Source organism: Medicago sativa, chromosome 6 (genome assembly GCF_051527215.1).
Source record: "Medicago sativa cultivar Bolivia chromosome 6, Bolivia_mono, whole genome shotgun sequence".
NCBI lineage: Eukaryota > Viridiplantae > Streptophyta > Magnoliopsida > Fabales > Fabaceae > Medicago > Medicago sativa.
In genome coordinates this window covers 14,812,738-14,884,826 of record NC_140754.1, presented here as the reverse complement: position 1 = coordinate 14,884,826, position 72,089 = coordinate 14,812,738, and the positions used below count along the sequence as shown (strand labels likewise).

General features: G+C 32.4%; 6 protein-coding genes, 1 long non-coding RNA gene and 1 pseudogene across 7 annotated transcripts; 2 read left to right on the top strand and 6 right to left on the bottom strand.

Moving 5' to 3' along the window:
• Window positions 1-10,164: 10,164 nt before the first annotated feature.
• Window positions 10,165-16,113, bottom strand: CYP735A1 (cytochrome P450, family 735, subfamily A, polypeptide 1). Its single transcript, XM_085716346.1, has 5 exons — window positions 15,762-16,113; window positions 14,472-14,698; window positions 13,737-13,981; window positions 13,081-13,447; window positions 10,165-10,836 (listed from the first exon to the last, which is right to left on the bottom strand). Exons 1-5 carry the CDS (start codon window positions 16,030-16,032, stop codon window positions 10,417-10,419), a joined length of 1,530 nt encoding a protein of 509 aa, XP_085572472.1. The 5' UTR covers window positions 16,033-16,113; the 3' UTR covers window positions 10,165-10,416.
• A 1,887-nt stretch (window positions 16,114-18,000) lies between these two features.
• Window positions 18,001-18,412, top strand: LOC146913098 (uncharacterized). Its single transcript, XR_015015161.1, has 2 exons — window positions 18,001-18,335; window positions 18,367-18,412. It is a non-coding gene; the product is annotated as an uncharacterized LOC146913098 (long non-coding RNA).
• A 2,863-nt stretch (window positions 18,413-21,275) lies between these two features.
• LOC146913097 (ALG6, ALG8 glycosyltransferase family) lies at window positions 21,276-27,860 on the bottom strand. Its single transcript, XM_085716351.1, has 6 exons — window positions 27,298-27,860; window positions 25,533-25,716; window positions 25,307-25,414; window positions 23,637-23,798; window positions 22,379-22,631; window positions 21,276-21,904 (listed from the first exon to the last, which is right to left on the bottom strand). The coding sequence occupies exons 1-6, from the start codon at window positions 27,711-27,713 to the stop codon at window positions 21,456-21,458; spliced, it is 1,572 nt and encodes a 523-aa protein (XP_085572477.1). The 5' UTR covers window positions 27,714-27,860; the 3' UTR covers window positions 21,276-21,455.
• A 729-nt stretch (window positions 27,861-28,589) lies between these two features.
• Window positions 28,590-38,377, bottom strand: LOC146913095 (Cytochrome c oxidase biogenesis protein Cmc1-like protein). Its single transcript, XM_085716350.1, has 3 exons — window positions 38,035-38,377; window positions 37,069-37,216; window positions 28,590-28,953 (listed from the first exon to the last, which is right to left on the bottom strand). The coding sequence occupies exons 1-3, from the start codon at window positions 38,090-38,092 to the stop codon at window positions 28,896-28,898; spliced, it is 264 nt and encodes an 87-aa protein (XP_085572476.1). The 5' UTR covers window positions 38,093-38,377; the 3' UTR covers window positions 28,590-28,895.
• On the bottom strand, window positions 33,067-34,090 carry LOC146913096 (uncharacterized; annotated as a pseudogene).
• Window positions 38,378-40,268: 1,891 nt separating the features above from the next.
• On the top strand, window positions 40,269-48,757 carry LOC146913094 (ultraviolet-B receptor UVR8-like). Its single transcript, XM_085716344.1, has 11 exons — window positions 40,269-40,375; window positions 40,453-40,597; window positions 41,791-41,901; window positions 42,309-42,369; window positions 43,006-43,124; window positions 43,654-43,739; window positions 44,118-44,319; window positions 46,412-46,465; window positions 47,564-47,677; window positions 48,015-48,071; window positions 48,216-48,757. Exons 1-11 carry the CDS (start codon window positions 40,353-40,355, stop codon window positions 48,438-48,440), a joined length of 1,197 nt encoding a protein of 398 aa, XP_085572470.1. The 5' UTR covers window positions 40,269-40,352; the 3' UTR covers window positions 48,441-48,757.
• A 2,367-nt stretch (window positions 48,758-51,124) lies between these two features.
• Window positions 51,125-55,821, bottom strand: LOC146913093 (wax ester synthase/diacylglycerol acyltransferase 4-like). Its single transcript, XM_085716343.1, has 5 exons — window positions 55,611-55,821; window positions 53,971-54,546; window positions 52,980-53,342; window positions 52,052-52,189; window positions 51,125-51,446 (listed from the first exon to the last, which is right to left on the bottom strand). Exons 1-5 carry the CDS (start codon window positions 55,800-55,802, stop codon window positions 51,297-51,299), a joined length of 1,419 nt encoding a protein of 472 aa, XP_085572469.1. The 5' UTR covers window positions 55,803-55,821; the 3' UTR covers window positions 51,125-51,296.
• A 4,660-nt stretch (window positions 55,822-60,481) lies between these two features.
• LOC146913092 (wax ester synthase/diacylglycerol acyltransferase 4-like) lies at window positions 60,482-66,855 on the bottom strand. The gene is made up of 5 exons (XM_085716342.1): window positions 66,508-66,855; window positions 64,045-64,623; window positions 62,774-63,130; window positions 61,566-61,703; window positions 60,482-60,948 (listed from the first exon to the last, which is right to left on the bottom strand). The coding sequence occupies exons 1-5, from the start codon at window positions 66,691-66,693 to the stop codon at window positions 60,799-60,801; spliced, it is 1,410 nt and encodes a 469-aa protein (XP_085572468.1). The 5' UTR covers window positions 66,694-66,855; the 3' UTR covers window positions 60,482-60,798.
• Window positions 66,856-72,089: the final 5,234 nt, after the last annotated feature.

The following is a 72,089-nucleotide window of genomic DNA, read 5'->3' as shown; positions in this document are numbered from 1 at the left end:
TGAGCAAAGAAGATGAAGGAGCTAAAGTAGATCAGAAGCTGTATAGAGGTATGATTGGTTCTTTGTTATACCTCACTGCATCTAGGCCAGATATTTTATTCAGTGTATGCTTGTGTGCAAGATTCCAATCAGATCCTAGAGAATCTCATATGACTGCTGTCAAGAGAATCTTCAGGTATTTGAAGGGAACAACTAATCTTGGACTCCTTTATAGGAAATCCTTAGATTATAAGCTAATTGGATTCTGTGATGCTGATTATGCTGGTGATAGGATTGAAAGAAAATCAACCAGTGGCAATTGTCAATTTCTGGGTGATAATCTTATATCCTGGGCTAGCAAAAGACAAACAACTATTGCTATGTCTACAGCAGAAGCAGAATACATTTCAGCTGCAAGTTGTTGTACACAACTACTTTGGATGAAACATCAGTTGGAAGATTATCAGATAACTGCTAACAGTATTCCCATTTATTGTGATAATACTGCTGCTATTTGTTTGTCTAAAAATCCAATTTTGCATTCAAGAGCTAAGCACATTGAAATCAAACACCATTTTATCAGAGATTATGTTCAAAAAGGAATTTTAGATATACAATTCATTGATACTGAAAATCAATGGGCTGATATATTTACTAAGCCTTTAACTGTTGAAAGATTTGATTTTATAAAGAAAAATTTGAACATGCACTTCGTGTCTGATTAAATGTTTGCTTGCTCCTGAATAGGATTTTAGGTTCTGAAGTTAGTTCAGAAGCAGTAGTCCATCAGAAGCTCTTTATTGAGGTTCTGAGGAAAACTCGCTTCTGATGATGACATCAGCATCTGAAGTCCAGAAGCTGGATTTGTTGCTTCTGAATAGTTGAATAAGTGGAAACGTTGGGAGTTACTTTTTAAAGTAACTTCTGGCCCACTAACCTGGTAGTTACTCTGTGAACTTCTTACGTGGCCTGTATGTGTTGGTGTATAACTAAAAGGGCAATGATGATTTAAAAGCTTTGAAAGTACTTTTCACGCGCCCCCAATTTTGTCATTAATGTTATGTTTGTTTGTCTCTTTTGAATTGCAATCGTTTTACTTTTAACACTTTGTCAATTCACACACTACTCACTCACAACAAACACATTTGCTCTCAAACCGTTTGCGAAGTAAGCGCATTCTCTCAACCTTAGAACCCTAAAATCTTCATCTTCTTCAAATCTTCGTCAATCATCAAATGGCATCATCAAGCTCAAAAGTTTCAGAATCTACTTCAAACAAGCAAAGCGTATCAGAATCTGGGTCCATCTACAAAGAAAAGACTATGGATATTCCATGGGAATCCTTGATAGTCCAAATAGAGTCACCAGTGGATTTTACTTCACTCAAGAAGTACGAAGTAAACATGGAAGGTTTAATAGAAACACAGGAGCTGTCTGAGTATTTCAGAATGCTAAATGGGCCAACATATGTGAATTTGGTCAAGGACTTCTGGTTAAAAGCTGAAGTGTACAATGAAAAGCCTGCAAAAGTTGCAAGCAAACAAGCTGGGTCAAAGAAAGGGAAAATGGTCATGGATATGAATCCTACATCATTTGACAGCTTAGAAATAAGGTCTGAAGTGATGGGCATTCCTATAACCATCACTGAGGAAGTTATAGCTAAAGCTTGTAGAAGGCATGCAGAGGGAAGATTCCAAGAAATAGTCAGGAAGGAAGATGTCCTGCTACAAGGTTACTACAACACTCTTTTGGGTGGGAAGAAGGATGCAAAGCCTTCTGAAATGGAGATTCACAACAGGATGTTGGTGAAGTTCAGTAATGATTGCTTCTTTCAAAGAGCAGGAGGATCTGACCAACCCAACAATCAACAGAAGCTAGCAATTTACTTCATGGCTATTTTGGAAAAGATAAACTTCCCAAGATATGTAATGGATCATCTCTGCTGGGCCATAAATGAAAGCACTATCAGAGGAAGAAAACAAGTACCCTATGGAAGATTGCTGTCTGAAATCTTTCATCAAGGAAGGGTGCTGGAGTTCTTAAAAAGGACAAGGAGTGCTTCTGATAAATGTTTCAAAGTCTCTACTGCTGAAAGGACTATCAGTAGCAGGAGCTTACACTCTATGAAGTTCTTCAAAGAAGCTCCTAAAGATGAAAAGTGGTTAGAGATGACAACTGCTGAAACTGAGATAATCAGGGACTTTCCTCCCATCGTTAAGGAAAGTGACTCTGATTTCCTAGTTCAATCAGTAGCTGAGTATGTCCTGGAAGAAGATGCAAGCACTCAGGAGGAAGCTGTTCCTGCTAAAGTAAAGAAGGTAAAGAGTGTCACTGCATCAGAAGCAATTACTGATAAGGGCAAGCAAAAGAAGGATGTCAAAAGAAAGAGGGGGAAAGCTGAAACAGTTTATCACAAGGAAAAACTGGATGAAGCTTTGGATGAAATAGAAAAGGAGGAAGTTGAGCCCAAGCTGAAGAAGAAAAAGGCACCTGTTGATATAAAAAGCTCTATGGTTGAGCTGACTCCTGCCAAGGCCAGAATGGCTAAGGAATTTGCTGCTTTTAAGTTATCAGAGTTACAGGAGAAGAAGAGAATTAGGGCTGCTTCTATTCCCATAAAAAGAAGCAAGGACAAATCAGAGTCAGTCATCACAGAAGAGCATCTGAATAAAGCTCTTGATGGGATAAAGGCAAATGAGCACAAGAAGAAGGCATCTGAACTAACCTTCACTCCAATGGTTGAAGTAACTTCTGATATGGAGAAAGAAGCTGATGGGCAAGCTGTTCAGATGCTAGCTGAATTAAAAAGGAAAGAAGCTCAATACAATTTGGAGAGGGATCAAAGGCTCAAGGCTTCAGGTCTGGAGAATTGTGATGAATTTTTCAAGAAGAAGTCTGAAGAAGTCAAGGAAGTGGCTGTAAAAGCTTCAGAAGCGGTTCTGAAAGCACCTAGTACTATCACTTCTGAAGCTGGCCCTGCAGATCAGGTAATTCAGATTCCAGTCACCTCTATCCCCACTTCACCCTCTTCACCATTAGCACCTGAACCAATAGAAGACACTTCTGTCTTAGACAATCTTGCTCTCCACTACTCAGGTGAGTTACCCATAGACAAAACCTCAGAAAAAGCCTCTGAAACAACTCCAGAAGCAGCTGCTTCTGAAAATGTTGTTTCAGAAAACCCCCATCAACAAACACCTGAACCACAAAAACCCACAACACCCCCACAATCACCAATAGCCATCATTGACCCCCAACTCAACACTCAAACATCAACTTCACCACAACAACCACCATCTGAAACTGAATTTCAACCTTTACCTGAACACTCTCCTGAACCAACTCCCATGGATGTTGACATCTCTCTAGTCAATGTTCAAGCCTCAACCTCCACCACACACATTGATTCTGACCAGCCCTCATCTTCTAACACACAAACACACCATACCATTCCAGTTCCTAACCCTATTCAAGACTTAGAAATCAGTGATTCTGATCTTGAAATCCTTGAACATCCACCCACAAACATCCTGGAATCTGGATATATCAATTCTGAGCTTCAGACAATCCTTAGTCAATTGCTTAATCTTGTGGATCAACGAAGGACAATTGATCTCACAAGTGCATATGAAGACTCCTGGGCATCACTTCAGAACCGGGCAACTGAGCTAATTGAAAGCTTAAGGGCTAAGTGCATCAGAAGCAAGGAAGCTTCTGTCAGGAAGTTAATGGAGCATCTGAATCAGAGTCTCAGAGTAAGAAGTTCTACACTGCTCCTGGCAAACCAGCCTTTCTTCTTAGAAACGGATTACTTGACCAGAGAAGCAAGGTTATGTAAGCTTCTGAAGAAACAGATGGCACAGCAGCAGCAAGAAGCTAAGGAAAGGGAACAGGCTCTTCTCCAGAGGCAACAACAGCTTGAAGAACTGTTGCAGAAGAAGATTGAAGAAATGGAGGAGATGAAGAAACAACATCAAACCAACACTTAGTTGCACACCCTTGTGTTTTTCTTTTTGTTTGTTGTTTGTTTTGAATTCCTAGTCCTTGCTTCTGAAACCATTATGTTTTAATTCTCTTTGCTTCTGAATGCTTACTGATTCTGACTGTTTAGCTGCTTCTGACAATTGAATATACATGTTTTTTTTGCTCTGATTTATTTAGTTCATTGCTTAGTATACTCTCTCACGTTTGAGTTTTTCTCATATCTTTTTGTCTTTTGTGCTTAGATTTATTTTATTTTTTTTGATAATGACAAAAGGGGGAGTATATGTGACAAGTATTTAAAGGCTCTGAGCCCCATTAATGGCATTTGAAATTTTTGAAAAACTTCTATCTTTTTACCTTATTGGTATAAGCTATGAATGAACGAAGGAGTATCAAAATTTCAAGTAAAGTTAATTGAACCATTCTTCTTATCTATAAGTAAATTCTTTCAATGATTCAATTTTGCTTTTAAGCTCTGATAATAATTATTGCGCGCAAAATGAATTTAATTAACCTGGATAGAACTTAGGGGGAGCTTACAAACCTCACCTTAAAGACTATCAGACTCAGGGGGAGTTTGAGCTTACAAACCTCAGATTCTGAGCTTACAAACCTCAGAACCCCAAAGTCAACTTGTTAATTAGATTAACAACAATTGATCAATTTTAAATACTTTTGTTTGTCATCATCAAAAAGGGGGAGATTGTTGGAACAAAATGTGTTTAACAATAAACCTTAAAGAGTTTTGATGATAACAAGGTATTAAAAATTGTAAATTGGATTAGCTAATATTTGTTCAAGTGTACAGGACCATAATTATAAAGTTACATCATCATTGGTTCTGAATGAGCAAATAAAGAGCTATGGAAACAACAAAAATTTGAAGCTTGGACGCTCCTGAAGGCAACTTGCTCCTGAAGAAAAAGCGCTCCTGAAGTCAAGCTGCTCCTGAAGAAATAGCGCTCCTGAAGAATAGTGCTCCTGAAGACAAGAGGTCCAGAAGTCACATCATCAGAAGCTGCATCATCAGAAGCTGCATCATCAGAAGCTGCCTCATCAGAAGCCATTTCACCAGAAGCTGAATATCAACTGGATTTGCAAAGAATCAAGAATTGAAGAATCATCAATGCAAAAGCTGTCTATTGGATTCGAAAACACAAACAAAGGATTAGTGGAGCTTGCAACGGTCATTTCAAAGGTGTTTGAAGGTGTGTGTTTGCAATTTGGACGAAAGCGTTGACATTGTACTTTGTACGAATTGTACAACCACGTTCTCCACTACTCTGTTTTGTGTCTGCACTTCAAGACAAGAAAACAGCTCCAGAATACGGTCTCGCCTGCATAGATGTTCCTTTGGATAAGGAATGGATTTCAAATTTGTTCTTCATAGGACAACAACCAAATCAGGCAAAAGATCATTGGTGAAAGATCAAGCTTCAACAACGACTCTTTGGTGTGCTGGCAATTTCACAACGTCTCTTTCACACCTCTATATAAAGGAGTGAAGACCTAGAGAATTGGCAATGCAAGAACGCTGAACGAAAGACTCACAAGATTCTCACAAGTACCAAACCTCTGCTGAAATTGTTCTGCATTCACTTAGAATTTCTGTGTCTCAAAGTCATATCTTAGAAATTCTTAAGTCCATTGAGTCTGTATCTGATTTGTTTTGTGAGCACCTCTGATTGTATATCAAGTGTTCAACCTTAAACAATTTTCTGTGTAATTTTGTTTAGTTAGGAAGTCTCTTGCAGTTGTGCTTGAGCAGGAAGTCTCTTGATTGTGTTCTTGAGCAAAGGAAGTCTCTTGCTTGTGTGCTTGAGCATTGGAAGTCTCTTGCTTGTGTGCTTGAGCATTTGTAATCAGATATTACTCATAGTGAAATCTCCTTGGAAGTGCAAGGGGGACTGGACTACTTCCGGATTGTGGAAGGAACCAGTATAATTGCTTTGTGTCGTTCTTCTTCTCTCTCTCTGTTTTATTCCGCTGCATTTAGATTCTGATCATCACTTCAGAAGCTGTCTCACTTAGCTTCTGATCAGTGTATTCAGTTATTTAGAGAAACGAAGAATTTTTTAAAACACAATTCAACCCCCCTTCTTGTGTTTTTCTCACCTTCAAAAACCACTATCAAGATTCTTATGGTAGAGGCAATCAAGTTAGTTTATTTATATTAGTTTAGTTTATTGGTTTACTTGCATTGCAGGCAAGTTAGATAGGAAGTTAGAAAAAACGGTTCAAATTTTGTTTTGTTAGTTAGTATGGCAATTAGAAGTTGGTTGGTAGCAAATGTTGGACTAACACTTAAAGTATGCACATTTACAAATTTTGCTCATGTGTGAAATGTGAAGCCCGGATACGAGATACGATACGGATACGATACTGCACCGATACGTCGATACGAGAAAATTTTAAAAATCAAGATACGATACGGCTGAGATACGTTAATAAAAAAAAAATTATATAATTAAATGCACAATATAATTATAACCATTTTTTTAATATACAAATATATTAACAAACAAAAGAAACCAATCATAGGCTCGTAACACATCAACATAAATATAAATAGGCTTATTTGATCATTTGGTCCCCTAAATAATTTCATATTTTCATTTTGGTCCCACAATTAATAAAACAGGCGTTTTAGTCCCTCAATTTTTTCTCCGTTTGCCAAATAAATCCATGGTTGTTAACTTTAACCCCAAATGTCTACAGTGGTTCAACATTATAGATGGTCCACCATAGATTTTATTAATTTTGTTAATTTTAACCCTTTGATCTTTTTTTTAAATATAAACCGTTGGATCGTGCATGTCTATTTTTAACTTAGAGTGAACCACCTACAACTAATTTTTGTTTGCTTTCTTCATCTTCTTCCTCATGTTATTCTTAATTTTCATACTATCTTCACAAACCTTCATCATCTTTCATATAAAAAAAAAAAAACAGAATTTTTTCTTTCATAACTTGAAATTAAGTAGCCCAAAAAGAACTCTTTCATTTAACCATAAATCAAAGGTATGGTTCCTCCTTACAGAGTGTACCAAAACGTGAACATTGCATATGTATCACAATCTTCTTCCTCTTACTTGGAATTATACTCCTCATCTTATGGCTTGCATACCATCCCTCAAAACCTCACATCACAGTCACAAGTAACACATTCAGCAACCTAATCAAAACCCAGAAAATTATGATGTTACCGTAGCAGCCAGGTTGGAAGGAGATTTGCGAGTACTGTTGTTCATTGGTTCCAGAATCACAAAATATGCAATTTTGTTTACAATTGCCCTAAAATTGAAAAAAAAAAAAAAAACCTAACCCTTTTCCCCAATTTCAATTTCTTCACCAATTTTCAGATTCGAAATTCGAATTTTGCAGAGAATGAAGGATTTTAGCAGAGTAACCAATCGAGGAAGAAGAAGAACGAATTGACGAAGAAGAAAAAAGAAATCCAGATTTATGGATGTTTGGTTGAATGGAATTGAATTGAAAAGGGGGAGAGAGAAGGATTGGAAAGGGCATGGAAGTGTTTTGTTTGATGACTTTTTTTTTCTAGGTTTTTTTATCATGAATCTTATGAAGATGATGAAGAACACAAGGGAAGAAGCCTATTTTCTGGTTTTTTTTTTTGTCACGTGGGCTCTTAGCCTCTCACTAACGGAAGTGTTAATTATTTGACAGAAGGGATTTATTTGGTAAACGGAGAAAAAATTGAGGGACTAAAACGCCTGTTTTATTAATTGTGGGACTAAAATGAAAATATGAAATTATTTAGGGGACCAAATGATCTAATAAGCCATATAAATAATATTGACGATTAAGAGAGTGATGATTAGTCAATTATATACATAATATATCCCAAAAAGAGCACCATAAGTGCTATGCTATATCCAAAAGGAACATTGATAGTGCTATACTATATCAATCCAAAAAAGAAGTATTATACTCAAGAGTTAAGTTATTTTAGTTAACATTAATTGGGTAGTATTGGGGCAGGTATTGGTGCATGATAATTATCGGATACTTTCCTGATAAGTATCGGGAAGTATCGGATAATTATTTTTAAAAAAAATAAAATTTAATCTTTGGATACTCTTCTGATACGTATCGGGAAGTATCGGACAGGTATCGGTGCAGGATACGCAGGGGATACGATACGTCATCCATTTTGAAGTATCGGGGCTTCCCCGGTGAAACTCCTTTCTTTCAACCTTTCATATTGCATTAGTTCCAACTAAGTTGAAGTATAACTTAACTTAGCGATTCAAAGCCTTGTTCCAGCGGTTAGAACTCTAAAAACACAAGTAAAAAGAAGGTTTTGGTGTGTTTGAAAATTAAATTTCTTGAACTATTCTTCATTTCATAAAATTATTTAAAAGGAAAAAAAAAACTAAGCATAAAATTTAAACATTAAAAGAGACTTTTACTAAAACAAATAAAAAAAATAAGTAATGCTCCTTCATTGGGCCAAATTGGGCTTGATTTCTCACCAATTCACGGAAAGGATTCAAATCAAAAGAAAAAACTTTTATAATTATACCCCCCACATCTAAAAATCACACACCCCCAAATTTATTTTCTTTTCTTCTTCTTAAGTGTGTAGACATACCTATCAAAAGTCCAATACAAATAAGGAGCGACTTTATATATATATATATATATATATATATATATATATATATATATATATATATGAAAAAAAAAGTATAACTTGATTATCTGCAAGTTTATCTTATATCTTATGACTTAAGTCAGGATGATAGTGCAAACCAAAATACTAGTTATGTAGGAGAGACTCGTAACTAAACGTCACATCAAGTTTTAATATTATTTATTCAATGTGAGATTTATAACACTGTCACCTCGTTTAAAGATAGACGTCTACAACGACTTTCACTTTATTGGCATTGGTCCAATGGTAGCCATTTTTTTTAGGGGCATCGCTCATTTTTGTAAAAGACACACACATACATCCAAGCAGTCAATGCATGATCTGACCAATAATTTTTTAGTGTTAATAAATACCTTAATCCTCCTTGGTACGCATATAATAGTTAGGTTTATAATGGAAAGTAAGAAATAAAACACAATGCCACCCTTCTTGAGTAACCATTCAACTGTTCAGTGAGCTCAAATTGAATACAATTGTAGCTTATTTTGAGCCAAATATAAGATCATAATTAGGAAATAAAAAAGGATAAGTCTACTTATTGGGCCTAATTATAATCATTTAACCAAGAGGGTTTCTTAATTGTTCTTTCGAACCTCTTTGATTTCAGCTCCAATGATCCAACTTGTGTATATTATCTTAGGGATTGTCTTAGGGGGAGTATCATAAACTTGTGTAATTATCTTTTTTTTTTTTTTTTTGAAAACATATGCCACATTTATTTGTATAAATTTAGAGGATATTATTGGAGGTGGACGAAGAGCATTAAGTTGTGACCTAAGCGCTCGAACAAAGATTAGTCTCATAGTTGATTCAAATGATCGATGCTTGTGGAGATACTCTCTGAAGCCATTAGAGTGTCAAAGACTCTAATTAAGGTGGTTTCCTACACCATTAAAAAACTCAGCCATGTAAAATATAAATGATGGTTCAAATAAAAGATTGAGAAAACAAGATAGTGGGAGTAGTATCTTAGGCTGGTGGAAGCATTTGATAAGGTGGTTGAAAAAAAAAATCTTTATAAGCTCCACAAAGTAGCAATGACCCTACGATCATTACTCATTTTACTTACAAGTTGCCATATTTCATCTTTGAAAGGATGCCAATTTTTTTGAATCACCTTAATATAGAGACATATGATCAAATGATAATCATTAGTAGAATCAAATCATTATTCTCTAGTATTGTAGTGCAATTTGGGCTATTTATGGGCCCTTTTTTATAATTAATTAAGTAATTATTCTATGGTGTATTAATTAGAGTGGTGATATAGATCCTTTAACCTAAGTAATGGTATACAGGCTCTCTATGGGACCATAAATCTTATCTAGATATCACGTGTAATTACAAAAGTTATATACTCATGCACAACTAAGGGACACAATATTTTTTATTGTAATTGTCATCGTCCTCTTCTATGTTACGTATTATCTAATGATTAAACTTAAGTGATTGATTAATAAACTTCAGTTAAGGGTGAATTGTTTGAAAAAACCTGAGTTCAAATGGTTAAGACAAACGATATATTTATTTTTTTAGAGACAAAAAAAATGTATAAACTTAATTCCAAAAAATAAACCATCAACTTTATTTGCTAATTTAGAATATAATTTGAATGTGCATATATCCTAATCCTTACAATCATTGATTTGCTTCATCTATTTCTTTACTACAAAATTTGAGAAACCAAAAGTAGTAAAAAAAAAAAATCATAAAATGCTAAGCAAATTAACATCCCCACAAAAAAACCTCTATAGTCCAAAAATGAATTGTATATCTTATGGATCTAAAGGCTTCAAACAAATTTGAACACCATGTTTAGGTTTAATTGTGAGGACAGTGATTGGTGCATGTTTATAATTCTCTGAAATTGTGAAGCTAAACTTAGAGATCAACATTGCCAATATAATCTTAGCTTCCATCATTGCAAATGATTGTCCAACACAATTTCTTGGGCCAGAAGCAAATGGTATAAAACGACCAGGTATGAATGATTTTGAAGCAAATCTTTGTGGATTGAATTCATTTGCATCTTGACCCCATAGTTCTTCACTATGATGAATAGCCAACACTGGAATCCAAACTGATAAGCCTTTAGGAATATAAAGGTCACCTAGTACAATGTCTTGAAAAGCCATTCTAGGGAGCAAAGTTGCTGGAGGATAGAGTCTCATTGATTCATTGATTACCATATGCAACTGCAACATCAAACCCTATATCAGAATTTATAATCAAATATAAAGGCAAAACATGAAAACATTCTATGACTATCAAATCAAGTGGTTCGAATCGATGGAGAATCTAAATTTGATCTCTCGCTGAATTAATATTTAGTCATACTTTACTCACGTCATTTCGGTCGAATCCTGAATTACTGGAGCCTATTTCCCCAGAACATCGGAGGGTTAAGACAAAAAAAAAAAATCTATTACTATTAAAAGTTGGGAAATCTAAATAATATTAGTATATAGGAAGTTTAGATTCAATTTCTTTTACCAACAAATCTTCCTCTCCTAATAAATTAACAATAACAATTTCTCTATTATAAAAAACATGTCTAATACAATATAGGTTAGTTGCTATTATATAATTGATGTGCAAAAGATGCCTCATTTTTTGGTGGTTGTGATTCTTTAAGGTAATGCTGATTCCTTGACAATCTTTTGAAAAATCTCTAGCCAACTAAAAATAATCATTATACTACTTCACTCTTTGATTCACCCTAATTTTCTATTGTGCCTTCTTAGCTATATGAGTTGAAAAAATAAAATACAAATATATGTATGAAGTGGGTAGCCATAAAACCATGTCATGAGTAGAATATGACTCATTCATATATTTTCCTTTATGGTTTTCTTTCTCCTAAAAAAAATAATAAAAATGCCAAGAGCCACAAAGAGGTGGTCTAAGAATTCTTTATACTGTGTAAAAAGGAAGAAGAATTCTTTATACACTTGATTTTTACATTAATCCATTTAAAATTATTGATATAATTAAATTAAATTTTCCATGAAGGGAAATATAATCTAAACAATACAAGATATGTGTAAGTGTCAATTTTAATTTCTTCTTCTATAAGTATGTATGGCTGTAACCTTACTGTAAAATTCATTCAAGCATGAATTAATAATCATAAAACTTATGAGCATTTGGATACTCTAAAAGTATGATAACCCCTTTCAATTTCAAATATTATTGAAACTACATGCAGTCATGAATGCAAATATGGTATTTAATCAACTGTTTACTTTGTACCCAAAAAAATTCAACTGTTTACTTTGTTTGCTTCTAGAGTCATATCCTAGTTTAACTATAATATTTCTTGATTGTCTCTTCTAAAATTAGAGCAATAATGTCGTGCTTAAGATCTTAAGTCTGCTTAGTTTATTTCCCAAGGAACTGCAGTGTAAAATTAAGTAGAGGTGATGAGTATTTTTTAATATTTTTATTAGTGATTTGAAAAAAAATATTTTTTCATCAAAAATAATAATAAAAAAGTAAACTCTAAATAATTATTTTTACAGAAAAAATAAAATTATATATAATATATAAATATGCTTCCAAATTATAAATGTGAAAAAAAATGATTATAAACATGTATCTACAACAATAATATGTGTTTGGCCTCAAAAATATAATTACTCTTTGGTTTTTTCTCTCTAAAATATAACTTGTTACTTTTTCTTTAACTAGTTAAATTAGACCCATATAAGAGAAGAGAAAATTAATCTCAAAAGACTTTGATATTTTAAACATTTTATAGTAAATTAGCACTTCTTGAAAGATATAAAAGAAATTAACAACAATGCACTCATAAAATAGGGTTGGGTATCTCAATTGGTTAGAGTAAAGAGATAAGGTGTTGGAGGTTCAGTTTCAAACCCAGACAAAGGAAAAAAAATTAATTTAACAACTAACCACTAACATTTATCATTAAAAAAAATACACTCATGAAACAAATAAGCTTTACTAAAAAATCCAATTGATATTGTATCATGCTATCATATTACTTGTTGAAATGCCTATCTATTAGAGTATAATATGATTGAATATCTATGTGAATTATACTATGTGTAAAAAAGGAAGAAAAGCTTCTTCTTTTTTTAAGTAGTTTAGCGGCTAAAATTTCACCTCTAAGGCGAATAAGTGAGGCATCCAGGGTTCGAACCCCGACCCTTGCATATATAATACAATGTTTCTATCAACTGATGTATACTCACGAGAACGAACCAAGAATTCTTTATACTCTTGATATTTAAAATATTATATTAAAAATAATATGTTTCCAAGTTAATTTATAAGAATATCATGTTGTGCAATTAGAGAGAGAGAGAGAGAGAGAGAGAGAGAGAGAGAGAGAGAGAGAGAGAGAGAGAGAGAGAGAGAGAGAGAGAGAGAGAGAGAGAGAGAGAGAGAGAGAGAGAGAGAGAGAGAGAGCTAACCACATTGAGCTTGGAGAATTGATCAATAGAAGGTGTTCCTTGATTGAAAATCTCTTTGACCTCATTCCTGACCTTTTCTTGCCAATTTGGATTGCTAGCCAGCAGCATAGCAGTCCATGTGAGTAAGAGTGCAGTTGTTTCATGTCCAGCAAAGAAGAATGTTTTGCATTCATCCATAACTAATTGTAGGTTTAAGCTTCCACTCTTTTGAATCTCATCTAACAACATTCCAAGCAAATCATTCCCATAAGAATTGCTTCTACCAATTTCCACACAATCCTTTCTACTTTGTATTATCTCCATCAAGAGTCTCTCCACTTCCATCTTCAATGACTTGATCTCTCTATTATAAGTACTAGGAAAATACCTACATGCATAATTATATTTAAATAAATACATAGACTTAATTCATATACACTACGTACTATCAAACAATCGTAAGCGTTAGATGAAGAATAACTTTTTAATAATCTGTAACAAATGAGCCCTATATCCAAAACAATCTTGATATTTAGGTTTAACAATATACTTATAAAAAGATGAAGAAACAATGTTACAATGTGATCAATTTTTAACAAATAAGCCCTATATCCGTAACAATGTGATCAATGTTACAATGTCGCAACATATGTTGAATCACTCACAAATATACATACCTGCTTCCAGGAAGGCAATGTTGGCGAGTTGCTTTAGCACAAAGACCTTGGAGCTGTGTGAGGAGGTGAAATATTTGCTTTCCCTTTTTGTAGCTTGTACCAAACTCAGTTTTAGAGATGATATCTGCAGTGAGTTTCGTGAAGTATTCTCCAATTTCCACTTCATTTTTTTCACCCTCCAATATTGCATTTTGTAGTGATTCAAGCATCTCCTTAGTGCATTCCACCATGTGACTAGCATAGCTCTATATATATAATTATTATATACAAGTATCAAATAGAGAGCAAAGGAATTCAAAAGAAAATTTATTAGTGGCGTAATATAAAGGTTTTAGAGGTCATTGCAACGGCATCACAGTTGTAATCGTAGTTGTATCCACCCGTATTTTGCCCTAATATCAAGGTTTGTGGCGTAATCACAATGTCAATTTAGAAGCACAATTTTAACTAGGGTTAAGTTTGTTTGCGTGTCACTAATTAATTGGTCTCAATTTTGTATCATGATTTCTTGCAGCAGGGATAACCTGAATTCGCATGGTCACCATATCAATGAACGTTGGATCAAGATTGAACAATTTTAATTTTAAACTCGGTATATCAAATTTTCAAAAATAAAATAAAATCTACGTATTTTGTGAAATGTCTGATGTAAATCCAACAATCGCCAATACATGACTGAGTGAGCGCAGGGATATCCCAACTGCACCGAATACATTTTCCTTGATTTTTCAATACCTTAAGTTTTTCTCCCATGAATGCCGGGGAAACAAGGTGACGTTGGTGGTGCCAATCATCACCATTTGCCATTAACAAGCCTCTTCCAATAAAATGCTTGGAACCTTGTTGTTGTTGCCATGATTTCCCAGATATTGTACTATACTTTGAAAGAAATTCCTTGATCAATGCAGCCTCTGTTAGGCACATTCTTGGCTCTATTCCATTCCAATATATGAATCTCTTTCCTGCAAATCCCATTAATTAATAATAATATAATTTGAAATCATTGTTTAATACATGCAAACAATCTCTCTCCCTCTCTATGGGGCCATATTAATAAGCACTCAGAAAATGAGAGGCTTAGTAATCTTTCCTTATAGCAAAAAAAATATATCATTATTATATAAAGTTTAGGTGAGTTGGATTCTGATGGCTCGTCAGGATCAGAGAAGACCTCAAGACTCAAAGAACGTTAACAGAGGTATTTACCGATCACCCATCAAATAATAATATATAATTGTATATATAAGGCCTTAGTAAGTAAATATATAAATTAATAAATAAGATTAATATTTTAGGAGAGACTTGAATCCTCTACACAACCCTCTCTACAAGTCTCCCTTGATTCTTCTCTCTTCCTTGCCTCTCCATTTTATTTTATTTCAATATTATCGACTATAGAAGCAGCGCCAACAATATCCAATTTGTTTCAAGAGTGGAGTGACGGAAATTGTGATCCAAATTAGATTCTCTCAAGAAAAAAACAAGGGTGAGAGGAGACAGAAAAATTGAGATAAATAGTGATATAAAGACAAGGGAGAGGGGATTGAATTGGGTATGTAGTCAAAATACAAAGCAAAGTCAATATAGACCGAAAATAATAGTCATTTGATCGAGCTTAAATAATTTGTATCTTGAGTTTTATTTAATATGCAATTTGGAATATAATCCGAATACATATTCTTTGATCTCGATCAAACAACTATGATTTACGATATACATTGACTGTATGATGATTTCACTAAACCAAATTCAGATTCGAGGCAGAAAAGACAAAAGAGATAAATAGATAGTCGTAATATATGGGGTGTAGAGGATACTACAATAAAGAATACAAACTCATTACAATCACATCAAGTGCATTTAGCCTTAATTTGTGGTGATTTCAAGAATAGTGAACCGCAATTTAAAACCATCATCTTTTTTTTTTTTTTGGTGTACTTTTAAAACCATCATCTAAACAAAACCAAAAACAAAAGATAATATACACACATAAAATCATGATTGTTGTATTTTTTATTTTCATACCATATTGACTGGACCAAGCAACAAAATGAGGCAAAAGACGACCAACAATGTCATGATTGATTGTTTCCATGTCTTGTGAAGTAGCTTTGGAGACAAAGGAGGAGATGTCATTCAGGTTGCCTGTTAGAAAACGTGATTTAGGGCCACACACTCCTTGCTTCTCCATAATCCTCTTGATACGTATTGGAGTGAGCAAATAACATGAGATTGTTTCATAAGCAACTTTGAACAATAGAGTCACAAGAATAGCCAAAAGGGTTATGAGAATCATCCTATATTGAATTGGTGATGATTCAAGGATGTTGGATTACAAATGAGTATACGAATTTGCTAGAATTTATAGATGAAGGAATATTTGATTTGATGTTTAGTGTCATTAACATATATAGTGCAAATTAAAAAAAAATATATCTTCACTAGTAATATAATAATAACATTATAAATATATGATATGATGATATTGTATATTTTTTTATTAATCCTAGGGTGGTTTGGTAGAGATTAGAATAATAACTCACTTAAGTTGCGATTTCGTACTCAGATATGGTTGCAATATTAATAAAAATTCAAAACTAGTATTAGAATATTAGAACATCTTTTATGATATTAAAAAGAGAGTGTTGTTAGTATTTTTAGTGTGTGTATTATTAGAAATAATTATGAATGATTAATCATGATTGTATCGGAGACAAGTATATTATTATCATTCCCTTTAAAAAAAAGTATAATATTAATAACTCATGAATGTATGAGAATCAATATCTTTTCTAATATACAAATTAATAGAATTAATAGAGAAAAGATATTCTAATATTCTTTTTTTTTATGGGAGATTTGTTTTTGGTCAAGTAAGGTTAGTGGTTAGAAATTTACTTTTTTAACCTTAATAAGTAGGAACTTCAAAGTTTGAGCATCGTCTCAAGTATATATTATGCAATATCCCTATCAATTGAGATATGTTTGCGAAGACTTTAGGAAAGATATTCTAATAACTAGAAAAAAGAGTATATAAGCAAGTATAATTAATTTTGTCAAAGAAAACAAGTATACTGTAAAATGCATATTTCTATAAAATATAGAAAATTAAAATGTATTCAATAAAAATATACTAATTAAGAATTTTTTTAAAAACGGTATATATTAGAAATAAAATTATTTGTTATGGTAAATACACAAAAGTAATTGAATACATTGACAACATTTATTATACCTCTGACTTTCCTATGCATTTTATCAACAAAATAAGTAGAGAAATGGAAAAGTAACAAAGACCATACTCTAAAAATTACATTTATTAATATTGGCATCAATATAAAATGTACAAATAAGTATCAATTCTTTTGATAAAATAAATTAGTATGAATTTATTAATTCTTTTGATAAAATGTGCAAATAAGTATAAAAAAAGTATCAATTCTTTTGACAAAAAATAAGTATGAATTTATTAATTTGAATTTAAAAATGGATATATTTTCATATAATTTAATCTAATTTATAATAGTCATTATTTTAATGAGTATGAGAAATCTCCCCTCCCTTTCTCTCCTTTTATCTCTTTCAAAAATACATGTCACTCCTCATGTGTAAATTACATGTGGGATGATCCATTTCCTTAATTTACATGCCTGATAAAATATATGTTAATTAAACTCTTTTATATAAATTATATCGACATGCTTTTTTAAGGTAATAATACTCACATGTCATATCTCTGTTGTTTGTTTTCAATGGATTTTTTGAGTTCTAAAGAGTTTAACGGTGAAACACGTAGTAAATGCCTGAAAATTGGGAACCAACAGAAAAATATTTCTAAAACATTTTATCATATGAATTATACTTATACATGTGTTAAAGTCCTATAAGCATAATTAAGATGGTAAAAAGAAGGCTGAGACAATTGATATGTAGGGGCTGAATTCAAACTCACAGTCCTCCGCTTTTTAAAATTTAGGGTGCGTTTGATATACTAAAAAGTAAGCTCTGAACAAAACAACACAAGATAAAACAACTTATGACAAACTTTTATGGTATTGAATAATTTTGTCTTATTCAATGTTTGGTGGACAAAATGTTATTTTGATATTTTAAACAACTTGTACTTAAGATAAAAAATTGTGTTGTGATTTAGTGAAGACGAGAATTTTACCTTTTGTCATGATGCCCGTTGTCCCCGTTTGTCCGGTCCTTAAAATAGTTTGAAAATTGCTGTTGACACATTACATAAGGCTGGGACACATGTAAAATACGATTTTGCCCCCTCGGCAGTTAACTGCCGAGGAATTTAAAATCCGGCTGCAGTTAACTGCCGAGGAAAACCTCGGTAGTTAACTGCCGAGGGAAAACAATATTATGAAGACAGTGGTATTTTTCTGAACAAAAGCATGGGTTCATTCTTTCCTTTCTTCTCTGTTTTTCCTTTCTTTCAAATTCAAAACCAAGGTTCATTCTTTCAACAAAATCATCTCAAGATCCTTTCTTTTTTCAAGTTTCATCATCCTTCTTCCCTTCCTCCAACTGGGTTATGACTCTTTTTCTGAAAAAAATAAATAAATTATTATTTGAAGAGTTTTGGAGGTTATGATGATTCCTAGGTTGAGTTTTGGAGGTTATGATGATTCCATAGGTTGAGTTTTTTATGTTTAGCGATGATTTCTATGCCTTCAATTGAATTTTCCATGAAGAAAATTTACTGGTGTATTGAAGAAAATTACTCTAATTGGGAAAGTTGAAGAAAATTACTCTAATTGGGATAAAATTCATTGCTAAAATTAATTGTTGATGATTTCTATGCCTTTGATTGAAGAAATATACTCAAATTTACTGCTAGTTGGATTCTGGATAATTGGGAAGTGTTCTACGTTAGAAGTATTGAAGAAAAAAACAAAAAAAAAAAAGGGATTGAAGTGGATGAAGAAGAAGAAAAGAGAAGGGTCTGTTTTCCTCGGTAGTTAACTACCGAGGTTTTTCTAATATTGTTTTCCCTCGGCAGTTAACTACCGAGGTTTTCCTCGGCAGTTAACTGCAGCCGGATTTTAAATTCTTCGGCAGTTAACTGCCGAGGGGGCAAAATCGTATTTTACATGTGTGTCCCAGCCTTATGTAATGTGTCAACAGCAATTTTCAAATAGTTTTACATTCAAACACATTACAACTTAAGTTGCAATGTACTGTCCTTTATTTTTAACATATCAAACACACTCTTTAGAAAGAAGGACAAAAATACTAACCATAACTTTTTGAACAATTAAATGAATATATAAACTACACAAGTAGAAAGCTAGATTTTATTTTTATACAGGAATTGGAAAACTAGCATTGTTAGGTCATAAATAAAGGAACGATTACCCGACATATATAGTGCGGTACGAGTGGTAGATACTTGAGCCCCTTAACCATTTTGTTCATGGTTTAATTCTTGACTAGTGCATATGGAAAAGTTTTTATTTCGAGAGGTCAACCTTTTAAATAGATCTCAGTACCTCGAAAGGATAAGTCTTTGCAGTTGCACGTGGAGGATTCCTTTGGTTTACCCAAATAGAGGAATGATTAACAACACTATGTTTGAAAACATTAACAACATTAACTACCAAACCTTTGGCTCAGTTACCATACCAAATAAGCCTATCATTCAGCGGCGAAGCTAGCCAAAAATTTGTGCAGTGGCCAACTATAAACCAAAAATAAAATATTTTGAAACCAACATATTAATATTAAATTTCAAGATAAAATACTTTTTTAGTCCTATAAATTATACTCATAGCCTTTAAACAAAATTTATTCAATTTTTGTCTTGATTTTTTAAAATTTTACAAAAAAAAAAAGGGTTTTTAGTCTTAGATTTAATCTCTATACCAAAAATTAAGGACTAAAATTAAACAAAATCTTAGGAAATTAACCTAAAAATTGCAAGTGTTGTAGAGACTAAAAACATAATAATATGAAAATTAGTTAATACATGAAAATTAACTTAGAGCAGCAACAAATGATAAAAAAATTGATAATAACTATTTTAAAAAGTTGGACAAAATGCGTTTCAAGAAGCCAATTTTATCCATAATTGATTGTTTACAAAATAGAATGATAATGTCTTCTCCAATGTAAACAATTATATTATTTGCAAGAAACTCATTGCTCATTTAATATGTTTATGATTATTGTCTTGATAGTTTTAATTGTTAAAAAAGTTTTCTTTATAGTTGTTATTGCGACTGGAAATACCAAACAATTACAAATAAATCTATTAGTAATTTTTTACTTTATTATTTATGCTAATTTTCGACAACTAAACTTATTTGGAGTAGCTCAACGTTTATTATTTGAGGTGGCTAAATATAAATACATACCAACTAATTCAAGAATAATATTATTTTTGGGGTAGCCAAGGCTACCCCTTGTATATGAAGGGCTACGCCCCTGCTATCAATGTGACGCTAATAAACTCTTAGTTTGTTGCAGCACACAATACTGCCTCCATAAGCATAATATGTTGCTTTAGAGGCTGTAGTTGTTATAAGTTTTATGCTTGGATATATGAGTTTAATGAGGATTAATGTTTACATTTATTTTAGTTTTCAATTAGAAGCCATTGGTAAGTGACTAAGTGTTATTGTGATAGTGAGGTTGGTGGTGGTGGTGGTGGTAGTGGTGTATGAGTTGCTGCAAGTGGTGGGTGAGAGAGAGGAGAGAGAATGGTTGATCAAATAGTAAAACCCAATTGACCCATGGTGGAAAAGGATGCCTTTCTCATGTTAAACTCCACCTGTTTTCTATATTAAATTTCAATTACTTGCAAAGGTGATAGGTAAAAAAATTATTTCCTTCAAAAAAAAGGGTAAAAAAATTATTGTAGTTTCTCGGTTTTTTTCTCAATTCACTGGGATAAGACATGTGTGATTTCTCAACTACCTTGAAGTTAAATATTTTTCAATAATCATGTTATTGGTGCGAAGTATCAATTGCTTTCTTGATGACTAATCTCTGCCAAAGAATCCAACTGAACACATTTAGTAAAGTCTCTCCTCCCAAAGAATCTGACTGAACACATTTAGTAAAGTCTCTCCCCCCAACTACATTGTCTCATCACAAACTCGAACCTAAGGCCTTACTTAAAAGATCTAAGTTTAGTTCCACTTAGACCAATACAATGTCGGAACCCACACTTAAATGGATATTCTTATTGACTTTTCTTTTTCATTTTCTTTGCTGATTATAAATAGTATTAGCGTTCCAACATATTTGTTTTGTTTGTTATGGAAAATAAAGGAGAAAAGGAATAATTTCAAGTAACATTTCAAAAATGAAAAGTATTGTAAATCAGCAGGAATTTAAAGAATTTCAAGTATATTTATATTTTATCCACCCTGCCTGCTCTGAAGGGAGCATTTGAGCAAATATTCCAGCTTTGCTTGTCATACTTATCAATAGATCCTGGTTGATATATATATATATATATATATATATATATATATATATATATATAGTTTTTGTGTGTACAATTAAAAATATAAATAAATATAGACATGGCAAGAGAACAAAGGACTAAATATTATAATCATTACAATACAGGTCAATGCAGGCCAATCTCCTAATTCAATTTATGTAAACCATAGTTGAAATGCATCAAACATGTCACACCTCATAATCCAACTATCTAACAAAAACAACTCATCTAACTTCAAAAGTGAAACCAAAATGTCAAATGAACTTCTTTTCAATTTCATCTAATTTGACAGGTTTGTTTAACATCCACTGCTTTATATTGCAGCCAAGAGTTACAATCACAAACTGAGAGAAGCACAGATTCATAATTATTGCTTCAAAAATAAAAGGATACTTCTTAGGAGGTTGCATTGTCAAATATACTATGTGAAGAATTAAAGAAAAAAATAAAATAAGGTGAATCGTTGTTGCGCCTAAATAATTATGAAAGTAGTTGTTCTCTTTAACTCTGTGTTGACCAGGTGCATTGAGTACGAGGATAAAGAGAGCGAATAAAGCGAAATATGGAACAATCAAGCCGTCGCGACACATCAGAGGGAACATGGAGAACATGGCAAATTGCATGAACCACTTGAAAATAAAGGGCTCTTCGATGGCTAGCATGGTTGCTGGAAGAAGTGGTAACAAAATGGACTTCTCGTGCACTGCAAAGACACAAACATAAGCAAAGATAGTTTACAATAAGATTTTTTTTTTCGACAAAATTGTCACATTTCTGCTAGAAGAAACAAATGGAAAATAAATCAGTTTTTCGGACCTCGAAATTGGAAGGGTCAAGCAATTTAGTCTCTCAAATAGACAAAATAGCAAATTAGTCTCTTACATAAAAAATTATCACTCAATTTAGTCCCTCTAACAAAGTTTTTCTTTAGTAAACATTCATCCAAAACATTGAAAGACCTAAATATTGACTTGAGTAGTCCCTTGGTGCAACAAGGCAACCACAAAACCTTTAAAACTATGGTGTTTAAATTAGAGAAAATGACTAAATTGATCGATGTCGTTCAATTTAATGGACTAAACTGCTATTTCGTAAATTTAACAGACTAAACTGACGCTTACAATTTCAACTTTCAAGCGTTAAAATGCTGATTTTTTCGGAAGAAAATAGTACCAACCTTGAAAAGAAAACAAGTAAAATGCCAGAGAACAGTTAAGCAGCGCATAAAGGAATCCTTTATTACTTGGAGACTTTATTTGTTGAACCATTGAAGGAAAACATGATATAATTGTTGCAGAGAAACTGAGAAGTTTAAGTGGCCCTGTTTCAAACAATCTCTTCCACTTGATGAGAATTGAAGTGGCACACCAAAAATTGGCTACGTAATCCTCAAATATTCCTCTTTCAAACGGAGCAAGACGAGAGAGGACCTGTTAAAAGTTTCACATATAAATAACAAGGGTAAAGAAAAAAATGGCAAAAAAGAAGTCATTAATTTTTCTAATTTGATGTATCATTCAACAGCCTAGGCTTGAACTAACTTATATTACTTCTAGACTTAGGCCTTGTTTGGATAAACAACTTAATTAAGCACTTATAGTATGGGTGCTTATCATATATTTGCTTATGTATAAGCTATTTCTATAACAAAATATAAAATAACTATATGGAAGCTATATATTTTTTTCAATAGCTATCCTCTGGAGAGCTTATGAAAATAAGGTGAAAACAGCTTATGGACATGTAGCAAGTTGTTTCCATAAGCTCGTCCAAACAGTTTCACAAGTGCTTGCGTCAGTAGATAAGCTTAAATGAATAAGTCAATCCAAACATACCCTTAGGCTTATTGCTTTCATCTCAAATAACCGCTTCTAAAACTGCATTCATCGCTCCAGATTCGTAAATTTAGTTGCAAACTTTCAATTTCAAAAAAAATAATTGTCTATGAATAATTTTTAATTACAACTTTCATTAGACGGTAGTCTACATAAGCAAAACTTCTACAGAATATTGAAGCAACATGAGAGTGACTTTGGAAGAAAGGTAACTCAAACAAATCTGCAAGCAAACCTCACAATATAGAATGATACTGAAAATCTTTGGCTAATATAAATGTTTTGTTGAAATGAAATCAAAATTCTTAATTATGTAGTACATGGTTATAAGTTTCCCATATAGAAATAAAATAAAAACGGGGGGAAACAGACGCAGATTTTTAATTTATACGCGAGGGAGGATCAGTAATCCTAAAAAAAATGCTTAAAAAGGTAAAAGGAAAACTCAAAGAAGCTCTAAAAATATCCACAGGTAACTAAGAAAGAAAGCAATTAAAAAAAAAAAAAGCACAGCCATATTCACATCTTCCATGTAAGAATAGTACACCAAGGAGTAGAGAACATAAATGCATTTTTAATAGCAAACTATAACATTGTTACCTCCAAAAAAGACTCTCTTGAATACAGATAAGGCCACCACACTGTTGCAAAGGTTCCTAAGACCACCAATCCAAGTTTTGAAACCTCAAGGAGTGGATGCTTACGTCTCAGGCATTTGCCAAATAGATGACTGAAAAACGCGGGCGCAAAATATGCACTCATCTGGAAAAGAACACATAGAACAGTTATCATACCATAAATGAAAATAAAGGGAGAAAATGAGAGGGTAGGTCATTTTGACTTTAGATACAATTCTCGATGTCCTTAGCTTATCAATTGACACCAGCTACCAATTTTTTTTCTGGTAACTATATGGCTCTGTCAGCTAAAGACCACATTAAACTTAATAACCACAATACTTATTGTCATTTGCAATACATGTACGAGTACGACGATAGTAAAGTTGTGCAGTCATCAAATTGATCTGGTGAAGTGTTTAAAATTTGTATTTGATTCAAACAAATGTATATGCTCAGAATCATATCATCATACATTTTGGGACATACAAATTACAACAACAACAAAGCCTTTTCCCATTACGCGGGTTCAGCTGCATAAATCAATCAATGTAATAAATATTGTCATGTGATAGAACTCCGAGAATCAAGAACAAGGAAATAATATTTTATTGATGGAACCGGAGCGAGCAATGCTCTTCAATGGTGCTCCTAAGCCAGAGAAGATAATTCTCCTAACAAACTCTAAACAAGATTTCTGAATGAATCCCCCACTTCTTCCTCCACCCTATTATAACAAATTGTTCCCATGAAATCAGGGGCAATAGTAACTAACTATTATTCCCACCCCTTTGACTTAATTCTAGAAGGTGATATCATGTGTGTGTATGTGGGTTGGGCCCAATCATTGGGCCATCAACCCTATTGATTTTTAGTGTTCTATCATCATGCTCATGGTTTAAAGATAGATTATTCTTATGAATTGAGAGAAATGAACGAAAGTGATTTTTCATTAATTGGAAAAGAGAATACAATGTCTAGTTATACGAGGAGTGTTCCACAAGTTAACTATTGTAGACTTACTAATATAGGATTCTATGCACTAGAGATAACTTGCTACACAAGAAACTATCTAATATATCAAAGGAAATGTGAATCTATATATTGTAAGAATTGTTTACCTCTAAACCACTTTAAATATTTGGCAGACTATAGTTTTTCTTGGTCTCCCTCTATCTTTAACTATTGGACTTTTCTCCAGCAGGTCTACTCTCCTTATGAAGGCTTCTACGAGTTTTCTCCATACATGGCCAAACCACAAGATAAGGTTCTACCATCTTTCTCTACTATAGAGGATACCCCAATTTTGTTTCTATTTGTGGCTTTTCTTGTGTAGCCACTCATCCAACGTAACATTATTATCTCTATAAGTTACTTTCTTGTTGGCTTTTTACTATCAAACATTCAGTTCATACAATATTGCAGGTCATATAATTGTTGAAAAATATTCCATTTTAAGTAGGGTTATCATTAGGAGTCAAACTCAGCATCCGCAGTTTTACAACACTCACACACCATGCGCACCAACCACTTGTACTAGACCTCGATATAGTAGGTAGGGTATAGTACACATGATTATAAAGACAACGAAGAATGGCTTGAAGAAATAAAATAAATATATATTAGACCAATACAATGATAGAAGAGATCAACCTGTTTATGATTTAGAGCTAGACAATAGAAAACAGAGCCAACAAGATCTTTCTCAGAGAGGATAGCAGCAACAGCCGCAACAGTAAAGCCCAAGCTGATACAGTTGAACTGAAATACAACAAAATGCAACATCGAAAAATCAAGGCACTTCCAAATGTCATGACAGGAAAAGAAGTAAAGAAGCCAAAGGAATTAAACGACATATAAGCTTTGGTTATAAAGAAACCTGAAAGTGACCGTGATCGATTAAGATCAAACACGGGTTTAGCAAAAGGATGGTAATGTGCCATGCCAAATCAGTTTTACGGCTCCGTGAAGGTTGATTATAATGAACGATAACAAAGTAAAGGACAGCTGGAAAGAATATCAGGGCATCGGATGATATCACTGTCCACCGCATGAGTTGTTTTCTGCAGAAGTAAGGCCCGTTTTTTAAAAAATGATAAAAATAGCAGTGAAGTCATTACTTAGCAACAAAACCATATGTGAAGAAATTATAGCAATTTATAGGATCCTAAATGGATATAAACTGTCATTTTGATCCCTAAAAGTGTAACCCACTCATAATTTACTCATTGCTTCAAAGATAACTCATAACTTCAACAAAAAAGCATTTTTCCAATAGTTGTGTAGATACTGACATGAACCAGTTTGAATAACTAAATAACAGACAGCACATGTGTGCACGTTTGTTTAAGAATTAACTTGATTTTTGAAGAAACTACTCATTAAAAAAGGGCAGGCCGGCGCACAAAGCTCCCGCATACGCAGGGTCCGGGAAGGGGTCCCACCATTTAAAGAAAATACTCATACTTTCTAAAATTTCTTCAAAATGCTAAGGAAAATAAAGGAGAAAATACATAACTCGGTGAAAATTTGGCTCTTCTAAAATGAATCTGGCTCTAGAGAGTAAAATTAGACATCTCAATCAATGAAAAATCAACCGCTGATACTCCAATATATCTACGCTTTTCTCATCCACTGATATTAACATAACCATAATTTATTATACATGTGCACGTAATATCAAATGTAAACCAACATATCAAATGTAAATTTGACGGTCGCACTAAAACATGAACACTCAACTGGCTCGTGTTTTAAAGATAAGCAATATTTTCAAATTCTAATTATCACTGTTTTTTTTTTTTACTTAACCCTCCGATTTTTAAAAGAAAAGGGTCTGGTAATTGGCGACAAGGTAAGTTTGCTATTGTTCAAGTCAGAGATGAAACTCAGGTGTTATCCAAATGATTCGATCTTAACTAAAGTGGATTAACCATTTCTTCTAACATGAACAAATTCTAATTCTCACTAAGGGATGTCTTGTTTCCAAAGGTACCATCGAAACAATTAGATCTTAACTAAAGTGGATTAACCACTTACACCTACCTAACCACTTGATTAAATTCTAGCTGTCACTAACATTGTTTCCGACTCAAATACTATCCAAATGATTCTATCATAACTAAAACTGATTCATAACTTACTTTTAACCACTTGATAAAAACCTAATTCCTATTAATTCGATATTAATGAAACTGATTAACCACTTACGCATAACCAATTGATTAAACTCTAACCGTCATTAGGCCTATTTGCATTGGCTTATTTGACATTTTGCATTGGTGCATTTAAGCTTACCTACTGCCATAAGCACTTATAAGACTATTTAAGATTACTTATGGAAACAACTTATGTCCATAAATTACTTTCAACTTGTTTTTGTAAGCTCTTCAGGTTAGCTTATGTCAAATAAATAAGCTTTTATGTTAATTCATAAGTTTTCACTAACGAAAAATGTATCTTCATAAGTTGGTTTTTCATAAACTATGTTGATGTGAATAAGACATAAAAGCTTATTTATTTACATAAATTGTGTTACATAAGCTCAAAAATAAGTCAATCCAAACATGACCTAAATTCTAACTCTCACTAGATCTATCAAACAATAACCCAATTCAAACAAATGATTAAAAATCCAAACTTACCCAAGATACGATTCATGCCCTCTAGAGTCAAACAATTCAACAGATTGAGGATGAAAAAATCTCAAGAAAACACCATGAACCCAGCTCTGATAAGCAGTAAGAGGAGGATAATCAAGACCCCAATAACCCAAATCATTAAAGGTTCCATTTTTATACCAATCACGAACAGGAAGATTGATTGTTATCTCCATCCAATGTCGTTGCGCTTCGAAATCACCGAATTTTGGTGGGGTGTTGAAACCTGAATATGGGTATAGTGATACGAGGAAACGGATCAAGAATGCGAATAATGTGATTGTTGTGAATGTTGTTAAGGTTGTTGTTGTTGCTTTGTTGATTAAGGTTGACCATGGATTGTTGGAGTTTGCATTGTCGTAGGTTGTTGTTGTTGAGTTTTTCTTTGTTTTGTTTGTCATTTTTTTGTGTGTGGGATGAGATTGGGACAGTGATGATGGAAGTGTTGAAGAAGAAGAAACTCTCTTGTTTAGTTTTTGTGTTTAGAAAACAATATTGAAGAAGTTTCTCATTGATAAAAATATCGAAATTGTTGACTCAGCGCATATGCAAGGTGGAAATTTGTTTATCTAGTTATGTATGTGAGTTTTCGATGGCCAACTATCTATGCACACAAAAAAAAAAAAAAAAGAGTTAATCTTCCGATTGAATGAGGAGTGATTTTAAGTTAAACAACTCTTTTTTCGTTAATCCTCTAATTCAAAATAAAATGAATCAAAAATTATTTCCATTAAGAATCGAATTCGGTTCTTTCGAAGAATTTGGCGAAATTCGTTAACCACTTGAGTTTCCCACGATCTCGTTTGTCTTTTTTTTATAGATTTCTTTTCTTTTTATAATTCCTTTTGGTGGTTGAAAACAAATAACACCACTTTTGTTTATGGTTCTCAGAGATTGTGGTCGGACCCGTTGTTTTGTTTGGGTATCGGCTGACATTCGAATAACACCATCCACTCTTAGGGGAGTTCGTTTCACGTACTAAAAAATTATTCCTAGGAACAATATATCCAGGAATATAAATATAAAGACGGAATATTCCTATGAATATTGGACATTATTTTCTTTTGAAAAAACAAAAGTATAAAAAATTTCATACGAACCCACTTTTTGATCATTCTTTAACTTGGGAATAATTTCATGGGAATATTGGAAGTTATGAAAAGAGTTATTTCATTCCCATAAACTTTTATACCCAGAATAATGATTTCTCAAACTTATAACAAACATGGGTATACTCATTCTTTATCCATGTTTTCAGAGGAATGTAAATCTTAAACTTGAAGCAAAGAACCCCAGTAAAAACTGGTACTAATAGGGAACTATTTTAAGATCAAGTAACAAACATGATACAAATTCTTTTCCTTAATGTTCTGTTATTATTTCGTAGTCCATACAAAACTCACATAAAAGAAAAAGTTGCAGTTCATAATGAAGTTCCATTGCATCACAATGATGAAGAGCTGAAGACCTCATTTCAAACATCTTAAGTTGAATGTCGGATGAATCAGTGTATATTCATAAAACTGTTTCTGACATACATGGTGTCGTTGAAATCAAATATTCTAGATTCTGACAGTGCCTTCTCAACCTTGTTTTAGATTGTATTCTTTCTTCATTTCCTCCAAGACAGAATCATTGGTGCTGTAAAAGAATTTAGAGAGAGAAAAAAAAGATGTCAATTCCACATTCATAGTCATACAAGTACTCTGACACGAACACTTGACATCATGACAATATTAGCCTTTTAAAAACAAAGTTATTATAAAGATAATGACGCTCACGGGAAAGAATATTTGAAATGCAATCCTTATATAAATAATCTTAAGATAAGAAGATGAAAATGAGCCTCAAAAAATGATAACAGACATTGTTTTCATTTTTGCTATTTGCCTCAAAAAGTAATAGATCTAATATAGGGTTAGGACTGTCCAAGAAGGGACCGAAAAATAACAGTGTTGGCAGTCTCTTGGCACGTGTCTAAGACACATCTAACAAGGTGTGTTTGAGAAGTGCCGATGTTCGTACGTGTCCGATACACCGTCACGGCACTTCGGAGAGGTGTATAGGTAATTAAGCATATGATCACCAACACAGAAATACACAGTTGAGAACAAGGTTTTCTGGTGCTGAATAATGAGAGATTAGCTCTCAGCCTTTTGTATTTATAATAAGAATATGTACAAAGTAAATCCCATGATCATAGGGAGTAAATCTGTCCTAATTATATAAGAGATATTTACAAGGAAATAAAGATAATATAAATAAGGAGATAATATATCAGTCAATGATACTATTATTACGCATATCTCAACACTCCCCCTCAAGCTGGAGCATACAAATCATATGCATCAAGCTTGTCACATATGTAAGTGATCCTTGGTCCTCGAAGAGACTTCGTGAAGATATCGGCTAGTTGATCATTAGAACCAACAAAAGAAGTAGCAATTTCACCGGACATAATTTTCTCACGAATAAAATGACAATCGATCTCAATATGCTTAGTTCGCTCATGAAAGACTGGACTAGAAGCAATGTGTAGGGCTGCTTGATTGTCACAAATGATATTCATAGTGCCTATTTTGCTGAAGTGAAGCTCTTGGAGAAGATGCTTGATCCATATGAGCTCACATGTAGTAAGTGCCATAGCTCTATATTCTGCCTCTGCACTTGATCTAGCAACGGCATTTTGCTTCTTACTTTTCCATGAAATCAAATTGCCTCCAATGAGAACACAATATCCAGATGTGGACCTTCTGTCAGACGGACTTCCAGCCCAATCTGCGTCTGTATACGCAACAATATCTGAATGACCTCTGTCTGCATAAACAAGACCTTTTCCAGGGGCTCTCTTGATATATCTTAGAATTCTAACCACAGCATCCCAATGAATATCACAAGGGGAATTCAAGAATTGACTAACAACACTGACTGCATATGAAATATCAGGTCTTGTCATGGTCAAATAATTCAGCTTCCCAACTAACCTCCTGTACCTTCCTGGATCTGAAAAGGTCTCCCCTTGATCAGGTAGCAGCTTGACATTTGGGTCCATGGGAGTATCGATCGGTTTGCAATCAAGCATACCTGTTTCTTCCAAGATATCTAGAGCATACTTTCTCTGGGAAATAGAAACTCCTGCCTTAGATTGAGCCACCTCAATACTGAGAAAATAACGCAACCGACCTAGATCTTTAACCTGAAAGTGTTGGACTAGATGTTGTTTAAGTCCTGCAATCCCATCATGATCATCACCTGTAATAACAATATCATCAACATACACGACCAAATAGATATATTTGTTGGATGAGCATTTATAAAACACTGAGTGGTCGGCTTCACTTCGAATCATGCCATATTGTTGAACAACATTACTAAATCTCCCAAACCATGCTCGAGGGGATTGTTTGAGACCATACAAGGCCTTATGAAGACGACAAACATACCCACGACACTCCCCCTGAGCAACAAAACCAGGAGGTTGCTCCAGATATACTTCTTCCTCTAAATCTCCATGAAGAAATGCATTTTTTATATCCAACTGATATAATGGCCAATGTCGCATGGCAGCCATAGAAAGAAAGAGGCGAACAGAAGCCATTTTAGCCACAGGAGAGAAGGTATCACCAAAATCTAGGCCAAACACCTGAGTGTATCCTTTAGCCACCAAACAAGCTTTCAATCGGTCAATCCTCCCATCTGGACCAACTTTAACAGTATAAACCCAACGACATCCAACAATAGATTTTCCAGAAGGAGGAGGCACAAGAGTCCATGTCTGATTAGATTCCAAGGCTGTCATCTCATCAATCATAGCCTGTCGCCAACCTGGATGTGAAAGAGCTTCCTGTGGAGACTTAGGAATAGTGACAGAAGAAAGAGAAGATATAAAAGTGCAGTGTGTAGGTGATAAACGATGATGACTTAGGAAATTATAAATGGGATGAGGATTACGGGTGGAACGTGTACCTTTACGTAAAGTAACAGGAAGGTCATCTGACAATGTCGGCGGATCTGAAGTAGAAGACGAGATTGGGGCAGGAGATGAGTCACTTGGACTTTCTGTAGATTGTGGATCGGCAGGAGGGAGACGTGGACGACGCTGATAAATTTGCAGTGGAGGAGGTGGAGGTGGAGGTGGAGGAGGACTAGGGGGTTCCGTAGAAGAGGATGGAGTTGACTGATCAATGACAGGCGTGGATGGAATTACCGGGATAAGGAAAGGAATTGGTAATACTTGAGAGATAGACTCAGATTCAATGGAAGACGCAAAGAAAGGTGTATCCTCAAAGAATGTGACATCAGCAGACATGTAGAAGCGATGTGTGGAGGGACAATAGCACCGATATCCTTTTTGAACTCTTGAATAGCCTAGAAAGTCACATTTAATTGCACGAGCACACAATTTATCTAAACCTGGAGTAAGATCATGAACAAAGCAAGTGGATCCAAAAACCCAAGGAGCAATACGAAACAAAGGTTCATCGGGGAACAACATGGAATGGGGAACCTTGTTTTGGATTGCAGATGATGGCATTCTATTAATCAAGTATCCTGCAGTGACGACAGCATCACCCCAAAATTTCAAAGGAACATTGGCATTAATAAGCAAGGTACGTGCTGTTTCAATTATATGACGGTGTTTACGTTCAGCAATGCCATTTTGTTGTGGGGTATGGGGACAAGATGACTGATGTATCACTCCGTTTTCAGACATAAAAGAATTAAAAGATGTTGAAAAATACTCTTTTGCATTATCACTGCGCAAAATGCGAATAGAACAACCAAACTGATTTTGAATTTCCTTAAAGAAATTTTGAAATACACTTAATAGTTCTGATCTATCCTTAAGTAGGAAGATCCATGTACATCTAGAAAACTCATCAATAAAAGTAACAAAATATCTATGTCCTACAACGGAAGTGACTCGACTTGGCCCCCATACATCAGAATGAACGACATGAAAAGGAGAGCGGGCTTGTGACTGAGTACTGCTTGGGAAGGAAGACCGGACATGTTTCCCAAGCTGACAGGATTCACAATCCAATGACTGCAACTGAGACAAATTAGGAACCATAACTCTGAGCTTTTTAAGACTTGGATGACCTAAACGACGATGAAGAAGACTTAGAGACTCTGTAGTAGAAGAGGATGCAATTGTAGATGAAGACTGAAGGTAGTAAAGTCCATGTGACTCATAGCCTGTACCAATCATCTGCTTCATACTCCGATCCTGTATAACAAAAGAATCAGAAATGAAAGTTATAGAGCAATTAAGACTCTTGGTTAAACGGCTAACAGAAATCAGATTGAATGGACAGTTGGAAACAAAAAGAACATTGTCAATATTTAAAGATGGGAGAGGAGTGGCTTGACCGACACCACTTGCTTTAGCTTTAGAGAAGTCTGCAACGGTGATATGATGTGGGATTTTAGGTTGGGTTATTTTTGATAAAAGAGATGGGTTACCAGCCACATGATCAGAAGCTCCAGAGTCCAAAATCCAAGGGCCAACAGATGATGATTGGGAGAGACAGACTGTAGAATTACCAGTGTGAGCAACTGTTGCCGATGATGAGGCTTGTGAAGCCTTAAACTGCAGGTATGACTTGTACTCCTCATCAGATATGACATTGTTTTTGGAGTTTCCATTATCAATAGACTGAGCCACATTCACCGATTTTTCTGGGAAGCCAAAACTGCAGGTATGACTTGTACTCCTCATCAGATATGACATTGTTTTTGGAGTTTCCATTATCAATAGACTGAGCCACATTCACCGATTTTTCTGGGAAGCCAATAATGGAGTAACACTGATCTTCATAATGACCAAAGCGTTTACAATAAGTACATTGAGGACGGCCACCACCACGACCTCCTCGGCCTCCCCTACGACCACGGCCGCGTCCTCCACGACCTGCAAGATTTGAAACAAAAGCAGAAGATTCCAAGTCAGTTTGGGACCCGTTCCCCCCCCCCCCCCCCCCCCCCCCGATCCTTTCGGACCAGGAAGACGTGTGAGGCGCCTGATGAGATCCTCTGCCGAGGGAATATCTGATGCAGAAAGAATGTTGCTCCTGACTGACTCATACTTTTCATGAAGACCATGAAGGACATAAAGCATGCAAACATTATCCAATTTCTCAAGCATCTTCTTTGGGTCGTTGTCGATCACAAGGAGCTTGAACTCAGTTACGGCTGATTGAGCTTTATTAGCATAAGTTTTGATGTCATCTGCAGGGTGGCTAGATTATGAATCACACCATAAAGACGTTGGATATCATTAGAATAAACATTCTTAGCTTTCTGCCAAATATCATAACAAGTGGTGTACGAGCGATAATGGACCAGCAAGGAGGGCTCAATGGTTTGCCACAAAAGAGAGACTAATTGACAATCAGCTTGCTCCCATTCATCACGCAGATCTTTTTCAATTTCGGATGACTGCTTAGTGAGGTGATTTGCGAGCTTCTGTCCAAGAAACCACATGTTAACAGTAGCGGACCAATTGAGATAATTATCACCATTTAGTTTCTCCGACGTTATAGAGGGATTGCCGGAGAAAACATAGGACACAAGACTCTTAACAGAGGATCCAGCCTTATCTGGTGTTGAAGTCATCTTTGACAGCACGTGGGTGTAAGTGGGACAAAGGACAGATTCGGAACAGTGCAAAAAACTGTTCACAGATCACCAAAAAACAGCGAAAAAGTGGAACCTACCGACCAAACTGAGTCAAAGAAGGATTTAATATCAGAGGCGGTGCCGGCGGTATAGATCAGCCGGCGGTATAGATCAACTAGGTTTGTGACTTGACGGCTAGGGTTTTGAGATTTTAGATTTTTGCTCTCAGGCCCACAGATCGTGAGCTCTGATACCAAGTTGAGAACAAGGTTTTCTGGTGCTGAATAACATGAGAGATTAGCTCTCAGCCTTTTGTATTTATAATAAGAATATGTACAAAGTAAATCCCATGATCATAGGGAGTAAATCTGTCCTAATTATATAAGAGATATTTACAAGGAAATAAAGATAATATAAATAAGGAGATAATATATCAGTCAATGATACTATTATTACGCATATCTCAACATACACAATAGGCAAATCAAATTCAAATGAAAAAAAAATGTATGAAAACAACCAATACAAATATTTATTCAGTTGTTGCACCGACACTTCTGAGTGAAGGCATGTCCAGGTGTCCGACACAACACCGACACTTGTGATTACATTGAATTATGTCATTTTCTCAAAATTTTATCGGTGTCGACGTGTCAGTGTCGTGTCCGGTGTCCGTGTGTGTGCTTCATAGTAATCAAGATTTATGAAAGAAATTTACAAGTTTTGCCAAGGTCTTGGAACATATGCAATCACCAAAACTGAACTGACAGAAAGTAAACAAGAGGGCCTAAATTACATCTAGTTTTGCCATCAAGCTAACAAGGTTGTTAAATGTCAACTTTTTTGTTTTCATGATTTCAAAATTACTAAGATGAAACAAAGAAAACGAAGAAAGATAGTAAGTTTTATTTTGCCAATCCAACACTTTGGCATGCACACATGAAATAATGTCAATCATACCAGATAGTTATGCTTTTGCTTCATGCGACCACACCCCAATTTCACATAGAAATAATTTTGTAAGCGAGTTAACTCGATTATGATACCTAGAGTCTTAATCTCGTACAATTCCTAGTTAATTCAAGAGTTTAAGAACCATAATAACTAGGTAAGTATACATGTCTTATATTAGTGATGGTAAGTTTGATAAATAAAAAGGATAATTTATAACTATCAATATCATTATTATTATTATTTTGTATCACGATGAAATATTTCAGAATACAGTATTTTTGTTGTTTTCAAATAGCTAATATACAGAAAGATTTAAAACGTGTATATACTCTGTGATGAGCAGTAACTACGCAGTTATGATGGGTTTAATCTAAAATATTCGAGGTGAGGTTGTTTAAAACACCAACAAAGATGACCAGGTCATCCCACTAGTTGGCATCGGTTATATGGATCAAACGACGCCATAATACTCTATCATGAATAACATCTCTATCCAAACCATTGATCTCTAGGTTGTTCATTATAGTTTCGTCTATTTCTTTTTTGCCATCCTCTGCTTCTAGCAATTGAGCTACCCTCCAACTGATCTACTCTCCTAACTCGGAATCTATAGCCTACATGTCTCTACCACACTCGCTCAAACCACCTAAGTTGAGATTCAACCATCCTTTCCACAATAGATGTTACCCTAATTCTCTCTTAATGCTATCATTCCTAATCCTATCTCGTCCGGTATTTCCACACAACATTCTCAATGTGGTCACAGTTTGAAAATAAGGATCATTCACTATCACCAATGTCATTATTTTTTACCACAATAAAATGGTCCAAAATGCAGTATTTGCATTCTCTTTTCATATAGCTAATCGATAGAAACACTTAAATGCAGAAATATATGAGTTTATAATACTGTTCTCTGAAACCAAAGTGAATATTACACTTTTTTGCTACTATTGTTCCAATTGGCAAGATTTGAATCTTTTCCTAGATCATCAACAAGAATAAATCTTTACATATCTTGTATGAGCAAGAGAATAAATATGATACAGAAACTTTCATGGTCAAAATCAAGAAAACACAGATTATATGTAACAGGACATTAATGACTATAGCAGAAACAACTAGCACGTGTGTGCGTGTAACTAGAAGTTTCTCCTTCTCAGGATCCCCAGTGCTGCAGAATTTTACAGCTAGAACAGAAACATCAATGGAATCTATTTGGGAAAAAGAAGTTTACTAATATGCAGGAGAATATGAAAGGATATATAAATTCATAGCAACACCAGGAAAAGCACATTCACAGGCCTAAAGAAATGAGGATATCCATACAACACGGGATAGAAAGCGATTACATTCATTATCATCAACAGCTGCATTTTACAACAGTAAAAGTCTTTTCACATTAGACAAGATTGTCTACTACACACATTAAACAACGTTATTATAGCCTATCATCAATCAAGTACTATGATAGACCATTTAAATCTACCTTGATCATCATGTACTTCTAATTATTTGCCTACAGTCTCAGGGTCGGCCAAGGGCAAGGCTAGTAAAGCCTTTGCTTTACACCCCTAGCCCGACCTGCTCCATCCCCTACACAGCCTGCTAATTTTATAGTCGCACCTCCATGTTGATATCTAACAAAAATTGCACATATAATACCCCTTCCATCAATTGTATACTCTAAGGCCTCACCTAGCTTTAGGCATGAACTTAACGTGTAGTGTGCCGGCACTGTAAAATCTGAAGAGATGGATTTGACTTGGGAGGCTACTTTTCACGGCCACATTTCTAAAAAAACTCGTGTTTCCAGAAGTGTACTTTGGAACTGCACAAAATTTGTGTTTTTTTCCCCCAGATTTTGAAGTCATTTGAGGTGGGGAAATTTCTCCCTTTGACTAAACCCCAATTTCCTGAATGTGTGAGATGTGTCACTATAGTCGCTGAATGCATCGAAATTACAAAAGCCTCCCTATACGTGTCTTTTGTTAGTAATTTTATGGGTCAAATTGACTAACCGGATACACATTAAAGGACCAAACCAACAAACAAAAGACACATTCAATAACCAAACCGACAAAGGGAAGATGCATTTACGTATGTTTCTCCAATTCTTAACCCAAAATAAAACAAAACAATCAAAGAATAATTCTAGTACTATTGAATGAGACAGCTTACAATTGATGAAGACAATTATTCAACCCCTTAGCTACTTTCCGACATTGCCAAACAACAGAAAGTGTTCTCCCCATAGCACACTCAGCATATTTCTGTGTGTAAAAATCACACTCTTTAAGTGCCTTCACCTTCATTTTACTCCGTAAAGCTGCAAAATTGATCATAGCCCATCATTCCAATATCACCATTAAACGATGTTTTGATCATAAATTTGAACCTCATTAGAATAAAACCCATCTCTTCTTCCAAAAACACAACGAAAAATGAAAACTTTAGAATGAACATTTTATCTATGAATCACCGACACAAACACCAGACACGACATTGATCTATGAATCACCGACACAAACACCAGACACGACATTGACACAGAAACACCGGTAATAATTTAAAAAATGACATAGCTGAATATAATCACATGTGTTAGAGACGGACACTGTCACGCCTTCTATCAAAAGTGTCGGTGCTAAGAAGCATATTATTGAAATGGATAACGGTATGTTTGGATTGACTTATCTGAGCTTATCTACTGTTTGGAAGAACATGTAAAAACAGCTTTTAACATACTAACATTGTTTATAAACTGTTTTAGCTTATTTTCATAATTTCTCCAAGATAGCTTATGAAAACAGCTTATACGAAAACAATTTAACTTTTTTTTATCTTTTACTATAAGAATAGCTTAGCTTATACATAAGTGCTTATCATGGTAAGTGTTTGTGCTATAAGCTACAGAAAAAGATGGTTGTCCAAACGGGGCCTAAAACCCAATTGAATGAAAATGATGATAACCCACCACATCAATTTCACTATCAAACCATTTGATCATAATTTGAAACCCATTTATGGATTAATGTATATAAAAAAATACCCATTTGAAATAAACCCATATTTGTTCATAAAAATTGAAACTTTATGATGAAGAAAAAATGGGTTTTGGGTTAGGGTTTAGTATTATTATGGTACCTTCTTCGACTTTCTTCTTCACGTGATTCTCGCGTGCTTCTTGAATGTAACCACCCATTTCAACCTTTGAGGATTCAGAAGAACAGAACAACCTCAGTCGCAGGAGCTGAAAGTAAAAACAGCCAAAAACCGAAGAATGGAAAACTTCTTTTTTGTTTTTTTTTTTTTTTGAGGTAAAATGAGAAGCTTCTGTTTTTCGTTTTATTTTTTTCTATAATATTTTTTTTATTACAAAAGGACCTAATTGATATAAATATTAATTTTCTGTCAGAAAAAATAATAAATATTAATAATTTAGGATTTGATGACAACTTTTTTCTAATTTGTGCTAACCCCTTTGGTTAAGAGTCCCAATACTGATATGTGAATATAACCTAACAAAAAATTGTTTGATTTATAACTTGAATTCGAGTTTTTTTAAACGATCTGTTTTATAGAAGCTAATTAACCATTTATATAAGTTGTTTGATTATTTCTTTAATTGTTCGATTTATAACTTGAATTCGAGTTTTTTTTAAACGATCTGTTTTATAGAAGCTAATTAACCATTTATATAAGTTGTTTGATTATTTCTTTTCTAATTTAAAGATATACAAATTAATTAAACTAAAAATAATGTTCAAAACGATGATAAACCTTAACTTTTTCAAATATGTTGATGTTGTTATTATTATTATTATTATTATTATTATATTATTATTATTATTGTTGTTGTTATTATCCAAAATAGTGACATTAACCTGACAATCTATCTGTTTTCTATTGCGCATAAAATTTAGCTTATACCACATTTAATAATTTTGATCAATAAATCAACATGGCCTCAATATAAAGTGAAGATTGCTCTTTTTTATTTTTATTTAAAAATAAGATAAAATATGTCTTATTTTTTTTTGTTGTTGAAAGAGAATAAAATATGGTTTATGTTGTTGTGAGATTGTTTCTATTTTAATAAAAATTAATTTTAAATAATATTATAATAGGATAAAATGGTAAATATCTTGGTTTGAATGAATGACATGATTGGAAGAGAAAAATACTGCACCCAAAATATATATCTCATATTTAGATAAGGTACAAATAATGTAAAAATGATCCTCTAAAAAGAATGTAAACATGATCTAGTATGAGAGAATAAACGCAGAACTAATGTCAAGAGTTTGATTCAGTGGTAAAAAGTAACACTTGAACTCTGAAGTTTCATGTCTTGAACCGTAATATCATTCTCTCACTCTAAATTTTCTCATAAAATAAGAATAAATGTACAACTGAGTTTAGAGGGGAATACATGTATAATTTAGAAGGAAGAATAAAGAAGAGTGTGTGGCGGCTGCTAGGTCTAATTTTTTTTTTTAAGAAGAGGTTTAAGAGAAATGTGGTGCTCTTTTTCTATTAATCTTTGAAAAATGATATTTGAACAACCATTTTTAAACAATTTTTGTGACAACTCTCTCTATTGTTATTGTCTAATAAGAAGAGAGGAAAAAAGTTGTCACTAAAAGTAGTTTAAAATTGATTGTCAAAATATCATTCCTCTTAATCTTTTCATAATAACTTATAAAAATCTGAATTAAATATTAGTCCTTATATCTACTCAAAACAAATTAACAACATATTGTAGGAAGAACTGACAACAAACTCTTTCCCATGAAAAGAATTTGGATTTGAATTTAAAGTCGTCTATTTGAAAGGTAACTCATACGTCATTAATAAAAAATCAGATGTCCCATGGTCGACTCAAGAAGTAGTATCAAAGCTGACCCAAAGAGTCTAAATCGTGGGGATATTTTGAGCCATCTATCGAATGATCAAAGATCTTAATTATGGTTAGTTAGAGAAAAAAAACAGAACAAATAATAATATTCATAATGACTCGATTTTTGTTGTTGGTGTGAGCCAAATACTCTGCGCACAAATTCATAGACTATTCCTTTGAGCCATATATGACTACAATGGATGACAAAGCTCTTCATCAATATATTTAACACAGTTTCATTTTTATGACTAAATTTAAACGCAATATCTCTAATTAAACTTGAAGAGAGTCAATTACATTTTAGGTTTATTTAAAGATTCCCATCAAAATTAGTAATTACTTTTAGAATTCCTTTCCACAAATCATGGTATAAATTATTATTATTATTATTATATTTTATAAAATTAAGAAAATTAGTGTACCAAAAAGGAGAAAAATTACACTGATAGTGTAATAGGTTTTTGGAGAGTGTCCTGTTGTTTTCAAACATTACATCCTTAATCCAAACTCAACTCTCAACCTGACTGACTGACCTCTTTCATTTCAATCATCAGTCATTCTCATGGCTTCCAACATCATTGCTTGGTATAACTCTCTCTCTCTCTCTCTCTCTCTCTCTCTCTTCAATAATAATAATCTCCCTTCTTTCTTTTTGATTGCAGGGGTTCAGGTGAAGATGGTCAATTAGGAATTGGTACAAACGAAGATAAGGAATGGGTTTGTTCTGTTAAAGCTCTTCCTTCTCAACGTGTTCGTTCTGTTGTTGCTGGTAGTAGAAATTCACTCGCCATTTCTCATGATGGCAAGGTCAGTGCACTTCATAACTTATTCAAAAATTTCACCTTTTTTAGTTAAATATGTTTTTATTCGCTAAAAATTATCTATTTTTATCGTTTTGGAGAATCCAAGTTCGATTTTACTGGGTGGAACAATTGTTAGACATTTTATTTACTGAGGCCGAACTTTGAATTTTCAGGGCTTGGAGGGCTAACACCTAGAAAAGTTTATCTATTTTTTGAGTTAAATGCCTATAAAAAATTTATTCATTTTTAAGGTGTGTTTGGATTGACTTGTTTGAGTTTGTCTACGGACGTGACAGGCATTTGTGAGACTGATTGAGAGAGTTTGTGAAAACCACTTATGGCATTTCTATTACATAATAAGATGTTTTCGGCTTCTACACGGTAGCTTATGTAAATAGGTTATGTGTGTGTTTGGTTCTGCGGTAACAAAATTGATTTTGTAGAATTGATTTTACTTAAAAGTGAGTTGAATGTAAAGTGGTTTATTTGTATCCTAACAAACTTTAGCATTAGATTTTAGTCTAAAAATCACGTTTAGACTCAAAAGCTACAAATCCTAGCTTCAATTAGAATCATTTATGGAGACAAAATCAATTCTACTCGAGGGCAACCAAACATGTCAAAATAAATTTTACACCTGCATATTCAATTCTGGCTGCTCCAAACGTGGAACCAAACATAGGCTACAACTTATGTGAATGCCCTGTTTGGATAAACAACTTAATCAAATGGTTATCATAAAAGTGCTTATGTATAAGCTATTTCTATATCAAAAGATGAAATAAACTCAAACTATTCTGATATAAGCTATAGAGTAGTTTCCATAAGACTTCTCAAACAGTCTTACAAGTGCTTATGGTAGTAGAGAAGCTGAAATAAACCAATCCAATCAGATTTGATAACAGTTTAACTTTGTTTTATCGTTTGTTATAAAAAATAACTTTTACATAAATACTTATATAATAAGCATTTATACTGTTAGAGCTTACTTAAACTGTTCATTTGAACATGGCCTTAGTCCTATATTGGGCGCTCTTAGTCTTACATAGCACTAAAACCACTGTTTTTGTAAAAGGTGAAGACTAAAATTGTTTAAATCTTTTGTTGGGATAAAGTTAAAAAGATTTGTAATTTTGTAGGGACTAAAATCATATTTGACTTTTTTATTCTCTCTTTCATTGTTATTGTTTTGAGTAGTTGTTTACATGGGGTTGGAATCAAAGGGGAACACTTGGACACCCAGCTGAAACGAAGACTGAAAACATTCCCAGCCAAGTCAAAGCACTTTCCCATGTTCACATTGTTCAGGTATTTTTATTTTACCATCGTGCCGATGTTGTTTTCTTTGGTGTTATATGAGGATTTGATTACTGTAAATAAAAATTCCATTTTTAGAAATATTTTATAGCTTTTTAATTTAGAAAAGAAAACTAAACCTTCCCGTTCTCCTAAAATCTTCTATTCAAACACATAATAAAACACTTGTTAAACACTAGCCATGGCGGAATGGTGTGGTGGATTTTGTTCTAGATGCCATAGGCGATTTGTGAAGCGCCACCTTCTATGGCGGTGCCATTGTTTCCATTCCAAAGTTCATATGGTGGAGTTTTGGCCATCTGCTACAAACTGAATTGTTCACTTTAGAGGAGTTGAATCCATTATGTGAATTGATTATTGACTTGTGGTTCTGATTGTGTTTTTTTTAATGATGTTAGGCGGCTATTGGTGGGTGGCACTGTTTGGCTGTTGATGATCACGGAAAAGCTTATGCTTGGGGTATTCATTTCAAACCACACCATCATCTTTGTGTTTATTATATTTTTTTTCTTCGCTCATTTTCTGTGACAATAGAGGGAAGTGTTTTTCTTTTATTCTTAGAAGTGAAATGACCCTTCAACGTGGCAATGTCATTAAACACGATGTGGAGTGTCTTCTGATTTTCTGCTTTAACTAGGACATACCATTTTTTACATTTGGCTTCTCATTATGTTGAATGACATTGAAGACAAAATTGATTGCATTACACATTTTGAAGAATGATATAAGTGTCATATATACCTAGGTCATAGGTGTACTATAGATATTTTACTTTTGAAAAATCGGAATGAATATCAGTGAACTTCTATTGATCTATACTGAGAAAAATCAGAATGCATGTCAGTATATTTTAATTATGCGTCAGTTTTGTTAATTGTGATTGCAGAAAATATCAAATTCATCTATGCTACAGCGCTATAGTGCCACAATAGCTTCTATTTAACAACACTTTGTATAAATAGCATATCGCAGAACAATAGCGATTTATTCAAATTCCGCTACGCTGTAATGCTGTAGTGTTACTATAGGCACTATTTCACAACACTGTTATTCATATGTTATCAGAATGATAAGAGCAGATATACTTGATGTCAGGTGGAAATGAATATGGTCAGTGTGGTGAAGAACCTGAGCGCAAGGATGACAATGGTAGACCTTTGAGGAGAGATATAGTGATCCCTCAGCCTTGTGCTCCCAAGCTTTCTGTTCGACAGGTAACTTGTTTATTCCAATGCAAATGCAAAGATTGAACCAAATATGACTTACCTTTGTTTTGTTTTTGAGAAAATATCTAGTTAATGGGATAAGGCTTGGTTGTTGTTGTTGTGAGTCTTTTGTCTTAATATCCATTTAACTACTCTCTCAAAGCTTCATAGAATGGACACGAGTTAATCCCTCTATAGTTTGTACAATTTTATATGCCGCATTGGTGCAATAAGAGTACTTTTCCATCCATTCAAAATGTTTTAAACCTCAATAATCACATTAAACAACTTTATGAGCCATCTTATGCATAAGCCTCGTAATCATATTAAACAACTTTATGAGCTATCTTATGCATAAGCGTCGTAATTTGAATTTGATTGTTTTTGTTTAGCCATTATGCAATAAATAAAGTCGTACAGTGTTTAGGTTTGTAATGGAGCTTCTGCATCTCTTTTACAATAACATACCATATGCATATTTGATATCATGACCTTTCTAGATTGGTATTTGATATTGTTCTAATTACTTATGGTGCAGGTTGCTGCTGGAGGAACTCACTCAGTGGTACTTACACGTGAAGGACACGTTTGGACATGGGGTCAGCCGTGGCCTCCTGGTGACATGTAATTTTTCTCTTTTTTGAAGGAAAGAAATAAGTTATTATTGAGATGAAGAGAATGACTTACAAGGAGACAGTAGGATATAATCATTCTAAACAAAAAAACAAAACAGAAAGCAACCAAGGAAATAAAAGGAAATCAACAGTGTCCATTTTTTGTGTTTTCATGAAAAAAATGCTTTTTGATAAATAAACATGCTTTCAAAATTATGATAATGAGATATGATATATAAAAAACAAACATAAAAGCAGTTTTAGCACTTTCATCAAAGATTAAGAGTAGCTTCTATCTGTAGAAAAGCTTCCCAATCCCTACACATGTTTGTTACTAAACAGCTTCTGCTCTATGCTAATACTAATATCTTTGCTTCATATCTTGCAGTAAACAGATTTCAGTCCCGGTTCGGGTGCAAGGTCTTGAGAATATAAAGCTTATAGCAGTAGGTGCATTTCATAATTTGGCTCTCCAAGAGGATGGAACTCTGTGGGCTTGGGGTAATAATGAATATGGACAACTTGGAACTGGAGATACGCAACCAAGATCACAACCTATTCATGTGCAAGGACTCTCTGGACTTACTGTGGTTTGTGTCTCATTTTCCAAAGTCATCTTGTTTATCTGTAGATCATTTTGTCAATATGCATAGTAATATACTTTGCTGCGTACAATAACCACCAATGCCTTTTCCCACTAAGGCCCTGTTTGGATAAACAACTTAAATAAACGCTTATAGCATAAGCTCTTATCATGTAAGTGCTTATGTATAAGTTATTTCTATAACAGAAGATAAAATAAAGTCAAATTGTTTTCATATAAGTTATAAGTTGTTTTCATAAGCTATCTTGGTAAGCTTGTGGGAATAAGCTGAAAACAACTTATGGCCATGTCATAAGCTATTTCCATAAGCTCTCCCAAACAGTCTCAGAAGTACATATGTCAGTAGATCAGCTCAAATAAGGCAATCCAAACATTCCCTATGTGGGGTTAATTACATGGATCACACAATGTAGTACTGTTTTATCACGAATCGTGTCTAGTGACATTACTTTTAAATTCAATCCTTTGTGTTGGTCTGCTGTGTATAAACCTTTAATCGTGAACTTATCTTGATTCAATTTTGTGAATTACATCAAATTTAAAGTGCGATGTTATGTTTGTGTATTCAGGTATGTTATGGTTTGGGTTAAAATGATGTAATTACTATGCACATGGTATTAAATTGTGTTTAAATACTATGCACATAGTATGTTATAGATTTAGACATTGAGTTGAGTTTGAAAATTTCACGAGTTTACGTAGACTTTAAGTATGACAATTTAGAAATCCCATGAGTTCAATTTAACAAGTAATGACATCGGTGAGACGGGTAATGCTACAGTCTGATAATGTTTCATCCTTGGTGTAAAAGCGTAAGTGCAATATTCCACACAAATCATGTACTATAAATAAGTCGATGTTAAAGCTTAAACATTTTTTGCCGAAGAGGTTGGCCAGTGGTAACAATAGGTACTGTTGAAGATATGAGGTTTAGATAAAAGGAGTAGAGAAATAATAAGAATATTTAATATTATTGATAAGGGAAATGTTAACGAGTGCCCCCGGGGCACTTTTTAAGCACTTTAAATAGCAAGTTTTTAATGAAAAGTTGTGTATTGAATGCATTGGAAATTGTAATAGTTGACTTTTCAAAAGAATAATTACTAATTTTAGGATGCTTAAAGAGTGCCCCAGGGGCACTCGTTAACAAGACCCTATTGATAATAACTTAATACAAAAGACTAAGCACTAATCCCTATTTATAGGATACATATACTTAAATAGGGATATTAGGAATACTTATGATAATAAGATATTTCATTATGTTCTATCAGCTAATTAAGTCAATACAGTTTATGGTACATCCAGTCGATTTATTTGGCTCAACACAATTTCATGCATAGGCAGTGCCACATGGCTAAAATAGCTAGATCAATTTGTTTTGATCATCTTATCAGATCAATGTATGATTCAACATTTCACAATGTTCCCTACTCACAGCTTCATGTCCTTGTTAATATTATAAACAGGATTGCCGATACGAGTATTTGAAGGCAATCCCCCGTAATCTAAATTGAATCCTTGTCAAACATAGGATGTTAGTTAAATTATGCAGTAAACTAGATTATACATTACTGAAAAGGTTGAACATTGTTTCCCTTTCTAATGCTCAAGAGGCAACATGAAGTACATGATAAATTACGTGGCTAAGTTGGCTAGCCCAATTTTCTTGTTAGTTGCCTCAGTGTTGTCAATTGTGGATCGCAGAAAATAGCGGCTTGTTCAAATTTCAGTATGCTACAGTGCTTTAGCATTGTTATAGTCGATATTTGAGAACACTTTGTACAAAGTAGCATATGACAGAGAAATATTGATTTGTTCAATACTGTCCACTACGCTATAGTTCCACAATAGCCGCTATTTGGCTACATTGAGTTTCTGGATGCTGTTTGTATAATATGATGAAACTATAGAATTTTAGAGAGGAAAGTCATATTTAGAATAACGGAATTTTATTAATATTTGCATGAAGGATGTGTTACAGAAGACACGACACTGGATGCATGTTTTTTGTTGTTGTTCACTCATATCTAAAATAGCTTATCTAATTGATTTTCTTAATCTGTTTGAAACTATAGGTAGATATTGCAGCTGGTGGATGGCACTCTACTGCATTGACCGATGAAGGAGAGGTACTCTTTCTATTTTTCTGAAATCTATGTTTAAATATTACTTTCAAGAAATCCATGTAGAAAATTTGTAGCGTGTGTTTGACTATTTTAACCATCAATTCAAAGTTATACACTATCTTGCGATGTTCATGGAATCAAAAAATTGAAGTGCCAAAGGTTTTAATGAATTTTTTCACGGTTAAAGATACGAATCACACGAGTTGTATCTCAATTCAATATTAAATTGGACTCAAACAAGTAGAATCTCTACAACAACAACAACAACAACCAAGCCTTTTCCCACTAAGTGGGGTCGGCTACATGGATCAAATGACGCCATAGTGTTCTATCAAAAACCATATTTGGATCCAACTCATTGACCTCTAAATCCTTTCTAATGGTTTCTCTAATGGTTTTCTTAGGTCTTCCTCTACCTCTTTTAACCTGACTCTCCTCCATTTGATCTACTCTTCTAACAACGACATCTACGGGTCTTCTCTCTACATGTCCAAACCATATCTAAGCCTATTTTCTACCAACTTTTCTACTATAGTGTGTATCTATTTTTCTCTTGAATCCCAATCCGTACGAATGAACCACTACCTAAACCTAGTGTAATCAACCACCTTTCTTTTTGTCATTTCATTTATAACTTGAATCTTGAATTATTCAAGGTTCATATACGATGCATCAGCTTATAGTTTTGTAATGTCATTTGTTTTCACTAAAAAATGACATTTTTCATTGGTAACATGTCTTACGATTTATAATGAGATTCGAAGTCATTTCATTTATAACTTGAATCTTGAATTATTCAAGGTTCATATTCAGCTTATAGTTTTGTAACGTCATTTGTTTTCACTTAAAAATGACATTTTTTCATTGATAACATATCTTATGATTTACAATGAGATTCAATTCATGATTGGAAAAATAGGTATCCCAATTGACTATGTGATAACCGTAGATTTTTTTTTTTTTCCACGGTGGCGTTTTTCCAATGAAAAATAGGTATCCCAATTGACTATGTGATAACCGTAGATTTTTTTTCTTTCCACGGTGGCGTTTTTCCAATGAGAGTAGACTATAATACTATCTTTGCTGATGTTTTTGTTTCAGGTATATGGCTGGGGAAGGGGAGAACATGGTAGGCTTGGATTTGGTGATAGTGATAAAAGCAGTAAAATGTTACCTCAGAGGGTTCAACTTTTAGCCGGTGAAGATATTGTTCAGGTAATATCTCTGTAACTATCCACTCTGATCGGTTTTTAACTAAAGTATGTAGCATAGGTATCATGGCTAGGAAACAATAGTCAATTTCATAGCAGAAATGATTCGCCTTCACAAATAGCGCTTTCTAATTACATACTTTTTTCTTATCTTATCATCTCTAATTAGCTTCCATTGAATTACATAATGCCATAAGGTTTTAGCTTAGTGACAAGAGTTTAACGTTATAACCTCAAGAGACGAAGTTCTCTCTGGGAATTTTGTAAAATAGTCATTAGTGTTTTTAATTAATAATAGTTATGACTAGTTTATGCTGAAATATCTATTGGTTTGTGGTCAGGTGTCCTGTGGAGGTACTCATTCTGTTGCATTAACTCGAGATGGGCGCATATTTTCTGTACGGAGTTCGCTTACCATCTCAATTTTCTTTGCCATGTTTTGTTTCATTCTGTGAATTTTTCGGCCAATGTTATATCAGCCCTTCTGAGATGCATTTCTTATTTTGAAATATTTATTCTAATTTTGATGTGATTATTTGCAGTTTGGGAGAGGTGATCATGGACGTCTTGGATATGGGAGGAAAGTCACTACTGGTCAACCAATGGAGGTACCTATAGACATCCCTCCTCCACAGAACCTCGGTGACGCTGACGGTGAAGCTGAGGGAAATTGGATAGCCAAACTCGTCGCTTGCGGTGGCCGCCATACTTTGGCAATAGTAGAATGGAAAGATGATGAATCTAAAGATGAATCTATTCACGATTAAAATGGAAACTAGTAAGTAGATTAGGCTAATGACTGATTTGGAACTCAGTCCATGTGTGATATGAGGTGTGTTTGGGTAAACAACTTAAATAAGCGTTTATTGAATAGACATTCATCGCATAAGAGCTCATGTATAAGTTGTTTCTAAGATTGAAGAGCTTTTGAAGCTAAATTTCACACAAGCTCTGATAAGCTACTTCTATGAGCTAGTATAAGGGGTTTATGTAAACAAGATTTATATGCTACAAGCTTAAATAAACTCAAAATAAGTTCTTCCAAACACAACCCATGATATATTATTCATCAATTTAGTATTCAGTGTTTGGTGTTCTTTTGCATAATTGTTTAAAGCACGAGAGACATTATATGTTTGGCACATATTATGGAATCATATAATCTGTCTTTGGTGCAAAATCTTTAGTTCATAATTTGACAATTGTGGTTCTTTCACTCTATAATCTTGCAAGATTATAGAGTTATTCTACTTGTATTATTACTTGCTTTGGTTTTCTCATCCTTAGGTGAGAGTGTGTGTTGAGAGTCTCGTATCGACTTGGGATATGACCTACGTGGTACCTATAAGGTTGTTGAGATAATACGGGTGACCTGAAAGGGTGTTTACAAATATATACACTTACGACAATGTGAAAGTCAAAATTTGGGCACATCTTAAAATTTACCAAACTTTCACGCCGTCTAAAGATATGCGAACTACTTAAAATTTGGGTTGAAATGTGACCTGAAGACTTTCACTCTATAAGACAAACTCAGATACTATCTTGAAATTTGGGCCGAAGGTCTATCTTATCGCTAAAAAAATGAACTTGTCGTGTGAAGGTTATTTAAGTTTTATAAACACTGTTTAAGTCATATCTGTAGACGGCGTGAAAGTCTCTACAAATATATACATTTATGACCAAAAAAATGAGCTTGTCATGTGAAGGTTATTTAAGTTTTATAAACAATGTTTAAGCCATATCTCTAGATGGCGTGAAAGTCTACAAATATATACACTTACGACAATGTGCTTCATTTTATGTTACGTTCCATTTAATAGATAAATTCTATCTAGTTGTCATAGCTAGGTTTGTATCTGTTGAAAACTCGATCGTTGCTCTTTTGGCCCCCTTAAATTGCGTAACCCGTTCGGGAGATAACTCTCGACAGGTATTTCTCTGTGTTTTTAAAGGTTTCGGGAGATAACTCTCAAATGTTGTTTTACATAATAAAGATAAAATAGGAGGGTCACAAGAGAAATGATCTGAAAATTCATGCATGCAGAAAACCTCAAATATGTAAACTACTCGGTGGTGATATTGTGTCAAACCCTCAAATTTTGAACTAGCATTGGTTCTCCACTAGAACCTATTGTTGGTCATGGAAGAAATTTAATAGATATTATTATTTTTTTGTTGCAAAATGAAAAAAGTGAAGATACAGAGATAGAAAGGAAGTTGTGTGTTTGTGAGAGGTGTATGTAAGGTTTGAATAATTTGTTTGATGGAAAAGATCTCAAGAAGGATTTGTAAAGCTTAATTGTGACGGAGCTTATAAAGATACACTGGGTATAGTTGGGTGTGGTGGTCTCCTTCGTAACTCTGATGGACGATGGATACAAGGATACTCGCGTAAAATTTGAGCTTGTGACGCTCTTAGCGCTGAGATGTGGGGGATGTACTTGGGCATGAAGCTTGCATGGAGACATGATTTTCACCATCTTCAAGTGGAAAGCAACTCAAAAATGTTGGTTGATATGATCATGAGGACTGTCAAATTCAAGGGTAGACCGCCTACTTTGGTGCAGCGCATTCAAGAGCTTTTAAAGTTGAACTGGCAGATGCATTTCAATCATACATGGTGGGAGGGGAATAGAAGTGCCGATTGGCCAGCTAATTTTAGCTTTTCTCTTAATTCTTTTCAAATTCATGTTATGGAGACTCCTCCTAGTGGAATTTCCAGTCTCCTCTTTTTTATGATATTTCTGGGGCTTGCATGCCTAGGAATGTTCGTGTAAACTTGTAGTTATCTTTCTTTTTGGGCTTTGGCCCTCTTTGCCAAAAAAAAAAATTTGTTTCAATGTGGAGAGAAAATAGGAGGATAGAAAGTAAATAGAGAGAAAATTAAACAACTTCATACCATGTTTGAATAGAAGAAAAAAAAGGAGAGAAAAATTGTCTTGTTTAGTGAATGGAAAAATGAAAAGAAAGATAGTATAATCTTGTCCTCTTTCTTTCTCATTTCACATTCAAAGGAGAGAAAATAGTATAAACTATTATTTTCATTCCACACAAAGGATGAGTGCATGATATCTATGTGGGTTCAACACTCTCTCTAGTAACATTTTAACAACTAATTACAACTATTCATCATTTTTCTAAAAATAAATAAATAAAGAGCACATGCTCTCTGTGGTGGTCCATCCAATGTCCTATGTACCATGTTACCATTTTGCATTAAATTGAATGTAGGCTATAGAAGGTGATTTACATTGATATCTATATTAATGTCAAGGAAATGATGATATATTTTTGCAAGCACAGCTAATACTCACCTAAATGGTACTCTCTCCATCATATAAAAGCAATCACAATGAAAGTACAATAATTAAATGTGTATTTGTCATTCTTATTGTACATTCTAATGAATATGACTTACTTTTTTTAATTATAACTGAGTCTAAGAAAATGATATGACCAAAGCTTTCTTATTAGATGTGATCTTTATTTTTCTACTTCAATAAAATATACATATAAGACACATAAACAAATTACAATCAAATAAACCTTATATCATATATATTTGGATAAAAAAAATTAATCATTAACAAGAATGTAGTGGAAATATGTTTTCTTTGATTTTATTTGGAAATCTTTCTTGCTGCTGTAATTATCATATCAAGAGAACTCTCCATGCATGAAATGAATTTTTGCTTGTCAATAAAGTCTTTCTCCAATCCAAATGCAATTCTTAATTTTCCCATGTAGCTCATGATGGTTATGGTTAGACTCTGCAGGTCCAACAAAAAATAATATCATACAAAAATCATGATAGTAAAAATTCCATGCTATTATTTATTGGAATAAAAAATATAGTCTAAATAGTTATTTATTTGTTCTTCTTTAACCCTTTTATTAAAAAAAATATACTATGTCTTTATAAGTTTCTCCTTTCCTAATAAATTTACTACTATATTTACTACTACAGTATTATTTAGAAAAAGGTGGTCATACTTTGAGTTAAATTTGGTGGGCTCAAGTGGTATCCAAAAAGGCCACCACCATTGGAGAAAAAACCAAACAATATATAATTTTTGTTGTTGCTAATATTAGCAAAATTTATTATTCAAAAAAAGTCTTTAATAGAAAAGAATATTATTAATATGGTATATTATAAATAAATTTAAAAATCTGAGTTTTGTTGTTCTTTTTCTTTCTTGAATATGTACTTAGAACATATTCTCTTTAACATTAATGGAAAGCACATGTGAAATAATTAATAATCTATCTAATGGATCAGAAGCATCTTTCACCAGCATGGTGAAAATGATGGATATCTACCTATTTCCATAAAGTATATACATTCAATTATGAATTTAATCATTTACATACTTACCTCTGGTGGACCAACAACCATAAAATATAGTCCTTTAACAGGATGATTAGCCAAAGCCATTTGCTCCACTGGTCCAATTATGTTGGAAATTGTTGTGCTTGAATTTCTCAAAGTGTTGTATACAAATTTGGCTGATGCCTAAAAATCAGTATTAAAAATATTCCAATTAAAATAAAGTAAAGTTCTATAAAAAAAAAAAAAACAGAGAAGGAATTTACGATTCAAATTCTTTTATATAAAAGCTAAGTAGGGATTGTCTCCATCAATTAGAAGAAATGTTTAAATCCGATATTATAGTTTTAGATGTATAAAAATATACAATTCTTAAACCAGTGATAAAATTAGACCTTTCCATGCCCAATGTCATGATGTTTTTTTTATTTTTTATTTTTTATAAATTTCTTTAACAGATGATGAAAGTCTACTCAAAAAAGTTACTACTATCTTTCTCTTTATTTCACTCAAATTGAAGAGAAACTATAAATAAAAGTAAAAGGATAATTTTGTTACCAAATTTATTTTAGCAAACATTGATGTTTATATTTTATTATAAGACCGATTTAGAATTGTCGAGCCATAGAAAAGGAAGAGGATGATCCAAACTAGATTGACACCATCGGGATAAATATTGATGTATCCACCACTATTATAAATGTAAAGTGAAAAATATTGATCCGGGAGTGGTGACATAAATATATTAATAGAGAATATTATTGAGAAAAAATGGTTGATAAGAATATTGATTTTTTTTGTGTGTGTGTGTGAATGGAATATTGTTTGTACAAATTTTTTTTTTGGTCAAAAAAAGTTGTTTTAAAAGGACAAAAAAGGAACTAAGTATTGATCAAATATTTAATGATACCAACATGATTAATTTGTACTACAGTAGACATGAAATAATGACTTATAACTAAGCATAGCTACCTACCTCGGGGCCTCTCAATTTCTTCACCATATTTAAGATCATACCAGTAAGAGGTGTGGCCAAAGAATTTTTCTTCCTATTGATTTCTTTATGAGCTTCCCATATAAATTCAATTGGATTTTCATATTTTTTGTCACTTAGCTTTGGAATTGAAACATGCAAAAATGCAAATTGATTTCCCCAAGCTGAACCATTATCATTGTTTTTATTGTCAACCATCTCCTTAAGTGACTTATAACCTCCAATGTTTCTTGTATTCAATAAAACCAATGCTGTGGATTGATATTTGCTTGAATCTTGATTCATTTGGTGCATATATAACCGAATTCCAAAGAAAATTAAGCCAGCAATCACATCATTTGTGCTCTGCAATTAATTTGATGACAAAAAAAAAATCAACATTTAAGCTACTAATGAAAAAGTAACATGTGCCCTTGAGGTCACAAGTTAGCATTTGCATTAATACAAGGTTTAAATCTGTATTCATAGTTGTAATTTATGTCACTGTCTTTGTTAATATAGAAAATTGCACACATGCAATTGAAATCCCTACAATTGCAATTGTGATGCGGATTTAATTTATATGCAATGTCATCATATCTCATTAATATGAGACTTTGTTTTATTGGACCAGATGCCGAGTTTAAAAAAAAAGGATAATGTGTTATATCAGTTTCTAAAATATTTTCACAAATATCGACTATACTTATATTGATAGTGCATACCAAATAAAATAATGAAACTCTTTTTTTGAAGAGATCAAAATGATATAAAAACCAAATGACTATCCTCCCGGCACAAGGTGTACCTGAGAAGAAAGCCAAAAATTACAAGAGTATTTTAACAACAAAAACAACAATTAGCCACAACCGGCACATAAGAATGGGTTTTGGCACCAATGATGAAAACTATACTGAAAAACTAAAGCATGAGCTGTGAACCACCAAAATAATGAAACTCTTATAATAATACTTAGTTTAATTATTTCACATACCACTCCAAGTCTTGATTTCACTTCTTTGATGCGATCCATAGAGAATGAGACACTTGAGATATTAATTTTCCTTAGCTTGATATCATCCTCACATGACCTAATTGGTGTTAGATCATCTTCAACCAAACTACTTTTTAACATACTCCATCCAAAATCTGATATAGTGTCAAATACTTTGGAAAAAATTGAGGGAAATGATCTCTTGAAAAATGGTTTAGTATTGAAAATTGATTTAGGTCTAATTTTACTTGATGGTAATGTGAATGGAAGAGAAGGGTTATCAGCTCTTTCTAAACATGAAAGAAGAGCTCCCATTAGAGAGTAACCATCTCCAAGTGCATGATGAAGTTTGAATACTAAGGTACCAGCTGCATTTTTTGTTGGATATTTAATGATATGAATTTCCCAAAGTGGTCTATCTTGTGGTAAATGTTCCATTGCTATTTTTGACATATAATCATCAAGATATTCATCATAGAGTGATGATTTGCTAGTGGGAAACATAGGAATGTATACATGTTCCTCTACTTTGACATCAACTTTCTTCCATTTTTTCTCTCCATTTTGGTCCTTAATCTATTCAAGTAAGTATAGATGGTTAGTTTCCTTCATTTTAGGAAGCTTAAGAACTATGCATTGATAGTATAAAAAAGTTACATAGATGTCCAATTATGTTTCAACTTTGGTGTTTATTTCATAATATCATTTTTTTTAAAAATATCTTCATATAAAATATGATTGGATCTCTGTGCAAAAAAATTTGGTATTGCCAATGCATATAAAAAAAAAATTTAAACTCTTTATAAGATAAATTTAATTTTTTTTTTATATACTACAAGTTTAGTATTCGTGCATGTATTATTCATAAGATTGAAGACTGGATATTTAAAATAGGGAAAATATTTTGATACAACAGTTATATAATTACTGTATCAATTTTTTTTATTTGACTTGATAATTTGTACAAAAAGCTAACAATACATACTCTCTAACACAAACATTTTGACACAATTTCTTTTATTATATGAAATTTAAATGATATCCACTAAATTATGTGGATCACATATAAAAATTTGATGAAATCTATAAATTTTAACCGATAAAAAGTTGATATAACATAGCTATACTATATTTGAATAAAATTTTGACAGCTGTAAAATAAAAGAGTACATATAGAATTAATGCCGTTTTGACTAAAATATGAAACAAAAAAAATGCAGTTTAAGACTCTTCTATTATGACACTATGATTATGACTTCATAAAAAGTATGCCTCAACCTATTTCATTTTTTTTTTTGGTATAAATTAGGTAACCCAACCCTCCAAAACAAAATAAACACTCAAAACTACCACTAGTGCGTTAAATTTTTCCTTTATACTTACATTTTCAATAAAAGTCATTTCTTCAAAAAAAAAAATCAATAAATGTCATTTGAGTTAAAATTTCATCACTTGGTGATTCATGGTGAAAAAATTTCATATATGTTTTGGCCTTAAAATCATGAAATGGAGCACTAAAACATAGATGAATTTTTTTGGAACTAAGACCTAAATTTGATAATTTTACAATGACTAAAAATATATTTAAACCCTTAAAATATATATGTATATGCATGAGTGAAACATGATTGATTACTTACCATGATGGAGGAGAAACGAGGGTTGATAGGAAGGAATACATTGTTAAGAAGTGACAAGGTTTGGTTATCATCTATTGAAATTGATATTTCAGATTCTAAAACACCTAGAATGCACACACTTAAGGAAGAGCTATTCAAATATTGCCCTGTTGGACTCACAGGCTCTTCAATTTCTTCCTCAAATCCTTCCATTATCTTTGAGTATGTTCATGATTTTTTATAGAGTTAAGGTACATATATATAGTATGGGAAAGAAGAGGTAGGTATAGAGCATGTTAACATTAATTAAATATATTGGTTTGTTTGGTTTTGTTTTTAATGGTCACACTGCCAGCTTTGTCGGTTACTTAACTTACTTCACTAGTATAGTGTAGTTGGAAATACACATTTTTTTCTTCATAAAATGTGAAATACAACTTGATTCTTTTTTGAATTTTGCTTTAATCTTGTCTTTGTTTTGAGGAATGATGTTATCTATGGAAACAACAAAATGTTTTCTTATTATCACACAAAAAAATCGATCAAGATCATCTATTTTTTAGTTTTGGGCTTGAAAGGAGGGGAAAATATCCCTCACGATCATGGTAACGAAAATGGGGTTGTTAATAACCACACACAAATAATGAATATGCTGCTAAAGAATATTTTAATAGGAATGGAAGGTTAACTGAGTTGAGTTGGTAAGAGATTGACTTACGGACAAAGTCGTAGGTTCAACTACTATTGTCGGTTTGAATATCTCGTTGATGAGTAATATATATGGATCTATTAGTGTTCGTTGAGTCTTAAGACCTGCCCTAATTCTGATGAGTAGCCAGAGTTCAACTCACTAAACTTTCTTCGATAGATTTTTTTAACTAGTGTAAACACTTGGATTGATTTAAAGAACTTTTTGTATGAAATTGACAAAATAAAAGATACTGAGAATAAATTATTTAAATCGGATACAATGTTTTCACTAAAATCAGATGCAAGTCTTCCTTTAAAATAATTTTTCCACTAAGAATGATGAGATCATAATCCCATAGACCATACTCGTAAGAGAGAATGATTAAAATTATCTAAACAGGAGTATCTCATGGATATTTGAGCTTATACTTCATAATTTCTTAACAACGACATAACCTTGTATTCAAGGTTGATAAAATCGAGTTTTAACTCATAAAATGGACTGATTTCACATTTTCATGTATGAATTTTGAGTTAGTTTTTTGGTAAAATCGAATTTGTGTATAACATCGGAGTTGGACTTGATTTTACCCGAGTTAACATGTAGTAAACTCTTTGAAATCAAACAAAATACCACACGATTAACAAAATTAAACTTGTTTTTCTTTATCACAAAATTAACAATCCTTGTCGGTTCCTTAATTAGATAGGTGTTATAAGTTATCCCAAATCTTGTTTACATGTCTCATTTAAAGGTTTACAAGACAAGATTTATGAATTGTGATGATTTATAACACCTGTCTCGAGTCGAAGAATTTCACCAAGAAATAATCCATTGATGAGGTCACTCCACCTTAAGTATACCTCCAATTAAAATTTTGGCATTACTTTACATTCATAATTTAATATGAAAATATCATTTGAGCATTATAGCCATCATCAAGTGTTCCCATCTCAAGTATTCTTTCCAATCTATTGTCTAATTTGAAATTCAAAATTAAAGGTATTCACTTATCTGTTCTTAAAAAGTAGTTGTTTCAGATACATCAAACAAAAAAAAGTGGTTTAATTGCATGTTTGATCCCTTATGTTTATTTTAGTTTTCAAGTTGGTCCCTTATGTTTTAAAAGTTTCAAGTTGGTTCCTTACGTTTTAAAAGTTTCAAGTTGGTCCAAAACGTTACTCACGTTGGAATAAGTTAGTCCCTCCAATCACTTAACGTTTAAAGATTCGGGTTGACAATATGGGTGATGGAACTTAACTTATTTAGAAAATCAATTTTAAAACATTTTTTTTTAATTTTTTTTGTTTTATTAAACTCAATATCATGTCGCGGAAGGGACTAACTTATTCCAACGTGAGTAACGTTTTGGACCAAACTTTTAAAACGTAAGGGATCAATTTGAAACTTTTAAAACATAAGGGACCAACTTGAAAACTAAAATAAACATAAGGGATCAAACATGCAATTATGCCAAAAAAAAGTAGTTGTTTATGTGGATTGAGTTGGAGACATGTGTTTATAAACTAACACTATCATGGACCTCCTCAATTTTTAAATAATGTATGACTTTTTAATGTATCGGAACACTGGTTCTTTAGGAAAAGTTAAAAGGTTAAAGCTTCTCACTGACCTAATTTAATTGACAATGTTAATACTGTTAGGTTGAACATCATCATCTAAATTTAAACCTAGAATCTCGCACTTGTGTGTGAATTTTAAGTAATGTCATTTTGTCTATAGAAAAGAGAAAAAAAAACATTTGTTAGCTTTCATGTGTAGTTTATGCTATTCTTCTAGTGTTAATGTTCTGATCTCAAGACTAATTAGGGTTGCCAACGGAGCGAGCGGGGGAGCACCGCTCCTCGTCTCTGCCACCCCAAGTGTCTCACGTACCTGACGGCCCTATTCCTTGCCTCAGAATATTTTTTCCCAAACCCCACGGATCTCCATAATTTTTGCCAGGACCCATTGTTGAGGCAAAATCCCTAATTAATTTTAAAGATGATAAACTTTGATGATTAAGGAATTAATGGACTTTGATTAATTTCTTGGTATTTAACTTGTGCTCTTGAGTGTTTAAATAAGACATGAACAAGGTTTTAAATCATACCAAGATACAAGAAATCAAAGGACATTTGGATTCATGAACTAACTCTGAGGTCAGAAAGTTAATTTAAAATGTTGTTCATAGTTCAGAATGTTCAAGCAGAGTTCAGAAGGTTGTTCTTATACAAGCCCAGAAACTCAAGAACATTATCAAGAACATGAAAGGCACACGTGACATGAATAAATGTTCAGTAAAGTACATTGTCATGGATCAATCAAGCAATAAAGACATTTACAAAGTTAATGTCAAAAAGGATATTCAATGTTCATTCAAGACTATGAACATGGAAGTACTAGGAATATTCCAAAGAGGATATCATCCTAGATGTTACAATCACTGCTCTTCATTGTTGTTTCACTATTAGGATTTGATTACATCAAATGGAAGTCTTACAAATCATCCTAAGTGAAACGAAAGGAACATTCTGATGTTGAGAATGCTCAGCACAGAACATGCTTTATGAACAGTACAGTAGGTGAAAAGCAAAAAGCAAAACATAAAGGAAATATTGTCTCACTCAATCAGAGTTAGACACGTATGGAAGTTGGTACTGTACATGGACCACACAATCCCTCAAAGCATGGGCATGAAGATGCAGAATCCACTTTTATCTCTCCTGCACGCATTCCAAGGCAAATCTGGAAAGGCTTTATCCAGCAACATTATGATGTTAGTGCAAATGACACTACTCATGGATAATGCCCATAAATTCATCTGACATGCATATGATGAACCCATAAACTCATATACATTCATACATGATAAACCCAGATGATGATCATCAAGAACACAACAATATTCTGATGAATTCTCAGGAACACAACAACATTCTGATGATCAGAATGTTCGCCCAGATTTTTAAGTAAAAGCTAGTGGGGCATAGGACACATGGCATAAGACCATTGGTCGCTCTCCATCGGCTACAAGAGGTCAATACACTTTATAAATAGAAGTGGAAGGCTCAACATTACTTGCACCATTGCAAAGCATACAAGAAAACAACATAAGAGTGTTTGAAGCTTTAACAAAAAATTGATCCCACAAAGATTCCAAGAAGTCTTTAAAAGTGTGAAGCAATTCTCTCTTATCTTTTTAAAGATAAACTTCTCCCTCCATTCTTCTTCTCTTGTCTGATTTCAATCATTCAATCTCCAAACAAATTGTAAAGAAAGTCTCATCTAACTTTAGGGGTACTATAATGTTAGTTTTGAGCAGAAAGTGTAAAAGTCTAAGTGGGTAACTTAGCAAGAAGGTGCAAGCCTGCTGAGGCTTAAAGAATACAGTTGTTGTAATTGTTCAGGTGAACAATATTGTAAGGTGCAGGATTTGAGAGGTTATCTCAAGCATTATAGTGGAAACACTCACAAGATTGTGAGGAGTGGACTAACCCACATTGGGTGAACCACTATAAATCTTTATGTGTTCTTCTTCTCTTCCCTATACTCTTAATTTTCAGTATACACTACACACACAAGCATATTTATTTATTTAAGTTGCTTTTGCATAAACACTTCGGAACGTTCTGAAGTCATTCCACTAACTTAACTATTCCATGTAAACAACTTGAGAATCATTTTTTAAGTTACATGTTTAATTTTTAAAGGGACACAATTTAAAACCCCCTTCCTTGTGACTATTTTATCTATTTCACCCATCAATATAAAAATATTCAAATTCCTATTGATTTTAATCAAATTGGTGCTAAAGCAATTTAAAATCTAATCATAAAACAAATGAAGGATTAAAACATCACATTTTAAAGCAATGTATACACATTGCGTAAAAAGAAAAATAAATATAACATATAAAACACTTGAATATAAACATATAAATGTAATTTTAGTACAATTTTTGGACTGGATTTAGTAATTTAAATTTAGAGAAATTCATTATCTCTTTTTTCAAAGTTACCTAGTCATCATATGATGCATTTTCAAAGGTGTGTTTTTGCAGTGTAAAACAACCTCCTTAAAATTTGATATAGTAGTAAAAATGGAGGTGTTATTAGTATTTTTACCAAGCAACAAATAATGAATGTGATGCAAACTTGGTCCACCATAGTGTGGTTTTGCCGTAATATAAGCATATGAATTAGACTCATTATTTTCTCACTCTATTGATTTTTCATGCATCCGAACGACATAGATACTCCATAAAAAAATCCAAAATACATTAATCATTTTGGATTTTAGAATCCGAATGGGACACACGAGAAACTCATAAGGTGAAAGTCTTTTTTTGAGTCATTTAACATTCCATGTTCAACAAAAATGCATTGTTGCATACCATATTTAAAAAGACTACCAACTATTACAAAATCATTACATACCATTGAATATAAAGAAAAAATAAATATCATCTCAAGAGATTTCTTGATATAGTTGAACTGCAATGTATTCCCTCTTTTTTTATGTGGAAGTCTTTCTTGATGCTTTAATTATCATCTCAAGAGATTTCTCCACACAACACTTGATTTTTTGCTTGTCAATGAAATCTTTCTCAGAACCAAATGCAATTCTTAACTTTCCCATATAGCTCATGATCGTTACTGTGAGACTCTGCAATTGCACAAAGAAAAATACCAAAATATATGATACCAAAATGTAAAAAATAAACCTTTTAGAAAAGGAAACAATGTAAATGAATCGTCAATTTTATCCCTAAACTTCTCTAGCAATCGAACAAATTGATACTGAATCAGCAAACAACTGATCGTGAAGGTGAAAGTCCTCGATCAAGTTAATGATAGCCAAGATTGACCGATCTAAAAAAGTCAATACTAATGTGATTGAAGATTTTCAATTTTGTTGATTATTTTGAATTTTGATAATTATAAGATCGAATTATGCAACCTATACAACTTCATAGACTGAATTAGTGATTTATAAGAAAAATAATAAAAAAACGTAATAAGAATAACGGAAATGTTTGTAAACACATTTTTCGACATCGACATCAACACCGTATATACATGTCCTTTATGATTTTTACGTTGCTTTTTCTCTCTTCGGTTCCTATTGGTTTTGACATCGATGCATATTTGGATTGTATTTTATACAATGTTGAAATATGGTGTCGTTTTTCGAGTGTCTAAATAACTAAACTCTAAAGATAAAAAATTGATTTTAACATTTCAAAAGTGTAAAAACACATTTAACTGCAAGAAATCAAATACCTCAGGTGGACCAACAACCATGAAGTATAGACCTTTAACTGGATGATTAGCCAAAGCCATTTGTTCCACTGGCCCAATGATATTTGAGATTGTTGTACTTGAATTTCTTAAAGTACTGTGTACATATCTAGCTGCAGCCTGGAAACACCATTTATTAATATACAAGTTTTCAATTAAATAAACCTATGAATTAGTTTTGAAGAACACCAAATAAAAAAAAAATTAGATTTTCATACTTGTATTTTCATTTTCATGTTTGTATAATTACACCTGGCATAACATAATTAGTTGAAACAAATGACTAGTGATCATAAAATCAAGGAAGCTTAGATTATGTATAAATAGGAAAATGATGATCAAGAATAAGTATGAAGAGAATTGATGAAGTCGCTCATTCTGCCTCAAGTACTCTCTAGTAGTATAATAACCCTAAACACTTGTGCTTAGGTTCTTCTTCTATCTTTAGGTTCTAGTATTTCGATTCCCTAAATAAATTGATTGAACTTACTATCTTGATTGTAATTCCTTACGTTCAATACAATCTATATCATTCTTCTCCATTTCTTAACAATCGTTTCTACCTCTAAGGATCAAACCCTAACAGTTTGTTTACGCTTTCCCTCAAAGTCAATTCGAAAGTATATATACTCCTAAGAAATATACTTTCAAACACATGTGTTTTTTCTATAAACAGAAACGAGAAAAGAAGCTTTCTAAACAAATACATACAAAATTTGATATTTAGGTAAAACATTACATTGTATATATTTGACAATGTAAAAAACGTTTTACACATAAGATAAGATGACATTCAAATAGATGACATCATTTGAATGCATAATAATATTAGACTATATTATTTTTTTAGGGAAACCTATATAAACTTTATTTTTTTAGGGAAACCTATATAAACTTTTTATTTTTTTAGGGAAACCTATATAAACTTTTTTTATACCTATATGTGTACAACTAATTTATACTATTAGACTATAAAGTCTTCAAGGTGTAGCTCAAGTGGTTGAGCTCAAATACTATAAAAAAAGTTATTGTCAGTGTATACAAATTATATTTTTTATTTAAATTTGAAAGTCTTTTTTCTTTTTTTACAAAAAAAAAAATGACATTTATATAAAAAGAATGGAAAGCCCTCTCAATCAAATTTTTAGACATAGAAAATTAATGACATTAAATTAAGTCTAACTACCAACCTCAGGTCCTCTGAGTGTTTTCACCATATTTAAGAGCATGCCAGTAAGAGGTGTGACCAAAGAATTTTTCTTCCTGCTGATTTCTTTATGAGCTTCCCAAATAAATTCAAGTGGATTTTCAAATTTAGGATCATTAAGCTCTGGAATTGGTACATGCAAGAATGCAAATTGGTTCCCCCAAGCAGCACCATTATTGTTCTTACTAACCATTTCCTTAACAGATTTATAACCTTTGGTATTTCTTGTATTCAATAACACCAATGCTGTTGAGCTAGCTTTTCTTGATTCTTTATTAACTTCTAGCATGTATAACCGAATTCCAAAGAAAATTAATCCAGCAATCACATCATTTATGCTCTGTGAAAAAATGAGATAAAAAATCATTAATTGAGAATGTAAAATTAATTTCTAAGAATGAACAATGTTACTAGTTTAGTGCTATTAATTTGAAGAATATTTAATATTTTCTTTACACATTTTTTCTTTTTACTCCAACAACTTCACCTATAAACTCATCAATGATATGATAGTGCCATAAATTAGTGGATGCAAGGGTAGATGTAAAACAAAACAAAGAGTGTGACAGAAAAAAGAGCATTGATTCTACTCCCAAACTGAACAACTATTATTATGGGTGTACAAACTAGGCATGTATTTTATATACATAGTTTTATACTAACAATTTAAATTTATTTTTCATGTGGGATATAATTTCTAATAAAAAGGCATGATTATACTCATAATCCCTATTATAGCTAATGTATGATTTTGGTCTTTTAAATATTTTTAAAACATATGCAGTCCTCAATTGTTATAATTATGTGTCAAAAAAATGTTATAATTATATTCTTCAATCATTTTCATTTATTTAAAACTCTTAAATTCTTATAATCTATTTAAAATAATTATAATTTGAAACAATTAAATTGTTTTAAACTTTATCACACAATTTTCACTAATTAAAAAAAGAAAATGCATTCAAAATTAAGAAGTCCCAAATTGTTCCCCTTTTAATATCTTGCAATTTTTCAAAATAAAAATCATCAAGATTTCTATAAACATTTAACTTCAAAGATTTTTCATTTATCAAATCCATCATAAAACCCTAATATAATTAGGAGTTTAATTAGGACCATTTTTTTGTAATTTTTGATGTAGATAAAATTGACTGCCTCAAATAAAATTTGAGGGACCAAAACTAGATGGTTCAAAAGTATAATACCTAAGCCAAAAAATAAAATAAAAGTCCAACTTTGAGATATTTCACCTACCACTCCAAGTCTTGTTTTCACTTCTTTGATATGCTCCATAGTGAATGAAACATTTGAGATAGTAATTTGTCTAAGCTTGACATCATCAGCACGTGACCTAATTGGTGATAGATCATCTTCAATCATGCTACTTTTTACTATACTCCATCCAAAATCCAACATAGACCTAAGTGTTGAGGATAAAATAGAGGGAAATCTCTTGATGATTGCTTTGGTATTAAAAATTGACTTAGGTTTTTGACTTGATGGTAATGTGAATGGAAGAGAAGGGTTATCAGCTCTTTCTAAACATGAAAGAAGTGCTCCCATTAGAGAGTAACCATCTCCAAGTGCATGATGAAGTTTGAATACTAAGGTACCAGCTGCATTTTTTGTTGGATATTTAATAATGTGAATTTCCCATAGTGGTCTATCTTGTGGTAAATGTTCCATTGCTATTTTTGACATATAATCATCAAGATATTCATCATAGAATGAGTTGGATGATTTGTCACTTGGAAATTCAGGAACTTTAATATGTTCTTCCAAGTTAACTTCAACTTTCTTCCATTTTTTCTCTCCATCGAATTGGTCCATGATCTATTCAATCAAGTAGTCCATGGTTAGTTTTTCAATTTTTCCTAATAATAGGAAAAACTAATTGGTCTAAATAATGAGACACATTCAAACATCAACATTTTTGTTAAAAACATGCACATACATTTGTGGAAATACAATATAGTTTGTTCAATTTCATCAAAATTATATAATTTGACTAATTATAAGATTACAACTCAGCTTTTTCAAATAAATAAATAAATTAGATTACAATTCACATTTATGGTCTTATATAAAGAAATGACATTTTATGCATTAAGTATATGCACATGATATTTAAAAATGTAGATACTTGTTTAGGATAAAAAGAGATAGTCTTTAAAAGTATGGAAATATATTGTTTCATTGAATTTGTTTTTAATTTAACTTTGCATGTTTTTTTTATATTAATAAACCAACTCTTGTTTATCTATTATAATTAATTTCTACCAACTATTTGTCCGTAAAGTCTATATCAATTGGTAATGTCAAAATTGTTATATTTAACGTATTTCTCGGAACAAAGTATCAAACCTAAAACCTTGTAGTGTTAACACTTCGTCTACGGATAAAAAAAAAATACAGCACATTCTTCTTTAAAAAAAGAAATATAGTACACTAACTATTTAATATTCGAAAGGCAAAAATTCGAAACAGAAATGAATGCTGCTTCTGCTGTGGGCCAAAAAGCTCACATGATTTGCATTAATGACATTTAATAATATCTTTGAAGAAACACATATAATATGATAGAGTAATGATGTTTTGACATCCATTTGATGACAACTTTGTTGACAACCTTGTTTTTCTCACTTCTTATTGGTCAAAAACGATGGAGAGAGAAAAAGGAAGAGAGATGATAACAATATCATGTGAGTATGAGAGAGAAAGTTGTCAAAAAGTGGTTGTCAAAATATCATTTCTCAATATGATAATGACTCCTTAACAAAACGTACCTATCAATTTTAATAATTCTTTTCTCTCTCTTTACCCCAATATAATAGCATATACATGAACAAGAGCATGAACCATGCCATATCATTTCCAATTCCAACTATTGGTCCTTGCTAGATCTTGTAGTTTTTATTTTGGTCAAACTAGCTAGGTTCTTATAATTTTTTTTTAGAGTAGCATCTTATAGTTGAGAACCTCTTTGGATGAGTATCAGAGAGAGATGTGACGTCATGCCACCCATAAAAGAAAATTATAAATTAAAAAAAAATTACAATAATATTATGTATAATAGTATTAGGATGAATGATCTCACAAGTCTCATGTTGCATTTTATGTTTTCATTTCTTTCAATAAAAAGGTATTATATGTGAAGTACCTTTTTTTTAGAAAAAAAAGGGGATTTTTATGTGAAGTAATTTGTGAGATACATGTTTTAAACTTATTTAGTCTCTATAGTTACGCGCATGCTATATCCGATTCACACCAAAAAAAGATTTAAATATTTAAAGAATAACAATTTAAAAAAAAGTATATATTGAAAAAAATTAAAATTTAATGTAACATTATAAATGCCAAAAAAAACTTACATTCCACATGATGAGTCGTTTTTGAAACTATTATTTTCATTATGATACAGATTTAGCCAACATTGTAAACATGAAGTACAGATCTCCAAAGCAAAATACTACTCCAAAGTTCATAATTTCTCTATAAACAATTTTTTTTAAACAAAGCACACACATAAACAATATTGAGATATTTTGTACCTAAAACATAATATTAAGATGTAGAAAGAGATATTAAAATGTGCCAAAAAATAAAGGATGTGACTGAAGTTAATACTACTTAATAATAAACATGATTTGACCAAAAAAAAAATTAACATGATTAATATAGATAAAAATGTATTTTAAAATAAAAGAAATATATTACCATGATGGAGGAGAAACGTGTGTTAATGGGAAGGAAGATATCTTGAAGCAATTCAAAGGTAGAAATGTGTGTTAATGGAGTTGAAAATTCTAAAACACCTAAAATGTATATACAAAGGGAAGAGCTATTCAAATATTGTCCTGTGGGACTCACTGGCTCTGTAATTTCTTCTTCAAACCCTTCCATATTTTTCTTTCACTATTTTAACTATATAAATAAAATATAAAAAATATTAATAAGCTAGTTGAATTGTAGAATGAGTTTGTGCTGTTGAAATTTGAGTTGGTGTGTTGGGGTAGATATATACAATGGGAAGTAAGAGAGAGAAGGGAAAGTATTCTTGGCATTAATTAAATACTACGGGTTGTTTGCCCTTATTTAATGGTCACACAGCTTGCATCCCTACCCTTGGCGGTCCTTAATGTACTTGCACTGGTGTAGGGAAATGGCAGATTTTCTGGTAGATCCAGCTTTGAATAAATATACATTTCTTTTTGACAAAGCATTCAATATATACCTAATGTGTGTTTAATTGTGATAATTTTGTGTTAATTCTCTAGTTTTTAAAGAAATGAGTCGTAGTAACATCGAGTTTGATTGGGAATAAACGAAGTCTGATCAAGAATTGTTCAACTTAGAAATCAAACTCGAATACTCTCAAATGATTCGTTCTTCAATAGGGTTTATAACTATTTGAGTTCAATCAGTTAGTTAACCGTGATAATGTTTAAATTACTAAAATTCTTTGATAAATTTACTTGTATATTATTAACCAACCAACAAGGACATCACATATATATATGGTAGGAGTTGAACTCGGGTCATTAATTACATAGTACTACGAATCAATTATTTATTAACTAGATCAACTTTTACTGGTTTTATCTATTGGGAAATGCTAACCAGTGCCGTGCCTCCAGGGCACTGGTTAAGGAGTCAAATACATTAATATTTTGCATTAAAAGTTGTGTATTCAATGCATTAACCCTTGCTAAGGAAATGGGTCATACTAATATGGAGTTTGATTAGGAATAAATTAAGTATGTTTAAGAATTGTTCAACCTAGGAATTGAACTTGAATTTTCTTAAAAATTTGTTTTTTGATGGAGCTTATTAACTATTTGAGTTCAATCACTTGGTTAATCGCAATAATGTTGAATTACTGACAAATTTAGTTGTGTTGGATTTATAAGGTTAGAGTAGATCTAATGATAAAATTTACTTGCATATTACTTACCAACCAACAAGGTCATCACATATAGTATACATTAGGAGCTAAACTCATGTCTTTAATTACATAGTACTATTACTTATTAATTAAATCAACCTTTATTGGTTTATCTATTACTCATTCTTTCCCGCAATATAAGAATAAATTAATCAATTAATATGATTCCTAAACTATCAATATCTCATCATTTAATCTATAAAATATTAAAATCAACTAAAAGGTCACTAAACTGTATATTCTCTCATGTACTATTTAATCCCCCATTAAATAAAACTTGTTGGTTTAATGATAGTTTAAAGGCTAAATTGATGTACTTTTCATAGTATAGGGACCTTTAAGTTGATTTTAATAGTAAAAGAACTAAATTGGTAAGGTATTTATTCTGCAATATGAATCAAGTTATTAAAATACTAATAATTTCTAATTTTCACCCCATTAATGAACAATAATTTTATAAAATAAGTCGTAGTTTTTATAAAATCTACCAAATTAACTATATTTTTTATTTCATATGTTTTTCGTTTTATATTGTGGGACAGAGTCTCAAAGGAACGCATCCTTTTTAAATATGATATTTTCTTTTAAAACAAGTTGTATCGTTTTCTATTAAATTTTGAATTAGATTAATAATTTTTTTACTAATGTCGTCCGTTTTATATTGTGGGACAGAGTCTCAAAGGAACGCATCCTTTTTAAATATGATATTTTCTTTTAAAACAAGTTGTATCGTTTTCTATTAAATTTTGAATTAGATTAATAATTTTTTGGGTTAAATATATTTTTGGTCCCTATAAATATGTCAATTTTTCGTTTTAGTCCCTCTAAAATTTTCCTTCGACTTTTAGTCCCTATAAAATTGTCAATCATCACTTTTGGTCCCTCTTTTAAAGTAAAATCATATGTAAAATTCATATTTTTGAATAAAATTTTGCAGAAAAATGTATAATATTATAAGGATCTTTCCCAAAAAAAATTAGAATTTTTTACCAAAACATGAATTAAATATGAATTTTTATACTTTTTATGGTAAACAATTCATATTTAATTTATGTTTTGTTAAAAAAATTCTAAATAATTTTGGGAGTGATTTTTACAATATTCTATGCATTTCTGCGTGGTTTCATTAAAAAACATAAAAATTAATTAAAAATAGGGACTAAAACTAGGGATTGAAAATTTTATAAGGACTAAAAGTTGAAGAAATTTTTTGGAGGGACTAAAACGAAAAGATGGTATATTTATAGGGACCAAAAACATATTTAACCCTATTTTTTTTTTTTACTAATATTAGTTTTAAGGAAAATGCTAAAGAGTGCCCTTAGAGCATTGGTTAAAAGAACAATAATAGAAATATTGTGTTGGAAATTATGAATAGTGATGAATTCAACTTATTAAAAGTTTAAAAGTTGTAGCTTTCAATGTAAAACTACTATTTTTGTTTCCTTAACAAATGTCCTAAGGGCACTTATTAGTAAGACCTTTGTTTTAAATAGGTGGTAGCGGATTCGGCCCTTGTTTATGCGTATGAAGAAAATTTATTTAGAGGGAGAATCATTATATTAAGGAAAATGTTAACTTGTGCCCTTAGGACACATGCTAAGAATTCCACTAATAGAAATTATTTCTTGAAAATTGTGTTAATTTATTTCTCAAAATGTTTAATATTAATTTTTTTTCAATAAATTTTTACCATTAATGGAATGAAATAAATGTTTAACATGTGCACTAAAGAAACAAGTTAACATGACCCTTATATTAAATATTCTATAAGTTTTTCGACAGAGATTAATCAATATTAAATAACAATAAAAGCTTCATATAAAAAACATACAGTAAAAAAAGAAACACCCAACTAATGAATGTAACACAAATTTAATAACCGGCCTTTTTCCTTTTCTCTTGTGAGCCGTCACAAAAACCCTAGTTTTTTCCCCTTCATCCACCAAAGAAGGGTGATTTATGGTCAATTTTTGACCCAAAATCACCCCCTCTAACTCGTTGTTCTATTTCCCTTTTATTGAAATAATTGATTTTCACATCAATTTCGTTTTATTTTGTGATTTTGTCGTCTTCGTGCGACGTTGGTTGTTCGTCGTCTTTGTGCGACGTTGTTTGTTTTTCTTGTTTCTCTCAGGTATTTGATCGCTTTAGATTGTCAGATCAGCTTCGATCCAGTGCAGATCCAATCAATGACTTTGGCGTCATCCACGTTGCAGATCCGGAAACATGGTTATTCCGGAAATTTAAATATAGTCATATGTGTAGGCATTTGTACTTTGCCGTTCTATGCTATTAACATGGATGTTGTGAGCCTGTTCACAGATTCATCCGTTTTGTTTTTAGCGAATTTGCATTATATCGATGTACTCTTTCAATTTGAATGAATGAATATCTTTTATTTTGTCAAAAAAACACAAATTTAATAACCGGGTCACATAAGTACTTAACACGCAACCCATACATAAGAGAGTGATTTAATAGGGGGATCAAATTGATTGACGTTTTACAATTTTAAGGATGATTTTTTTTTTTTTGAAAAATTTTAAGGATGATTTTGACTATACGTAATTTTCACGGCTAAAATAACCGATAGTTGGTAATTTTAAAACTAAATTGGAGATTATTTTTTTAGAGTTAGTAGGAAAATTCACATTAAATGTAGGAAATCATTAAAGAGGAATATTGCAAGTTATCAACTTTTGACCTTCATTAGTTGGTTAACATTTAGGGGGATGTATTGGATTAGGATTTTAAAAGACAATTTTTGTATGAAAAAGTCTAGTGGATTTTAAAAGATTATGCAAGATTTTGATGACTTTTAGGATTTTAAAAGATTCTCAAGGATTTCAAGGGATTTATATCTTAAGATTTTATAAGATTTTAAAAGACTATCAAGATTTCAATGGATTATATTAAAGAAGTTAATTGTGTTTTTCCTAGATGCTTATAGATGTTTTTATTTTTTCCAACACTGTACTACACTATTATTAATTTTTTTTTCAACACTGTACTACACTATTATGTTACTAACAATTACTGCCAATTTTTTTAAGACGACTCTATGTGTGGAACACCTCTGAAGTCAAATCACTCTTTATCTCAATAGCTATTTCGAACCCTTCGTAATTTCAGTATAATAAACTTTTGTTTGAAGTAGAACTAATAAATCCTTAATAAGAAAAGTAGAACTGATAAATTGAACAAATAGAATTGCACCAAGATGTTGTATTCAGGATCCAAGGATCAAACCATTAAGGTATTTCTATTGTTTGGAAATACGGACTCTAATCTATGAATCTTTGGTGGTTTTTTGTTCTTTTACGTTAGCTGGCTATGCACTTGCTTGTTGCTTTTTTATGTGTTTTTTAACTAGCAGAACTAATAAATCCTTAAAAAGAAAAGTAGTACTGATAGGGATTTTAACTTGACGAGAATGAAATTACAGGAAGCCTCACAATCCACCAACATTATTTTGATGAAGGTAGTCTCACAATCCACCGTTGGTTACAAACGACCTTCCTCTTTGAACCTGAAATCTCCTTGGACAACCCGGAAAGAAAATTGTGAGAGTCTCATAAAGTCTCACACATTTTTGTGAGATTGTTGAATGAGTAGTCTGTTCACATTTTTAACTAAAAAGTCTCTCAAAATCCATTACATAAAAGAATCCATTAAAATCTATTAATTTTTGAATACCAAAAGACATTTTATAAGTTGTGAGAAATCTTAATTGAATACCAACGGATTTCGTTGCATTGTAAAAAAAGTCTTGATTGTCTTGATTGAATACCATAAGATTCATTTATATTTTATAAAAGTCTTGATTGAATACCACAAGATTTTTTTATAATAAAAAAATCTTTTAAAATCCTTTGAAATCTCAATCCAATACACCCCCCTTAATGTTTGTGGGATGAACCAGATAGATGTGTTCTTTCTTTGTTGTTTTCGTGTTCATGTTCGTTGGTAAGTAATTTTATTTTGTCTTGTTAAAAAAATCGTAAATAACAGAAAACATGATAATGGTGACATATACAGAAAACATGATAGTGGTTTACTTTTTTTTTTTAAATTACGGACATTATAAAATGATATTTAGAAAATTGAATTAACAACATGATAAATGATTATATAATACTTCAAAAACACTTAATTTATTTTAGAAAAACATTTTACATTGTTCGTAATTTAAAAATTAAAAGTGAGCCCTCCCCTCCTAAACCCTCAATCCAAACACACCTTAATTAGGCACATGTTAAAGATTTCATAAATGATAAATATTTATTACAAAACATTAATTTTCAATCTCTAAAAGGATAAATTGACACAATTTTTTAGACAAAATTTTCAC

Coding starts and splice junctions, on each gene's coding strand:
- LOC146913094 (XM_085716344.1), top strand. CDS start 40,353: ATGGCTTCCAACATCATTGCTTG. Junction 43,125..43,653: donor CCAAGCTTTCTGTTCGACAG/GTAACTTGTTTA, acceptor CTTATGGTGCAG/GTTGCTGCTGGAGGAACTCA. Junction 43,740..44,117: donor CCGTGGCCTCCTGGTGACAT/GTAATTTTTCTC, acceptor CATATCTTGCAG/TAAACAGATTTCAGTCCCGG.
- LOC146913092 (XM_085716342.1), bottom strand. CDS start 66,693: ATGGAAGGGTTTGAAGAAGAAATTACAGAGCCAGTGAGTCCCACAGGA. Junction 63,131..64,044: donor TGAAAACAAGACTTGGAGTG/GTAGGTGAAATA, acceptor ATTTTTTCACAG/AGCATAAATGATGTGATTGC. Junction 61,704..62,773: donor AAACACTCAGAGGACCTGAG/GTTGGTAGTTAG, acceptor TGGTGTTTCCAG/GCTGCAGCTAGATATGTACA.
- LOC146913097 (XM_085716351.1), bottom strand. CDS start 27,713: ATGACAAACAAAACAAAGAAAAACTCAACAACAACAACCTACGACAAT. Junction 25,717..27,297: donor GGGCATGAATCGTATCTTGG/GTAAGTTTGGAT, acceptor TTACTTCTGCAG/AAAACAACTCATGCGGTGGA. Junction 22,632..23,636: donor CAAGAGAGTCTTTTTTGGAG/GTAACAATGTTA, acceptor AACTTTTAACAG/GTCCTCTCTCGTCTTGCTCC.
- LOC146913093 (XM_085716343.1), bottom strand. CDS start 55,802: ATGGAAGGATTTGAGGAAGAAATTGAAGAGCCTGTGAGTCCAACAGGG. Junction 54,547..55,610: donor CTCGTTTCTCCTCCATCATG/GTAAGTAATCAA, acceptor TTACTTGAATAG/ATTAAGGACCAAAATGGAGA. Junction 53,343..53,970: donor TGAAATCAAGACTTGGAGTG/GTATGTGAAATA, acceptor AATTAATTGCAG/AGCACAAATGATGTGATTGC.
- CYP735A1 (XM_085716346.1), bottom strand. CDS start 16,032: ATGATTCTCATAACCCTTTTGGCTATTCTTGTGACTCTATTGTTCAAA. Junction 13,982..14,471: donor TCATGGGAGAAAAACTTAAG/GTATTGAAAAAT, acceptor TTATATATATAG/AGCTATGCTAGTCACATGGT. Junction 10,837..13,080: donor AATTCTCCAAGCTCAATGTG/GTTAGCTCTCTC, acceptor TTGATGTTGCAG/TTGCATATGGTAATCAATGA.
- LOC146913095 (XM_085716350.1), bottom strand. CDS start 38,092: ATGGGTGGTTACATTCAAGAAGCACGCGAGAATCACGTGAAGAAGAAA. Junction 37,217..38,034: donor GAAGAAGAAAGTCGAAGAAG/GTACCATAATAA, acceptor TCAATTTTGCAG/CTTTACGGAGTAAAATGAAG. Junction 28,954..37,068: donor AATAATTGTCTTCATCAATT/GTAAGCTGTCTC, acceptor ATTCTTTTACAG/CACCAATGATTCTGTCTTGG.